Consider the following 72089-nt stretch of genomic DNA (forward strand, 5'->3'; position numbering starts at 1 on the left):
ACTTGTTTGCGTTGGAGCACAGGTTCTCTAATACCTGGCAGGTTCTCCAGGGATCTCACTGGAGCTATGATCCTGTGATGGTTCCTTCTCGGTGGGTGTCCACCGCCCGCGGCAATACCCGTCGTGTGCTAGGGTTTTTGATGTACTAGTGATGTTATATGTATGACACTATTCAGGATGTATTAGTGATAATATTCGACGATGTACGGACGCATGAGATGATTTACTTTTGCTTATTGAATGCATGCTACTCAGCAGTCCTATAAGATATTTTGAAATGTATATCTTGTGTTTCTCAATATCCAAGTGGCCGGTCATGTTTGCAGGTTACACCTCCGAGTGGCCTATGTTTTGCCGGAGTGTTGATTCATTTCCGTTCCGGCAAATTTCAGGCGCTCGATATGTCCTATTTTAGAAAAGGTCATGCCAGATTTTTTCGTGAATTTTGGCATGACTTTTGCCAGAATATGTAGGAAATATCGAGTGCCCCGGATTTGTGTGTTGAGTATCCTGGTAGTTGTCTTCGATCGATTTTCAATTAATGTTTTAACTATGAACATAAGAAATGTCTGACGACAAAAAGGATTTCGGTATTTGCAAATACTGCGAAGACGAGCGCGGCCTGTGCGACAGAATCTTCCTAGATGATGATAGGCGCTTCAGCATCAAGATGGACGAGAACTTCGAAGTGGATACAATAAGTCGCAACGACAAGTCTTTTTTCGTAATTAAGCATGACATCTACTTCATTTGCTTCAACTTATATTTTTTTTACTATTCTACTAGCGTATCCCCTGCCATGCAAGAGTTTTTGTATTGGATAAGATAGGTTTCAGTCATACTATGGAGGTAAAGAAAGTTTACTTGAAGACCGAGCATGGTTATATTTTCCATGCAAAATTATACAATTCAGACGACTACACCTATTTTGGATGCAAAACATGGCGAGCACTATGCAAGACTTATGCATTTGAGCCTGATATGGTTATCACCTTTGATATTCGTCCGGAAGATGACATTGAAGGTAATACCGACATCTGGGACGATGTGCAGACGCCTCCAGTTACACCATTATGTAAGTTTCTCAACCATATTTATGTCTTTGATATTGTTTATTCAAAAATAGTTGACAACTAGTTTGTATTGTCAGCTTATTTCGGTGCAAGCAAATATGTCCAGCGCTTGGTAGACAGGACTTACTACTGCCCCGGGGCTGAACTAAACTGCGAGGAGCTAAGTCATTATGTTTCATGGGTTGAGGATCTTGATACTGTCAAGACAAATTTTCTTCCTCCACTTAGAAATGTTAGTACTGAAAACGTGCGACCAATAGTGTTCGTAATGAACTATGGTCACATCTATTTAGGAAGGATGGTAAGATTTTTACTATTTGTCCTCAGTGCATCTTTTCCATACATTATTTGTGAAGCTAAACTTCATTGCTAAGTATGTTACCATACGATGTTCTTCAACAGGGACTCCCGATGAATGTTGTGCCTTATGGGATCGAGACTAAAGGTATCATGAGTATTATTAGCTTACGGCCAAGATATCCTACATGTTACTTTAGTGCATTCAAGATCAGCGATGAATGCTTAATAGTGCAAGACCGGACCAAATATGTGATGGGGGAGCGCAGAGAAGTACTAGGGGGCAGCAAACAGATGTGCTACCCACAATTAGGAGACAGGTTCATCTGCATGCTCCAATTTGATCAAGGAGGAGAGCTACACATGTTTTATGTTATTTTACCTAAGAGAGAGCAGCAGGAGTGATTAGCTAGCTAGAAATGAGTTTGAGGATGATGATGTGCTACACTATTACTATGATGATAAAATAGCTAGTGTTGGTGGTAATGACTATGATGATTATTATTAGCTAGTGTTGGTGGTGATTAGCTAGCTAGAATGAGAGTTTGAAGATGATGATGTGTGCTACACTATGACTAGGATGATTAAATAGCTAATGTTGGTGGTAATGACTATGATCATGATTAAATAGCTTGTGTTGGCGGATTTGATTCAAGTGGAGGCAACATGTGGTGCACATCAAAAGTACGACTAGTCCAAACTAGATCAAGTTTGGATTTATAGTATACTTTTGACATGCACCACATATTGCGTCCACTTGAAACTAATCCACCTTCATTTGACACACTGTTATGGACATAATGATGTAAACCTCATAACTAGTATTGTACCAATATTTGTACAACGGCGCATAAATACACTAAAAATAAGAAAATAAAAAAAATACTAGTAGCGATGGACAGAAAACGCGCTGCCAGTAGTTAGATTAGCAGTAGCGTGGGATTGAACAAACGCTGCAGCTACTTGTCCTAGCAGTAGCGCGTGCGGGCACGCGTTACTGCTAAGCAATAGCTGTAGCGCCTTATTGGTAGCGCGCCTACCCGCGCTACTAGTGGGCACAAAACCAGCGCTACTAATAGGGTTTTCCTAGTAGTGGCTGCCCAACAGTTGTTTGCTTTTATTCCTAAAAGTAAGTATGTTCTTTCTAGAATAAGCTCCATATATATATATATATGCATTGCCTGTTGACTATTCCTAAATTCTAACATACATTTGCAGGTTTATGAATGCATACTGCACAATTGTGGTAGAAGCACTTGTTCTTATTCTCTTGTCTAATTAGAGTTTTTAATTAGTGAGGTAGATGATTTCTTTAGCTGCATATTAGTTACAGAACATGAGCTTGTGAAGAGACAAAGTTCCAGCATTTGGTTAAATCTGATATAACTTTTGAAATAGGCCCCAAAACTTTCTAATTAAAGTAACTAACATATTGTTCTGTTTGAAAATATTTGGGGAAATAGGTTTCGGTGATTGAAAATATATTATAGTTTTTAATTAGTGAGGTAGATGATTTCTTTAGCTGCATATTAGTTACAGAACATGAGCTTGTGAAGAGACAAAGTTCCAGCAATTGCTTAAATCTGATATAACTTTTGAAATAGGCCCCAAAACTTTCTAATTAGATACTACTAACATATTGTTCTGTTTGAAAATATTTTGGTAAATAGGTTTCAGAGATTGAAAATATTTGAGATACCACACTTCAGTTAAATTTCATATCTGCTCCCTGTTTGATTCAACTCCATGAACAAATAAGTTCATGAACAAGTTCTTGTTTAATTCAAGCCTGAAAGATTCATATTTAGGTACATAGGTTTCCGTGATTGAAAATATTTGATATGATACACTTCAGTTTCAAGAAATAATATACATGGATTTAAATTAAGTTTTGACATGTTGACTTGCCTGTATTCAAAAACTATCTTTTGCCACAACTGCGGTTATATCGAAGCTACAAATAGCGGCAACTTGCAGGCTCCTGCTATCTGACCATGCTTGCCGAAGCTGCTACATGTCATCTGTAGTTTTTCATGTTGTGTCTTTTCTGACCGCGTGAAGTTGCAAGTTGCAGAAGTGGAATCAACCTTTTCTGGTATCATGCCAAAAGAAAAAAACCTTTGATGCTACAGCCGAGCGGAGCCATGGATGCCTATGCTTTCGCATACTTGCCTCTGTTGCTGGAGGTAATTAGCCAGTCACCTAATGCTTCCTCCGTTTTAATGCATGTTGTTTCTCAAAAATACAGGGTAGTACAGCTGCATACGGATTATATGCAGGAAACATACAGTGGAACAGAACTGAAGCATCTCTAATCTGGCTCCCTTGGTCTTTCAATCAGTTGGTTAAAACCCAAGATATCTTTTGGGGTTCGCATTAGTTGTTTACTAGAGGCTTGCACGACCCTTTAGAAATTAGAAGTGATTTTAAAAAAAAAGTGGAACTGAACTAAAGCTATTTCCGTTAGTATTGTCTATGTCTACTTGAACTTTCATGGGAATCTTCCGCAACCTGCAAATACTACAGATGATATGCAGAGAAGATTTCAGTAGTACTTATTACTGCCTTAGTACCATGCCGTTCTTCTCTGCATAAATAATTTCTAAAGCTGTAGGAGGAACTCTGCTCACAAATCTGAATATCCAACTAACTGTCTTACCACTAATTAGTTGCCATAGTGCAACTACTGACGGTGGATACTGACATCTTACTCTCTTGGCAGAGTTCAAAACAACATGATTCAAGCTGATGAAATTCAGTCGTATTTTTTTCTTTTTTCTCGAGCATGTAGTTTCTTCAACTGTTCTGAAGGTCCTCTCTTTTGTAATTAAGCTCACATGCAAATGTCCTGGTACGTACTTAGAATCATATAGCTGACAATATTCAACTTTTCTGATGTAGTAAGAATGCCAGGCGTTATTTTGTCATTGGTGTTTCCATTTGTCGGTTACAGGTATATCATTCCAATATTCATACTATAGAATTCGTTGTCAGGGAGTGCGAGATGGGCGGCACAATGGCCAGCGATGGCAACAGCATCACGGGAGCTGTGTTCACCCAGTTTGAGGTGACGTCGAGGAGATGTCGACGAACTCCGTGGATGACCGGTGGTCATGAGAGTTTGCCAAGGAAGGCCGACTCGATCATGGAGTTGCTATCGCTGCAGAAGGCGATCCTAGCAACAGAGACATCCATCCATTAGTGCCACCATGAATAACAACGTTGTAAGGCTCTGCACTGGTGAGTATAACTCTTCCTCCAACTCAAATCCAACTATTGATTAAAGATGTTCTAAAATTTGTTGCCTAACTGCCTCATCTGTGTCCATATCTCGGTTGGGAATTTGCAGGTTGCTGAAGCAGCAGAGAGGCTTGCGTCATGCCTAGTAGAAATTTTAGATGTAGGTAATGATTTGTTACTTATTGGAGTAACAAATTCCAGTTACCTAGTAGAAATTAGTTGAATCTGAAATCAATTATTAAATCTACTTTGTAGGCTTTTGCTAAAGAGAGAAACTGAGAGATGCTACTATCCTGGTTCCATGGAAGGCTTATTTGTCATCTTGAATCCCGATTTGGACAAGAAGGACTCCCCCATGTTTCCTTGAATCTCTATAAAGCAGTGTTGTGCATTGCTATTGAATGACTCCTTGGGTCGTGGGCATAGAGTGGAGGTTGCATCACATCCTCTACATTGTGTCAAAGGACTTGCATGTAGTGGCGTTCATAGTGGACGGGGTTTGTTTTCATGTAAGTGATGGTCGATGTAAGATAGGTGGTGGATGGATGCTAGGTAGTTTAGCTGTAGCGTCTTTCTCTATAGCGTGCTACTGCTAAGCCATTCCATCTCCCACCCCATCTACTCTATCCGATCCACTCACAGTCACACACTCACTGGATCCCTCTCAATCCCCCGCGCCGGTCCTCCCCCGTCGCCCCTCCTCCCTCTGCGCCGCCGTCACCTCCTCCTCCTTGCTGGACTCGGTACCGGCCTCCTCCTCCGTCCTCCCTCTCCACTCGCCGCCGGCCGGCCCCTCCTCGCTCCGCCTTCCTCCTCCGTCCTACTCTCCTCTCCCTCCTCGAGTTGCCCCTCCTTCTCCCTCCTGCCTACTACATTTTTATTTAGTATGCTAGTTCATATGCAACATTTTGATTTAGTTGATATGATTTAGTTGATTTACTAGGCTAGTTGATTTAGAACATTTTGATTTAGTTGATTTAGTAGGCTAGTTGATTTAGAACATTTTGATTTAGTTGTTTAGTAGGCTAGTTGATTTAGAACATTTTGATTTAGTTGGTTTAGTAGGCGAGTTCATTTAGTTGATTTAGAACATTTTGATTTAGTTTCTTTAGTAGGCTAGTTCATTTAGTTGATTTAGAACATTTTGATTTAGTTGATTTAGTAGGCTAGTTCATTTAGTTGATTTAGTATGCACCATTTTCATTTTGTTGATTTAGAACATTTTCATTTAGTTGATTTAGTTACTTTTTGGCAAAATGTAGGTGGTACCTTGTCATCTAATATGTTACTAGATCTTAGGATTATAATTGTCCATCAAATTGCTTCTCGCGGAAGAACCAAAAATATCTCATGCTACTGTTTTTCTTTCCTGTGAAGTGGATCGTTAATCCTTTGCTCATATTGCTTTAGGAAAAATGGCACCACCACCACCACCACCACTATGTCGACTGTGCAAGTCAAGGTGCGCCAGCAGCCTTGCAACTGGCAAGCTGTTCGGCATCTACTTCCAGCCGGGTTTTCGTCATGCGGCAGTAAGAAATTAGATGAAATGTAATAACTATTTTATTTTTAGTGTTGGCATTACTGCATTGTGTCATTTTGCTTATTTTACACAGATCGTCCCATGCAATGTGAGGTTGAAATTCAACAAGATGACAGGAGACACTGTGACATTTGAGGCTCCTGGGGGGCCGTACACTATGGAGGTCGAGAAAGTACGCAATATGTCGCAGATTGGAGGAGATGGATGGGCCCGTTTCGTCGCTTGCATGCGTCTTACTGGTGGTGAGTTGATCAGCTTCTCCTTCAGAGTTGAAAGACCCAAGCTGGCTGTCATTTATCTCAACCTGGTGGAAGATGATGAAGATGACGAAGATGATGAAGATGATGAAGATAATGAGGACCCACTCGATGAAGATGATGAGGACCCACTTCATGAAGCCATCGTAGCTCAAAGAATAAGGCTGAGTGAGGAGGAGGTGTCCAACCTGTGGGACATAATTCCGCCACGTGCTGACTTTGTCGAGGTGCCATTCGTGACCCGCCTGACAAATACCATGGTTGATCGACATGATATGGTATGTTATACTTACAAATGCAAATTATCCGATGAAATAATTAGTGTACAGTCCAATGATATGGTATGTTGTCTGGAATCTAGTCGATGATATGTTTTAGTGTAGAGTTCGATCACATGCTTATTAGTGTAGAATCTAAGGAAACTATTAATAGTGTAGATAATCCATATGTACTTATTTGCGAGGCTATTTATTAATTGAAATGTTTTTCTTATTCAGAAATTGGCAAAGAGCATATCTGTGAGTTATGGTATCGAGCCTGATGAAGAAGGCTCAGCTGGACTACGCCTTACTGCAAGGGGCTCCATCACAACCTGTACTTACCGCGTGGACACGGACGGTCACACACACTTAAACCCGGTTGGGTGGAAGAAATTCCTCGATGGCAAGAATCTTCATGTTGGACAGGCCATCCTAATTACTATCAGGAACACCAACCGCCCAGGCTTGAGGATGATGATTGTCCTTGATATCATTAGAACTACATATGTGTGTGTGGCTATATCATCTAGAACTACATATGTGTGTGTGGCTATATCATCTAGAACTACATATGATGATCGTCGTCGATATCATCTAGAACTACATATGATGATCGTTGTTGATATGACCTTGTACTGCTTGAGGATGCATGTTGACTATGCATTAAATTGTTATCTAGTACTCCCTTCATTCCAAATTACTCATCGTGGTTTGAACTAAAACCACGACGAGTAATTTGGAACGAAGGGAGTACTACCCAGTAATGGTTTATGAATTTGATATCTACTAGCAGTACCTAGTATCTAGTATCTGAAAGGGAAACTGAAAGGGAAAGGGGTACGGGGGAAAATGATGAAAGATATAGCAGTAGCGAGGGACTGCAAAATCGCTACAGCTAAGTAATCGTTCATAAAAAGTGCTGCTGATATCGTCAATAGTAGTAGCGCGGGTAAGGACCGCGCTACTACTATAAGTTAGTTGTAGCGCCTTATTAGTAGCACAGCCACTCGCGCAGCTGCTAGCCTCAAAACCCGCGCTACTACTAGGGTTTTCCCTAGTAGTGGTTGACTAAACTTCTCTCACAAGCAAAACATGATCACACCTTAGTACTATTTAGGTGTTAATCATATAGCGATGTGAACTAGATTATTGACTCTAGTAGACCATTTGGGTGTTGATCACATGGCGATGTGAATTATGGGTGTTAATCACATAAAGATGTGAACTATTATTGTCAAATCACATGGCGATGTTGTTGGGAACGTTGCAGAAAACAAAAATTTTCCTACGGTTTCACCAAGATCCATCTATGAGTTCATCTAGCAACGAGTGATCGGATTGCATCTACATACCTTTGTAGATCACGCGCGGAAGCGTTCAAAGAACGGTGATGAGGAAGTCGTACCCGACGTGATCCAAATCACCAGAGATCCTAGCGCCGAACGGACGGCACCTCCGTGTTCAAAACACGTACGGTCAGCGTGACGTCTCCTCCTTCTTGATCTAGCAAGGGGGAGGAGAGATTGATGAAGATCCAGCAGCACGACGGCGTGGTGGTGGATGCAGGGCGTCACCGCAGCAGGGCTTCGCCGTTAGACTGCGAGAGGGAGAGGTGTAGCAGGGGAGAGGGAGGCGCCAAGACACAGGGGGTGCTGCTGCCCCTCCCTCCCCCCCCCCTTTATATAGGCCCCCTAGGGGGGGCGCCGGCCCTAGGAGATGGGAACTCCTAGGGGGGCGCCGGCCAAGGGGTGGAGTGCCCCCCAAGCCAGGTGGGGCGCCCCCCCACCCTAGGGTTCCCAACCCTAGGCGCACCAGCCCACTATGGGCTGGTTCCCCTCCCCACTTTGGCCCCTGGGGCCCTCCGGGATGGGTGGCCCCACCCGGTGGACCCCCGGGACCCTTCCGGTGGTCCCGGTACAATACCGGTGACCCCGAAACTCTCCCGATGGCCGAAATTGCACTTCCTATATATAATTCTTCACCTCCGGACCATTCCGGAACTCCTCGTGACATACAGGATCTCATCCGGGACTCCGAACTACTTTCGGGTTACTTCATATTCATATCTCTACAACCCTGGCGTCACCGAACCTTAAGTGTGTAGACCCTACGGGTTCGGGAGACATGTAGACATGACCGAGACGGCTCTCTGGTCAATAACCAACAGCGGGATCTGGATACCCATGTTGGCTCCCACATGCTCCTCGATGATCTCATCGGATGAACCACGATGTCGAGGACTCAAGCAACCCCGTATACAATTCCCTTTGTCAATTAGTACGTTACTTGCCCGAGATTCGATCGTCGGTATCCCAATACCTTGTTCAATCTCGTTACCGGCAAGTCACTTTACTCGTACCGTAATGCATGATCCCGTGACCAGACATTTGGTCACTTTGAGCTCATTATGATGATGCATTACCGAGTGGGCCCAGAGATACCTCTCCGTCATACAGAGTGACAAATCCCAGTCTTGATCCGTGTCAACCCAACAGACAATTTTGGAGATACCCGTAGTATACCTTTATGGTCACCCAGTTACGTTGTGACATTTGGTACACCCAGAGCACTCCTATGGTATCCGGGAGTTACACGATCTCATGGTCTAAGGAAAAGATACTTGACATTGAAAAAAAACTCTAGCAAATGAACTATACGATCTTGTGCTATGCTTAGGATTGGGTCTTGTCCATCACATCATTCTCCTAATGATGTGATCCCGTTATCATTGACATCCCCATGTCCATAGCCAGGGAACCATGACTATCTGTTGATCAACGAGCTAGTCAACTAGAGGCTCACTAGGGACACATTGTAGTCTATGTATTCACACATGTATTACGATTCTGGATAATACAATTAAAGCATGAATAATAGACAATTATCATGAACAAGGAAATATAATAATCATTTTATTATTGCCTCTAGGGCATATTTCCAACAGTCTCCCACTTGCACTAGAGTCAATGATCTAGTTACATTGTGATGAATCGAACACCCATGGAATTCTTTTGTTGATCATGTTTTGCTCTAGGGAGAGGTTTAGTCAACGGATCTGCTACATTCAGGTCCGTATGTACTTTACAAATCTCTATGTCTCCATTTTGAACACTTTCACGAATGGAGTTGAAGCGACGCTTGATATGCCTGGCCTTCCTGTGAAACCTAGGCTCCTTGGCAAGGGCAATAGCTCCAGTGTTGTCACAGAAGAGAGTCATCGGACCCGACGCATTGGGTATGACTCCTAGGTCGGTAATGAACTCCTTCACCCAGACTGCTTCGTGTGCTACCTCCGAGGCTGCCATGTACTCCGCTTCACATGTAGATCCCGCCACAACGCTTTGCTTGCAACTGCACCAGCTTACTGCCCCACCATTCAAAATATACACGTATCCGGTTTGTGACTTAGAGTCATCCAGATCTGTGTCGAAGCTAGCGTTGACGTAACCCTTTACAACGAGCTCCTCGTCACCTCCATATACGAGAAACATTTCCTTAGTCCTTTTTAGGTACTTCAGGATATTCTTGACCGCTGTCCACTGTTCCTTGCCGGGATTACTTTGGTACCTACCTACCAAACTTACGGCAAGGTTTACATTAGGTCTGGTACACAGCATGGCATACATAATAGAACCTATGGCTGAGGCATAGGAGATGACACTCATCTCTTCTATATCTTTTGCCGTGGTCAGACATTGAGCTGAGCTCAATTTCACACCTTGCAACACAGGCAAGAACCCCTTCTTAGACTGATCCATATTGAACTTCTTCAATATATTATCAAGGTATGTGCTTTGTGAAAGACCAATGAGGCGTCTTGATCTATCTCTATTGATCTTGATGCCTAATATATAAGCAGCTTCTCCAAGGTCCTTCATTGAAAAACTCTTATTCAAGTAGGCCTTAATGCTGTCCAAAAGCTCTATATCATTTTCCATCAAAAGTATGTCATCTACATATAATATGAGAAATGCTACAGAGCTCCCACTCACTTTCTTGTAAACGCAGGCTTCTCCATAAGTCTGCATAAACCCAAACGCTTTGATCATCTCATCAAAGCGAATGTTCCAACTCCGAGATGCTTGCACCAGCCCATAAATCGAGCATTGGAGCTTGCACACCTTGTCAGCATTCTTAGGATCGACAAAACCTTCCGGCTGCATCATATACAGTTCTTCCTTAAGATGACCGTTAAGGAATGTCGTTTTGACGTCCATTTGCCATATCTCATAATCATAGTATGCGACAATTGCTAACATGATTCGGACGGACATCAGCTTTGCTACGGGAGAGAATGTCTCATCGTAGTGAACCCCTTGAACTTGTCAATAACCCTTAGCGACAAGCCTAGCTTTATAGATGGTCACATTACCATCCGCGTCTGTCTTCTTCTTAAAGATCCATTTATTTTCTATGGTTCGCCGATCATCGGGCAAGTCAGTCAAAGTCCATACTTCGTTTTCATACATGGATCCTATCTCGGATTTCATGGCTTCCAGCCATTTGTCGGAATCCGGGCCCGCCATCGCTTCTTCATAGTTCGAAGGTTCACCGTTGTCTAACAACATGATTTCCAAGACAGGGTTGCCGTACCACTCTGGTGCGGAACGTGTCCTTGTGGACTTTCGAAGTTCAGTAGGAGCTTGATCAGAAGTATCTTGATCATCATCATTAACTTCCTCTCTAATTGGTGCAGGCACCACAGGAACATTTTCCTGAGTTGCGCCACTTTCCGGTTCAAGAGGTAATACTTCATCAAGTTCTACTTTCCTCCCACTTACTTCTTTCGAGAGAAACTCCTTCTCTAGAAAGGATCCATTCTTGGCAACAAAGATCTTGCCTTCGGATCTGAGGTAGAAGGTATACCCAATAGTTTCTTTAGGGTATCCTATGAAGACGCATTTTTCCGACTTGGGTTCGAGCTTTTCAGGTTGAAGCTTCTTGACATAAGCATCACATCCCCAAACTTTTAGAAACGACAGCTTAGGCTTCTTCCCAAACCATTATTCATATGGTGTCGTCTCAACGGATTTCAACGGAGCCCTATTTAAAGTGAATGTGGCAGTCTCTAAAGCATAGCCCCAAAATGACAGCGATAAATCGGTAAGAGACATCATAGATCGCACCATATCCAATAGAGTGCGTTTACGATGTTCGGACACACCATTACGCTGAGGTGTTCCAGGCGGCGTGAGTTGTGAAACTATTCCACATTTTTTTAAGTGTGTACCAAATTCGTGACTCAAGTATTCTCCTCCACGATCTGATCGCAAAAACTTGATTTTTCTGTCACGTTGATTCTCAACCTCACTCTGAAATTCCTTGAACTTTTCAAAGGTTTCGGACTTGTGTTTCATTAAGTAGATATACCCATATCTACTCAAGTCATCAGTGAGGGTGAGAACATAACGATAGCCACCACAAGCCTCAACACTCATTGGACCACACACATCAGTATGTATGATTTCCAATAGGTTGGTTGCTCGTTCCATTGTTCCTGAGAACGGAGTCTTGGTCATCTTACACATGAGGCATGGTTCGCACGTGTCAAATGATTCGTAATCAAGAGACTCTAAAAGTCCATCTGCATGGAGCTTCTTCATGCGTTTGACACCTATGTGACCAAGGCGGCAGTGCCACAAGTATGTGGGACTATCATTATCAACCTTACATCTTTTGGTATTCACACTATGAATATGTGTAGCATTACGCTCGAGATTCATTAAGAATAAACCATTCACCATAGGAGCATGACCATAAAACATATCTCTCATATAAATAGAACAACCATTATTCTCGGATTTAAATGAGTAGCCATCTCGTATTAAACGAGATCCTGATACAATGTTCATGCTCAAACTTGGCACTAAATAACAATTATTGAGGTTCAAAACAAATCCCGTAGGTAAATATAGAGGTAGCGTGCCGACGGCGATCACATCGACCTTGGAACCATTCCTGACGCGCATCGTCACCTCGTCCTTCGCCAGTCTCCGTTTATTCCGCAGCTCCTGCTTTGAGTTACAAATGTGAGCAACTGCACCGGTATCAAATACCCAGGAGCTACCACGAGTGCTGGTAAGGTACACATCAATTACATGTATATCACATATACCTTTCGTTTTGCCGGCCTTCTTGTCCGCTAAGTATTTGGGGCAGTTCCGTTTCCAGTGACCACTTCCCTTGCAATAAAAACACTCAGTCTCGGGCTTGGGTCCATTCTTTGGCTTCTTCCCGGCAGCTTGCTTACCGGGCGCGGCAACTCCCTTGCCGTCTTTCTTGAAGTTCTTCTTACCCTTGCCTTTCTTGAACTTAGTGGTTTTATTCACCATCAACACTTGATGGTCCTTTTTGACTTCTACCTCTGCTGATTTCAGCATTGCAAATACTTCAGGAATGGTCTTTTCCATCCCCTGCATACTGAAGTTCATCACAAAGCTCTTGTAACTTGGTGGAAGCGACTGGAGGATTCTGTCAATGACCGCGTCATCTGGGAGATTAACTCCCAGCTAAGTCAAGCGGTTATGTAACCCAGACATAGTGAGTATGTGGTCACTGACAGAACTATTTTCCTCCATCTTACAGCTGAAGAACTTGTCAGAGACTTCATATCTCTCGACCCGGGCATGAGCTTGGAAAACCATTTTCAGCTCTTCGAACATCTCATATGCTCCGTGTCGCTCAAAACACTTTTGGAGCCCCGGTTCGAAGCTGTAAAGCATGCCGCACTGAACGAGGGAATAATCATCAGCACGTGTCTGCCAAGCGTTCATAACGTCTTGGTTCTGTAGGACGGGTGCGTCACCTAGCGGTGCTAGTAGGACATAATCTTTCTTGGCAGCTATGAGGATGATCCTCAGGTTCCGGACCCAGTCCGTATAGTTGCTGCCATCGTCTTTCAGCTTGGTTTTCTCTAGGAACGCGTTGAAGTTGAGGACAACGTTGGCCATTTGATCTACAGGACATATTGTAAAGATTTTAGACTAAGTTCATGATAATTAAGTTCATCTAATCAAATTATATAATGAACTCCCACTTAGATAGACATCCCTCCAGTCATCTAAGTATAACATGATCCGAGTTAACTAGGCCGTGTCCGATCATCACGTGAGACGGACTAGTCAACATCGGTGAACATCTTCATGTTGATCGTATCTTCTATACGACTCATGCTCGACCTTTCGGTCTTCTGTGTTCCGAGGCCATGTCTGTACATGCTAGGCTCGTCAAGTCAACCTAAGTGTTTGCATGTGTAAATCTGTCTTACACCCGTTGTATGTGAACGTTGGAATCTATCACATCCGATCATCACGTGGTGCTTCGAAACAACGAACTGTCGCAACGGTGCACAGTTAGGGGGAACACTTTTTTGAAATTATTATGAGGGATCATCTTATTTACTACCTCCGTTCTAAGTAAACAAGATGCAAAAACATGATAAACATCACATGCAATCAAATAATAATAGTGACATGATATGGCCAATATCACATAGCTCCTTTGATCTCCATCTTGGGGCTCCATGATCATCTTGTCACCGGCATGACACCATGATCTCCATCATCATGATCTTCATCATCGTGTCTCCGTGAAGTTGCTCGCCAACTATTACTTCTACTACTATGGCTAACGCGTTTAGCAATAAAGTAAAGTAATTTACATGGCGTTTCTCAATGACACGCAGGTCATACAAAAAATAAAGACAACTCCTATGGCTCCTGCCGGTTGTCATACTCATCGACATGCAAGTCGTGATTCCTATTACAAGAACATGATCTCATACATCACATATATATCATTCATCATTCATCACAACTTTGGCCATATCACATCACAAATCACTTGCTGCAAAAACAAGTTAGACGTCCTCTAATTGTTGTTGCAAGTTTTACGTGGCTGCAAAAGGGTTCTAGCAAGAACGTTTTCTTACCTACGTAACAGCCACAACGTGATTTGTCAACTTCTATTTACCCTTCATGAGGACCCTTTTCATCGAATCCGCTCCAACTAAAGTGGGAGAGACAGACACCCGCTAGCCACCTTATACAACTAGTGCATGTCAGTCGGTGGAACCAGTCTCACGTAAGCGTACGTGTAAGGTCGGGTCGGGCCGCTTCATCCCACAATACCGCTGAAGCAAGATAAGACTAGTAGCGGCAAGAAAGTTGACAACATCTACGCCCACAACAAATTGTGTTCTACTCGTGCAAGGAGAACTACGCATAGACCTAGCTCATGATGCCACTGTTGGGGAACGTTGCAGAAAACAAAAAAGTTCCTACGGTTTCACCAACATCCATCTATGAGTTCATCTAGCAACGAGTGATCGGATTGCATCTACATACCTTTGTAGATCACGCGCGGAAGCGTTCAAAGAACGATGATGAGGAAGTCGTACTCGACGTGATCAAAATCACCGGAGATCCTAGCGCCGAACGGACGGCACCTCCGTGTTCAACACACGTACGGTCAGTGTGACGTCTCCTCCTTCTTGATCCCGCAAGGGGGGAGGAGAGGTTGATGAAGATCCAGCAGCACGACGGCGTGGTGGTGGATGCAAGGCGTCACCGCAGCAGGGCTTCACCGTTAGACTGCGAGAGGGAGAGGTGTAGCAGGGAAGAGGGAGGCCCCAAGACACAAGGGGTGCTGCTGCCCCTCCCTCCCCACCCCCTTTATATAGGCCCCCTAGGGGGGCGCCGACCCTAGGAGATGGGAACACCTAGGGGGGGCGGCCAAGGGGTGGAGTGCCCCCCAAGCCAAGTGGGGCGCGCCCCCACCCTAGGGTTCCCAACCCTAGGCGCATGGGGTGGGCCTAGGAGGGCGCACCAGCCCACTATGGGCTGGTTCCCCTCCCCAGTTTGGCCCATGGGGCCCTCCGGGATGGGTGGCCCCACCCGGTGGACCCCCGGGACCCTTCCGGTGGTCCCGGTACAATACCGGTGACCCCGAAACTCTCCCGATGGCCGAAATTGCACTTCCTATATATAATTCTTCACCTCCGGACCATTCCGAAACTCCTCGTGACGTCCAGGATCTCATCCGGGACTCCGAACAACTTTCGGGTTACTGCATATTCATATCTCTACAACCCTAGCGTCACCGAACCTTAAGTGTGTAGACCCTACGGGTTCGGGAGACATGTAGACATGACCGAGACGGCTCTCCGATCAATAACCAACAGCGGGATCTGGATACCCATGTTGGCTCCCACATGCTCCTCGATGATCTCATCAGGTGAACCACGATGTCGAGGATTCAAGCAACCCCGTATACAATTCCCTTTGTCAATCGGTACGTTACTTGCCCGAGATTCGATCGTCGGTATCCCAATACCTCGTTCAATCTCGTTACCGGCAAGTCACTTTACTCATACCGTAATGCATGATCCCGTGACCAGACACTTGGTCACTTTGAGCTCATTATGATGATGCATTACCGAGTGGGCCCATAGATACCTCTCCGTCATACGGAGTGACAAATCGCAGTCTTGATCCGTGTCAACCCAACAGACAATTTCGGAGATACCCGTAGTATACCTTTATGGTCACCCAGTTACGTTGTGACGTTTGGTACACCCAGAGCACTCCTACGGTATCTGGGAGTTACACGATCTCATGGTGTGAGGAAAAGATACTTGACATTGAAAAAAAACTCTAGCAAACGAACTATACGATCTTGTGCTATGTTTAGGATTGGGTCTTGTCCATCACATCATTCTCCTAATGATGTGATCCCGTTATCAATGACATCCCCATGTCCATAGCCAGGAAACCATGACTATCTGTTGGTCAATGAGCTAGTCAACTAGAGGCTCACTAGGGACACATTGTGGTCTATGTATTCACACATGTATTACGATTTCCGGATAATACAATTAAAGCATGAATAATAGACAATTATCATGAACAAGGAAATATAATAATCATTTTATTATTGCCTCTAGGGCATATTTTCAACAGATGTAAACTAGATTATTGACTCTAGTGCAAGTGGGAGACTGAAGTAAATATGCCCTGGAGGCAATAATAAAGTTGTTATTTTATATTTCCTTATATAATGATAAATGTTTATTATTCATGCTAGAGTTGTATCAACCAGAAACTTGATACATGTGTGGACACATAGAAAAAACACAGTGTCCCTAGTAAACCTGTACTAGACTAGTTCGTTAATCAAAGATGGTTAAGTTTCCTAATCATAGACATGTATTGTCATTTTATAAATGGGATCATATCATTAGAAGAATGATATGATGGATAAGACCCATCTGTTAGCTTAGCATAATAATCATTAAGTTTTATTGCTATTGCTTTCAGAATGTCATATACATATTTCTTTGACTATGAGATTATGCAACTCCCGAATACCGGAGGAATACCTTGTGTGCTATCAAACATCACAACGTAACATCAGAAAAATTATGAGCCGGTTACAATCAATTGTTATGGTCGAAGTTGTTACGGCCATGCAGAAAAATAAATAAATTATGATCTGATCATGAGTTAGGACAATCGTGAGACGTATGAACCATGGCCTCTGTCCCCGTGAAAGAAAAAGGATAGAAAATTTGAACGATATCTCCTCCTATAAGTAGTTCCACCGCAAAAGAAAAAAATATTATATATCTCTTTCCCAATTAGTTGGATGATGAGACAATAAAACATTTATTCTTCCAATGTAAATTGGCTCGTTCTATATGGTCAGTCATCCAAATAGCGTCTGGCTTGTATCCTTCTTGTAGTGTTGCTAATATATTTGGCAACTGGCTACATGGGATTGATCACAAGTTTAGAACTCTTATCAGGGTGGGAGCGCTTGCCGTGATTTGGTCGCTTTGGCTATGTAGAAATGATAAGGTCTTTAGTGATAAAAATACTTCTCTTATGCAGGTTATCTATAGATGTATCGAGACTCTTCGTTTATGGTCATCTCTACAATGACTGAAGAGTCGAGACCTGTTTATGGAGATGTATACACGATTGGAGGCTTCGGCGAGGGATATTTTTATCCAACGTGGGTGGTAGCATGATCTTAGGATTGGGCCACCTTCAGTTTAGGCGTTATACAGATTTCATTATCCTTGTATACCGTCTTATTCTTTTATTTTGCCTTGGTGTGAGAAATTTGTTGGCTGTGTGCATCTTAGTTATGCAGAGGCCGGGTGTAATGCTTAACCTTTTAAGTAATAAAACGCCCCTTTTCAAAAAAGTAGTTGGATGCCAATCATACGTGGTTTATTTTTAATTCACATACATGCCTCCCCTCCATCGAGCAGAGCAGCACGAGGTCTCCAGCTCGTTTCTTTCTCTTGCTCTATAGTGCCGCTGCGCCAATCCTTGCTGAGCGCCCTCGCCATAGGGCGGCATGCCTCTTTACGCATCAGCGGCCGGACGCCCACTCCGCTCAGATCACACGCCTCTAAACATACTACCTCCAACTACTGTTTGGAGAAATTAACATATTACTTGCCTACGAACTGGAAAATATGGTGGTTATCTTTCAGCCCCTCAAAACTCAGGTTTGATCTCTTCTCAATGTCCCATGTTCTATGTGTTTGTTTATATATATAGTGCTACTATTCAGCACCCATGGTGTAGAATAAATTATTCTTCACCCGAGATAATCTTACGATCATTTCATAATTAAATTACGTTTGCAATTTAAATAGGTACATTCCTATTGATTCACTACGTAAAATTTGAAATAAGAAAATAAAAATATAGGTCATAAGCCAAGAAAATTTGCAGTTTATGTGTATTTTACACTGTTTTTACGTTTTTAATTTTACATAACACAAAATAACTTTTACAACGATTATATATTTTCTTACGGTCTCTTTCTACATCGGAAATAAGACAAAATTTACGGAACGTAAAATTATGGGGCATTGATGGTAAAATAAAGGGGGTGAAGAATAACTATTCCTCACCCAGGGTGATGAATAGCGCGACCCGGGACAGCTATGAAGAAACAAAAGCATGCGGTGCGATGTAAATTTACCTCACGTTGCAAAAAAAGAGGCAAGGTAATATTACCTCGTGTATGTCTACCAGGATCGTGGGTCCACATCGTACCGTCTCCACTCTCCGCCACAACTTCCTATCCCTTCAAAAAAATCCACCACAACCTCCGACTGCCTATTCCGCGTGCAGCCATTGCCGGTTGCACTTCTCCGGAGGCGAGCAGAGCAGGTCACTCTATCCCTACGGCCGTGAGGTGGCTACGGTGGCTGGGTAGGAGAGGAAGAGGTCGTTCCCACCGGCGGGATCCAGTTCTATGGAAGCGGCGACGCCAGATGCCCAGATCTGACCGCAATCTCCTCGCTAGGGCGGTGCTTGACCGCGTCGAAGCACTACGCGCTGCGGCCAACCCTTCCCACTCCTCGCCTCCGTCGATCTCGTTGGGTACTCCTGCTACAGCAAGGTCGATCAAGAGGTCAGTGAGACCGTTATAGGAGAGGCGTTGCTGTGTTGGTTTTCTGTCTCTCTCCTCTAGTCCTCTCGCGTTCTTGCCTCTCCGATTGACTCTGGTTCCGAAGATTTGATCCGCTGCTAATGACTCTCCATAGTTTAACTGTCATTGGTTTCATCTGTAAGTTTGTTCACTGCCTCATACTTCATGCGCCCATGAGCTCGAGCTCCATCCTGCCTCTGTCGAACATGACCGCCTCCATCCCCACTTGTTACAACCTATTTTTGATAGACTGAAATTTGTTTGTTTTTCAGAATGCATCAGAATATTTCTTGTGCTATGAGCTTGACATCTAAACAGGTATGGTAAGTTGTGGTAAGACAATTACTTGTCAAGTAATCACCTGTGCCTGTTGTAATGAGAGCAGAAGGAAACGACCATGTTATTTGAAATTAAAATGCTTTTGTGAAGGCCCTATAATATTAGAACACACAATGTATGTATCTTTCTGAAAGTATTGAGCAAAGTATGAGTAGCTCAATTTGCCGAGGGAACAGTTAAACATTCACTTAGTTTTTTTGTTGTTGTTTAGATATTGTAATATCATGCCTGAAGGTTAAAGTGCTTCTCAATTAATACAATGACCATGTTTTTGTTTTCTTGCAAACTTTTCTGCATTTTTTAACAGCTTTGGGAAGGGTGCTCTCAGGTGATGTTGTTCCTTATGCTAGTAATACCAATATTCCAGCACACTGGTTGATATTACTTGTGTATGCTTACTTTAGAAGTTCAGGTTTGTTGGTATAACACCTTCTGCATTCTCATTTTGTTGTCATTATCAGGTCTATGCATCTTCTGTCTCTACATATTTGCAGAAAGCTCCGACTTGTTTGATAGAGGAAGAGACTATCATCTTTGTCTAGTCAATCGGGCCTAGGAAGTCGTGGACATCATTGGCGTGTCCACCTCATCATTATGCGTGCATCCATGTGCTGATAGAGACAATTGAATCTCCTCTGAGCTGCAATGGAAGAGTCAATCGGGCATAGGAAGTTGTGGAAATCGTAGGCGTGTCCACCTCATCATTGTGCGTGTCCATGTGCTGATAGAGCCAATTGAATCCAGCAATTCAGTATGAACTTCTTGAGTGCAGGGGGGTGCAGCAACATCAAGGATTGCGTCGCGAGGAGGCAGGTGGAGCGGCCATGGAAACGCAGTGATGCTTATTGTTACCGACGAGGACAACCACAACCACACACAGCCGCTCGATTTGTTGGTACTCGCCGTAAATTCGGAAGCTTGACTGAAGCTGCCAATGACAGAAGAAGATAGTGGAACTTTGAATTTTTATGCCATCGATGGAACATGTCATTTAGCTGCTCTTTGGGTATTCAATCTTGCAAAAGATCAGAATTCAAGTAAAATTTGTAACACGAAGGCAAAGATTTGATCGACATCTTTTTCATGATGTATACTTGATAGTTGACTAGGGTGAAGTACATTTACCTTCTGATGAAATATTCTATTGATAAAATCGCTCTATGTGATGGTCAAATTTCCTCGTATAAATACCTTTGGAAGTTTTTTGTTCTCATTTGTGTGTGTATTTCAGCAAATTGTTGTATAAGCAAGTGTCTTTGTTGAGTGCATCCAATAAAAATCATATTGATTTCTTGGTAACATGGTCGACCATTACAACAATTTGCTTATACAGTATTTAACACTCAACAATTCTGCTCTTATTAATATGATTTTTATTGGATGCACTCAACAATTTGCTTATACAGTATATAACCTGTGTCTTTGTTGATTTCATTTACCTTCTGATGAAATATTCTATTCATGCTCATACAACATACTCCCTCCGTAAAGAAATATAAGAGATATTTCTTTACAGAGGGAGTATTAAATATGGACACTGTTTCCATGGCCTAATGCCCCCAACAACAGCCCTACCTCCTCAGGAGTTAGTGGGCACCTACCTTGCCGTCTTCCTTTCTTTTAGTTATTTGTCTTAGATCTAATTAAGAACACAAAAAGTTGGCAGTAGGTAGCTTTACCTCAGTAGCTATCTAAGTATTGAGACATGAAACTGTTCATACATGCAAGGTTTGCCTCGCTTGCAAATGGCACCTTGATCCGTCCTCTCCTTTTCTCTGTGCCCCCCACCCCCCACATAGTATAACACACTAAAAGGCAAGCATATCACTATCAAATTCAAATCTGACATGAGGCCATGGAACATAGGTTGATAATAAAAAAACAAAAGCATAATGATGCATGCTGCAATATTTCAGAAACAAAAAGTATTTCACTTTCTTCTTTCCTTTTGATTAATTAGCCAATTAGCCTTCATAAGTTTGGTGCTCCATTATATTTTAGGTATGTAGATAAGAGACCTTGCTGTCTCTGAAAGGGAACTAAATGGTAAACACTAAACTGTACTCGCATTAGCTGTACATGGATAAGTAAAATCCATGCTTCATTCTTTCCAAAAGAGTGAAGCGGGGAATATCCTCAAACTGGAAATGTTAAACCAACCTTTCTTAGTGGTAATAATATCCTCGAGAAAATAATGCAGCCTCCATCAGGAAAAGGAGACAACTAATTAAGCACCATCCTTTTAAGTTTCGTTTTATCTTTGTTTCCATAAAAAAATCTTTGTTTCCATAAAAAAATTGATTAAAGAGGGGCTAGTCCAGTTCATCAAAAAATAGTGGAGCTCAAAAAAAAATGAGGGAACAGTTAATCTAAAACAGAAAACAGACAGAGATATTACCTTCGGCTGGATCAAAGAAGATAACCTTGTGTTGTTCCTCCTCTCTCAGGAGCCTTTTGCTACTCTCTTCTTCTTCCTCCTCTTCCTCTTCTTCTTTGATCAAAAGCACATTGCCATCCAACCTCTTCTTAATCTCCCTGTCAGCAGCTCCTTAGCAGCATCCCGTTGTGCATATAATGTACCCAAGCTAATCAAATTTCTATCAATTTCAGAGCTTAGAAAGCATAGGGCCTGAAGAAAGAGACTGGGGAGGAAATTTTACAATCCAATTTGTAAGCATCAATCTCGTAGAAGGAAGAAATCATGGGGGGAACCAGACCAATGAGAAAAACAAATATGTACTAGGTTAGACAGAGCAGACCTTACGGAGGAGGGTAATCACCGCCGTCTTCTTGTTTCTGACGGCTTATCCAACGGAGTAGCGGGTTGGATTTGGAGTGGCCTACTCCGCCACAACAGCAAAAATCGCCATACTCTCCGCCTGCTCCACCGCGAGCGCTGCTGCAACTGTCGCCTCTGAATTGTTGAGTGCACGGGGAAGAGGAAGACAGGGGGCGACCAAAATCTCCGCCGAGCACCACGCCGCCGAACCCCACCGCTCACCGAGTGCTGCTCGTTGTCCAAAGTCGAAACCGCAGAATATCTAATTAGCGAAGGCACCGGCGAGTGGGCTGGCTTCTACCCACGACCAGTCAACCGTTCCCACCATCAATGTAATCTTTTTCTGAGGGAAGCGCCATCAACGTAATATTACGTCCATCACAATCCTTTTTTTTTTACGAGGGTGAGTTCTGAAACTTGACTCGTACCATCTACCATGGCTGGGTCGATCGACCGGGTGAAGAATAGGTTATTCTTCACCCTGGGATATATATATGGAATTGGGTCGGATCTCTTCTCAATGTCCCATGCCGAGAAGAGATCAAACCTGAATTTTGATGGGCTGGAGGATAACATGGGACCATCAAGTGTCCATACAAATTTGTAGATGGACGTGTTGTTTAATCTACCTAGCTAGGGTTTATATTCCAAACACTTCTTTGCATACATATTCTTTCCTGAATCGCTTTTATGATTTCGTAAGATGTGTGCAGGAAGGAGATGAGTCTCTTCTGCTTGGTGAAGTGTTGGTGGTAGCAGAAATCGTTGAAGGGGGCACCAGTGTCTTTGATTCGACGACTAGAGAAGATATGTATACATGCCCAAGGTTGCAAGGGAACCTGGAGTGGGCTGCAACGAAGGCCTGGCTGCTGCCATAGTATACATAATGTAAGTCGTCCTTATTATGCATGCAGTTTCTACTGTTATATTAATCCACCAATGGGCAATATATTGAAGTGCTCCGTACAACTTGCACATTGCACAACTGTGTGTCTAACATGTTTTCATGATTTTTTTTCTCTCTCAGGAATTGTGCCAACTCCAACCTCTGAGATGGAACAAGGGGTGCAGATTGGCCTGGATAGAAGAAGCTGGATATATCCCGCTGCTACCACCCAAGTACCACAACCTAGCATTGATACTTGTGAATACTGAATACGTGAGAAGATCTGTAGGCTACTGAACAGTACAAACACCAGCCATAGTCTCGGAGTACATATATTGCATCGATAGGTATGTTCTTAATTTATGCTATCTTACTAGAGCTATCATATGGACAAGTGGTTCTTTGTACTAGGCAGTTAGATAATTATTGGAGATGTTGTATAATGATGCACAGATATACACAAACCCATTATTTATATATGGGAGAATTATTTTAATACTTCTTTGCATATAGGACATGCCTCATTATTTGTTTACCGAATCTTCCTTTGTAGAATTCTTTGCACGTAGGACATTTGTGCACATAAATTGCAATTCTTTGACTGAATTACGTAAAATGGAACGATCGACCAAATAAAATTAACTGGGATGAAAGGAGACTGCAGGCGGTGTGGGGATTTTGAGGTGCTGTCCTCTGTACAACCCATTAAATACTCTGTGTATATTCAAATAAGACTTCCTACGGTGACTTCGTAAATCTCAAGATGATATGCCGGCTCAGTCTCTTGGAGGTGCTCATAGGGGTAGGGTGTGCATGTGTGCGTTCATAGGGATGAGTGTATGCGTGTGTATATGAGCGCTTGTATTTGTACTGATGCTCAAAAAAAAGACTTATATATTCTATATCTATATATCTATATCTATACCTACTATTAAAGGGAGGTGATATTCTTGGTTTGGTCCCGCTTCATTTGGTCCCGCTTCAATTAATTTCACATACGCTATTTAATTTCGTTACTTGTCACCCGTTTTGGCCCAACGGAGGAAGCCCATATAGCGGCGCACTGTGGCCCATGTCTGAAGAGCTGGCAAAAAATAAAATTGCCGATGAAAAGGTTCGATCTCATAACCTGCCAACCAACGACACAGTTTGTCTAACTGACCCAGCTACAGATATGGGACGATTTTTTTCTCCCGCTGCAGGGCACGGGCCGTTCTGCTAGTCTTCGCTTATAGACAAAGACACCATAATGAGCTTTATGATTTTTGTTTCCATTCGAAGTACCGTCGAATCAATATACTACAAATCCTAAGCGTGTTTACTATTCCTTTAATTACATCCTCATAAATACATAAACGATGGAGGGACCACTGTGTGTCCTTCTATATATCTACATATTTTTTTGAACATATATATTTAATTATTAGGCTGACATATGCACACTAACTAAACATGTCATATTTGTATTAGTTATACTTTCAAATTCGAAATAGAAACTTAGGAATTAGTGATACATCTCAGATATATGCAAAATATAACAATATGGTTTTAATTAAGGTTATAAAGTGCAGAATTGAGCTTTACTAATAATCAAAGCAAAATTGTTTACAGCAATGACTACACGACTTTTTCCTAGAAGCAAGAAGATATATTGCACTATATTGGTCCGAGAATAGGAATCTGTCTTTTACAGGAAATATGATGGAACAAGAGACGAAGCTAATATAAAAAATGGTTAGTTATGTGTGCATCCACTAGTACAAAAAGGGTCAAATGTTCAGCTTATTAGTCCCGGTTTGTATTTGAGCCGGCACTAATCTGAACATTAGTGCCGGTTCCAACGGCTAGGCGGGCCGCTCTTATTAGTATCGGTTCGTGCCGAACTTTTAGCACCAGTTCGTGCCACGAGCCGGTACTAAAGAGAGTGGTGGCATGATGTTGTCAGTCTGGGGCCCCTCCAGCACCTTTAGTACCGGTCGTCCTATATAAACCATTCATCCACCCGTCCTCTGTTCTCCCCCCTTTACCCTCTCCTCTCTGTTCTTCCCTTCTTCCTCGAGCTCATCACACATTTTGCTCAAATTTTGTCAAGATTTGAAGGCCCCCATTCATTCAAATGATCACAAAGGTTAGCAACTTTGTCCTTTCATCTCTCATTGCTAGATTAGCTCTTGCAATGGTTTATATAGTGATTAATTTGTGTGTTTTAGTAATTTGGGAGGAATTATGTGTGGTAGTATTTGATTTATATGCAATTTGAGGTCCAAATAACACTTAATTTACATATGTAGGTGTGGTTTACTTAGTGCCTTCTAAATCTTCGTCGTAACCATCGTCGATCGCCCGGACCGTCCCGTCGCCGGCACCACCTTGTGGTGAGCCTCTTGTTCTTATCTTTTTTATATAAAAAATTCATGTTTGTGTGATTTGGATATATAGTTACTCGTATAATTATCTTACCCGTGCCATGGTTTTGATATTCGTCCCCGTCGGCCCTCGTTCGTGTAATGATTCGGATGTGGTATATTCTCTTTTAAAACTATTTGTTGCATTTCTTGTTTATGACAAATTATGCCCATCCAGTTGACATAGATATTTTTATCTAGGAGGTGTGTGAACCGGAAATTCCAACCGACCCTATTGTCGAGAGGTTAAATTTAATTGAAAGATAAAACGAGTATTTGAAAGAAAAATTGAAAAGAATTGAGAGGGAGAAGATGGAATTGGAGTTGCATGTTGCCGATGTCATCGATGGTCACAAGATCAAGATGGAGAAAATGCGCTTGAAGATTAGAAAGATTAGAAAATATGCCATTGATAGTGAGGCTTGGTATCATTATGCTGTTGGATCAATTGTTACCTTAGTTGCGATCTTGATCGCATTTGTTGTTGTATTTAAATGCTTTAGCTAGAGTTATTTATTTGTTGCATTTAAGTGTTGTATGAACTTTATGTATGAACTTGTATTAATTTAGTCTTTTCGGTGTTGTGTAATGAAGATGAGCCAACAATGGATGTACGATGACCGATGCTCTCCCGAGTTCATTAATGGCGTGCATACTTTTCTGCTTGCGGCTAAGGCAAACAAGCGGGCAGATGGTTTTATGCCTTGTCCATGTGCTAGCTGTAAGAATGATCACAATTACTCTAACTCAAGAACCATTCACATCCACCTGTTTGAGTCCAGTTTCATGCCCCACTATAATGTTTGGTTAAGCACTGAGAAAGAGGGGTTATGATGGAAGGCAATGAATAAGAAGAGGACGACGACAGCTATCCTGGCCATGGGTTCCTTGATTACGATGATACAACAATGGGGGAAGAAGCTGAGCCGGCAATGGGGGAAGAAGTTGAGCCGGCAATGCGGGAAGAAACTGAAGAAGAGGCATCAGATGAGCCCGCTGATGATCTAGGTCGGGCCATTGCCGATGCAAAGAGAAATTGTGCAAGTGAAAAGGAGAAGAAGTTGCAACGCATGTTAGAGGATCACAAGAAATTGTTGTACCCGAATTGCGAAGCTGACAAGAAAAAGTTGGGCACCACACTGGAATTACTGCAATGGAAGATAGAGAATGGTGTATCTGATAAGGGATTTGGAAAGTTGCTGGTAATGATAAAGAATACGCTTCCAAAGGACAACGAATTGCTCGAAAGTACGTACGAAGCAAAGAAGGTTGTCTGCCCTCTAGGGTTAGAAGTGCATAAGATACATGCATGCTCTAATGACTTCATCCTCTACCGCGGTGAGTACGAGGATTTGAACGCGTGCCCGGTATGCGGTGCATTGCGCTATAAGATCAGCCGCGATGACCCTGGTGATGTCGAGGGCGAGTGTCCCAGGAAAAAGATTCCTGCCAAGCTGATGTGGTATGCTCCTATAATACCACGGTTAAAACGTTTCTTCCAAAACAAAGAGCATGCCAAGGCGATGCGATGGAACAGAGAAGACCGTAAGAAAGACGGAAAGTTGAGAGTACCCGCTGACGGGTCGCGGTGGAGAAAACTTGAGAAGAAGTACAAGGAGGAGTTTGCAGGTGATGCAAGGAACATATGGATTGGTCTAAGCGCAGATGGCATTAATTCTTTTGGGGAGCAGAGCAGCAACCATAGCACATGGCCTGTGACTCTATGTATGTATAACCTTCCTCCTTGGTTGTGCATGAAGCGGAAGTTCATTATGATGCCAGTGCTCATCCAAGGCCCTAAGCAACCCAGCAACGACATTGATGTGTACCTAAGGCCATTAGTTGAAGAACTCTTACAGTTGTGGAATGAAACAGGTGTACGTGCATGGGATGAGCACGGACAGGAAGAATTTGACCTAAAGGTATTGCTGTTCGTGACCATCAATGATTGGCCTGCTCTCAGTAGCTTTCAGGACACACAAACAAGGGATACCGCGCATGCACGCACTGTTTGGATGATACCGACAGTATATATTTGGATAATTATAGGAAGAATGTGTACCTGGGACATCGTCGATTTCTTCCGAGCAGGCATCGCATAAGAAAGAAAGGCAAGCATCTCAAAGGTGAGGCGGATCACCGGACGAAGCCTCGCCACCGTATTGGTGCTGATGTACATGAAGGTAGTCTTTGGAAAGGGTCCTGGCGGACAACCTGTTCCGAATGATCCTGACGGACGCGCACCCATGTGGAAGAAGAAATCTATATTTTGGGACCTGCCCTATTGGAAAGACCTAGAGGTCCGCTCCGCAATCGACATGATGCACGTGACGAAGAATCTTTGCATGACCCTGCTTGGCTTCTTGGGCGTGTATGGGAATACAAAAGATACACCGGATGTAACAGCCTGATTTTTGGCCCTTTCTTTTTCTTTTGATTTTCTGAGGTTATTGCCTGAGATTTCTTTTTCTGTGGCTTTGTGGTCTACAAACTGAAGAAGACGAACTCTTCTTTGCTTCCAGAGTGGCTTGTCATACCCAAATCCTTCCACTGATAGAAAAAGGGCCTATAGTCCCGGTTCATAAGGGCCTTTAGTCCCGGTTCAGGAACCGGGACTAAAGTGTCGGTACTAATACCTCCCCCCTTTAGTCCCGGTTCAATCTAGAACCGGGACTAAAGGCCCTCCACGTGGGCAGTGCGCAGAGCCCAGTCAGGAGACCCTTTGGTCCCGGTTGGTGGCACCAACCGGGACCAATAGGCGTCCACGCGTCAGCACTTCTGTGGCTGGGGTTTTTGTTTTTTTTGAAATGGGGGGGGGGGTTGGGGGTTTTGGGGGGTTAATTTAGGTGTTTCATATATTGTGTTAGCTAGTTATAATTAATAGAGAGAAGTGTCCTCTGTTATGTCCGTGCTTGGTCGACGCTACGTACTATACATACGTATATAGAGAGGACTAGACACGCTAGCTAGCTAGTAAGCAAACGAAGGAAACAGAAGATTGTCATGAACATATATGCATATATACAGAGAGAAGTGATATCGACCACCTCTCCTTCTCCGAGAGATTGGTCGAACAACAAGTTCTCGTATATCTATCTGACACTACCGGCTACATATATACAATAATTATCTCTTACAAATATAATCATACGGACTCAGGGTCCACATAGAATTCTCCGTCTTCAGGGATCACGTGGTCAAGAAAGAATGCCGCCAATTCCTCTTGAATTGCTCGCATGCGAGCTGGTGCTAGGAGTTCATCCCGCTTCCGAAACATCTAATTTGAAGAAGGGGGTCAATACATATATATATATATATATATATATATATAAATGAATGAAACTCAACACAAATGATGGTAATAAAATAAAATTGTGAATGTTGTTATTTACGTACTTCATATTGTTCGTTAGAGTACCCGCCCCGCTCACAGGTCGTGTGGCGGATGGACTCGCAGATGTAGTATCCACAGAAATCATTCCCTTGTTCCTGCCACAACCACTTTACAAGAAATAGAGGTCAATCAAACTGATAAGCAAGAATGCTAAATGGTATTGATGAAACTAGCGCTTGAATCACTAGGAGATGCGCGGAACATGCTACTATAGTACTTACTTTCGGGTGTCTAAATTCCAGCTCCTTCGGCAGTCCCGGAACTGTTTTGGTGAATTTTCTCCAAACCCTGCCGGACAAAGAAAACAATTACTTGATATCAGGAAATGAACAAAGTTGCTGATATGGTGGATAATGATCGATTTAACTTACTTCTTGAGGATTTCAGTCATGTCCGCATACTCCTTGGGATCTTTTCGTTTAGAGTCCAAGACGGTTACTACTCCCTGCTCAAGCTTAATCTCTAGGAGAATATAGTGGAAACTGCACACACATGCATAACTCATGAATTACATTACTATAACCTTGACTAATATATAAGGGAAACCGAATACGCACAAGACAGTAACACTCACCTGAAGTTGTAAGGAAAGAGTATTATATCTTTGTTTTGATTTATTACGAACGATCGTAGCAAGCTGGCCTCGGTAGCTGCGGCATGAAGTTTAACCTGAGTTGCATCTATGAGATATGTGTTAATGAACCCAATATCACCGACTTGTCTTTTCTTCAATTCGGCGATCTTCAATCTGCATAATATAGTGAGGATGATTATAAATACATGCAATGAAAGAGCTAAGCTATATAGAGAAACTTAATGACAGAAGTAGTACTACTTACAGACAGTAGCAGGCGACCGTTGTTTTATCGAGGGCCAATTGATTGAAAAACTGATAGAACTCCTCAAATGGAACAGGCAACAGATCAATTCCAACGAGGTCATGCTCCTTTTTAACTTTCACATACAAGTACTCCTCCCCCCAGAGTCTCTGCAGATTTTCAAGTACCAATCATGCAATCTTCGCATCATCGTTGATAGAGATCTTTCATCTTTGACGAGAGGCTTCCCGTACTCGTATCTTTGTATCTGCACGTCCATGGGTTCATAATGTACTTCGTCGGGCAGGTAATCTGCAAGATTGCTATAACCGGGCACCATCCTCGGATCATTATCGACGTTGTGGCTAGGCACCTTGAGCGGGGGGCACGATTGCTTCGCTTGTTCGCCGAGCTGGGCAATTTGTTTCCCAGCTCGTCGTTCTTTCAGCCTTTGATCACTGACAGTACTTCCCGACCGCTCCGCTTCGGCAAATTCCTTTCCAATAATGCGGTCATAGTTTCCTTTCGGCGGATCAGACTTCGGTGGTTTTGTCAGGGCAGCCAGAGTGCGCTTCACTTTCACCCGATCTACCTTCTCCTCCGGAGGTGGATGTTTCTTTGCTTTCACCCCTTCAAAGAATTTCTTCACTTCTTCTCGCGCGATCTCGGCGTTCTCCTCCTGGGTCCTCTCGTATGGTAACTTCTCTGGAGTCTTCAGAGAAGGACCGAATCTGTATGTCCTCCCGCCTCTGGTTGTACTGCTAGACGCCGACCGAGCAGACGTAGCGGTTGTCTTCTTTACTTGCTTAAGAGGCGGAGGAGAAGGACTACGACGCGCCGGAGCAGCTGGAGCGGCGGCAGGTCTCTTCCGCCCTTGCTGACGAGGCGGAGAAGGAGGAGGCTGGCTGCTCGGGCGCGTCGGCGCAGGCGGAGAAGGAGGCGGAGTGCCGCCACGCGCCGGAGAAGGAGCCGGCCGAGGGCCCTGATCGTCACTCGCCGGAGGAGGAGGCGGTGGAGGCGGAGTGCCCTGACTCGCCGGAGGAGGAGGAGGAGGCGGTGGCGTCCAGTTCGGAAGGTTGATGAGCTCCTTCCGCCATAGGCATGGAGTCTTCAGAGCAGACCCCAGCCGAGTCTCCCCTTCACCGGTAGGGTGGTCAAGCTGGAGGTCCTCAAATCCCTCCGTTATCTCATCCACCATCACCCTAGCATATCCTTCTGGAATCGGCCGGCAGTGAAAAGTTGCGCCGGGTTCAGTAGGATAAACAGAGCCAACAGCCGCCTTGACCTTCAAATTCATCCATTGCGTCATAAGGTGGCAATTTTGAGACTCCGTTATAGCATCCACGGGATAGCTGGCAGGAGCCGTCAAGGCATGCTCTGGCTGAAGCAGCTCGGTGGAAGCCACGCTGCTTCTGCGCTGAGATGGCGGGGTAGCTTCGGGGGAGGCTTCGGCAGTACGTTTGCTGCGATTTGCTTCTCGTTCCTCTATCGCGTCTACCCTTGCTTGCAGCGCCTGCATTTGGGTCTGCTGCACTTTTTTCCTCCTCTCATGGGATTTGTAACCGCCTGCGTCCGGAAACCCAACCTTCCACGGAATGGAGCCTGGCGTGCCTCGTGTCCGTCCAGGGTGCTCAGGATTCCCGAGGGCCATTGTGAGCTCGTCGTTCTCTCTGTCTGGAAAGAACGTCCCTTCCTGCGCTGCTTCGATATACTGCTTAAGCTTACTGACTGGTATGTCCATTTGATCGTTCGTCCAAATGAACTTCCCTGTTACAGGGTCCAGTGTTCCGCCAGCCCCGAAGAACCAAGTTCGGTAACGGTTTGGCCAGTTAATTGTCTCTGGTTCGATCCCTTTATGAACCAGATCATTCTCAGTCTTGGACCCCTTAGGCTGGGCTATGAGGTAGCCACCTGACCCCGTGCGATGGTGAAGCTTCTTCTTCGCAGCATTTTCCTTGTTTGTCGCTGACATCTTCTGACTCTTTTTCGATGTCTTGTACGCCACAAATGCGGGCCAGTGATCTCTGATCTTCTCATATCTGCCCTTGAATTCTGGTGTCTCATTATTTTCGACAAACTTATTCAGCTCTTTCTTCCACCTCCTGAATAGTTCTGCCATCCTCTTCAGAGCAAAAGACTTGATTAATTTCTCTTTAACTGGGTTCTCTGGATTATCCTCAGGCGGTAGGGTGAAATTTGACTTCAGCTCAGTCCAAAGATCATTTTTCTGCATATCATTGACATAAGACACCTCAGGGTCTTCTGTAGCCGGCTTAAACCATTGCTGGATGCTTATCGGGATCTTGTCCCTAACCAGAACCCCGCACTGAGCAACAAATGCGCTCTTTGTCCGAAGGGGTTCAATAGGTTGGCCGTCGGGCGCGATTGCTATGATCTCAAACTTTTCATCCGAGCTCAACTTTTTCTTCGGGCCTCGTCTCTTTACCGAAGTTGTGCTCGATCCGGAGGGCTAGAAAAAAGAACAAAGACTTAATTAATATGTGTACATACCAAAACAATGAATGCATCAATCAGCTAGTCAGCATAGGCTTAACTAATATATATACCTGGCCGGACTCGGTTCGGTCACCGGAGCCGTCATCACGGTCTCCTTCTTGCACCGGCATTGGGTCACCGGAGCCGTCCTCATGTTTTCTTCTTGCACCGGCATTAGGTCACCGTAGCCAGCTTGTTCACCCTCTCCTTCCAGACCATCGGTTTCGTTGAGAAACAACGAGATGGCATCACTTCCTTCTGCGATTATGTCCCTCAATAACGCTTCTTTTGTTGCTTCGTCTAGGGGGGTGTCAATAGTTTCTACAAATATTTACAACATGGCAATTATTATTCAAACATGACAGATGGATATATTAGTGCCAAACGTAGAACTAGCTACCTAATCATAGTAAGCTATCGGGAGGGGGTATATATCGACAACGACGACACTACATCTATGTCCCTCGACGACCCTCGTTCCCGATAAAAAAAAGAGGAAGAAGAAGAAAAATAAGAGGAGAAGAAAGAATAGAGGAGAAGATCTCCTCTATTCTTTCTTCTCCTCTTTTTTTCTTCTTCCTCTTCTTTTTTATCCTCTTCTTCCTCTCATGTTCGATAGGATCGCCGAGGGGTCGGGAGGTTGCCTAGTGTCCAAGGATTCAACAAAACCATGTCTTCATCATTAGGCGAAAGTAACATGTGCATGATGGTACGAAGCTCTTCAAAGTTGTTCTGGAACGGACTCCCAGATAGGATAATCCGCCTTTTGGTACAAAGTTCAGCAAGAGCCTTCCGAATATCGCTATTTGGAAGGCCTTTGCTGAATTGGTACCAAAAGGCGGATTACTCTATCTGGGACTCCATTCCAAAACAACTTTGCAGAACTTCGTACCAACATGCCCTGGTTACTTCCGGCTAATGATGAAGGCATGGATTTCTTCAATACTTTGACACTAGGAAACCTCTCTCGACCCCTCGGCGATCCTCGACCCCCCTCGACGACCCTGGAACCCTCGACCCCTCGACGATCCTCTTCTTCCTCTCATGTTCGAGAGGATCGCCGAGGGGTCGGGAGGTTGCGTAGTGTCTCAGGATTCAACAAAACCATGTCTTCATCATTAGGCGAAAGTAACATGTGCATGATGGTACGAAGCTCTTCAAAGTTGTTCTGGAACGGACTCCCAGATAGGATAATCCGCCTTTTGGTACAAAGTTCAGCAAGAGCCTTCCGAATATCGCTATTTGGAAGGCCTTTGCTGAATTGGTACCAAAAGGCGGATTATTCTATCCGGGACTCCATTCCAAAACAACTTTGCAGAACTTCGTACCAACATGCCCTGGTTACTTCCGGCTAATGATGAAGGCATGGATTTCTTCAATACTTTGACACTAGGAAACCTCTCTCTACTTCCGGCTAATAAGAATAAGAATAAGAAGAAGAATAAGAAGAAGAAAAGAAGAAAAAAAAGAGGAGAAGAAGAAAGGAATAGTGGAGAAAAGAGAAAATAGAATATATTCTATTTTCTCTTCTTCTCCACTATTCCTTTCTTCTTCTCCTCTTCTTTTTCTTCTTTTTCTTCTTCTTATTTATTTCTCCTCTTCTTTTCGGTAGAGGAAACCCTAAATAGCTAGAAGGTATCGTGGGTGTGAGATACATGTGGCCTTCGGTGTCGGACACTACATCCACGTCCCACAAGTGACGTGGGCGTCAAGCCCGCGCCACTTGTGGGATGTGGGTGTAGTGTCCGACACCGACGGTACATGTATCTCACACCGACGATACTTTCTATTTAGGGTTTCTCCTCTACCGCTCCTCGACCTCTCGACGACCCTCGTTCCCAATAAAATAAAGAGGAAGAAGAAGAAGAAAAAAGAAGAAAAGAAAGAATAGAGGAGAAGACTTCCTCTTCTTCCTCTCCTCTTCTTCTCCCTCTTCTTCCCCTTACTTTTTCTTCTTCTTATTTATTTCTCCTCTTCTTCCTCTCCTCTTCTTCTTCTTATTTAGTTCTCTCGACCCCTCATCCCTCTCTCGACCCCTCGATGACCCTCGTCCCTGATAACATAGTTTTTCTCCCCTCGACACCTCTCGACCTCTCGTCCCACTCTCGACCCCTCATCATCATCTATCACCCCCCTCGTTTTCTGAATACATATATGAAAAAACATCATATAAAAAAACATTTTTGACATATTTAGCATATTCTGATCCATATTTCAAAATTTTCAAATTTCATTCAAATGAAATTTGAATCGGATTCAAATAACTTGTTGAAAACCTATTCTAAACCTCTCCAAAAATTCTGAAATTTTGCCATCGCCTTTGTCTTGCATCAGTACCTCACCACAATTATTTTTAAATTCCAAAAATTCCCAAAGCCATCTAGCATTTCATCAAACACCTTCTATATGGACAAAAAAATTCCTCCTATTCCAAAAAATTCAGAAAAGTGGACAGCGCGTTGCTGCTGCTCCACTTCTCCTCTCCTCTACTTCTCCTCGGGCGCTCGGGGCCGGCGGAGCAGGGGCGGAGCAAGGGCGCAGGGGCGGAGCCGGGGCGCTCGGGCGGCGGCGACCATGGAGCAGGGGCGGAGCAAGGGCGCTCGGGCGCAAGAGTGGCACTCGAGAGGGGGCTCACTTTGAGGGGGCGGCGACGGCTGGAGTCCGGCGACGAGGACGACGGGCTCGGGGACGCGGTGACGGGGATGTTGCCGGGGCAGCGGGCGTTGGGCAAGGGGCCGGCGCGGGCGACGGCGAGGGCAGGACGGGGCGGTGCGCGTCGGGGCAGGGACGAGGGCGACGGCGACGGGGGCGGGCCGGGGCGGCGCGCGTCGCGGGCGACGGCGACGATGGGCGCGGGCGACGGCGACGATGGGGCAGCCTGGCGGCGTCAGGGGCTGCAACTGCAAGATGAGAATGAAAAATTCCAAAGTGTGGCCTTATATAGAAGAGGCTTTAGTCTCGGTTCGTGGCAGCAACCGGGACTAAAGGTGGGCATTAGTCCCGGTTGGTGCCACAAACCGAGACCAATGGCCTCTTTTCGGCAGCCCAAAGGGCGGGAAGCGAAGCCCATTGGTCCCGGTTGGTGGCACCAACCGGGACTAAAGGGGGGCAATGGTCACGGCTGGTGCCACCAACCGGGACCAATGCCACCTTTAGTCCCGGTTGGTGGCGCCAACCGGGACCAATACCCTTGTGCTGCCCCGTGCCCATAAGTTTAGTCCCACATCGCTAGTTGACAGCGCCCAACACCAGTTTATAAGCTCTGCTGCCTCCTCCCTCTCGAACTCCTCTGAACTGCAGGCCTATGGGCCTAATTTGACACTGCTTTGCCTGTGGGCCTATTGGGCCTTCTGCGGGCCTGAATCCTGGCCCATGTAGGGTTTCTAGTCGTATTCAGGCCATGGAGGCCCAGTAGGTGGCATTTTTTTTGGTTTTTTCTTTTTTATTTCTACATTTTTTTGGTTTTTTATTTTTTTATTTCTACTTAAAACTAAATACTTACAGTTTTTTAGTGATTTCTTTTTGCTTTTAGGTCACAAAAATTATAAACTTTCTGTTAGTGCTATTAGTTTTAAATTTTAAATAGTTTAAATTTGAATTTTTAAAAATTTGTGTGAATCACTAGTTTATGAATAACTTTACTATAAAATTAGAATTTTTTTTCTACTTAAAACTAAATACTTACGGTTTTTTAGTGATTTCTTTTTGCTTTTAGGTCACAAAAATTATAAACTTTCTGTTAGTGCCATTAGTTTTAAATTTTAAATAGTTTAAGTTTGAATTTTTAAAAATTTGTGTGAATCACTAGTTTATGAATAACTTTACTATAAAATTAGAATTTTTTTCTTCTTTGCTATTTATTTTTTATTTATACTTACAATTAAATACTTATAGTTTGATTTTTGGTCACAAAAATTATATTCTTTTTGCTATTGAAGAATATTATAGTTTTATTTTAGTTGATCATAACATAATATTTTAATTGATTGTTTTTATTTTCATAAAAGTTTTGTAGTTCATTCTGTTTGCTATTAATTCATTCTTTGAGCTAAATGACTCTGAAATTGGAAAGCATTTCAAAATGAACTCTGAAAAGGTTGAAAGTTGGCATGGTATCATCATTTAACCCACATAGCATGTTCCAAAAAGTAGAGAGGGTTACGACAAAAACTTGATGCACTTCGTGTACAAAATGGACAATCACTTTTGAAGTATCAAAGTTTCGAACCATAAGACATGAAAGCATTTCAAATGAACTCTGAAAAAGTTGAAAGTTGGGATGGTATCATAATTTCACCCACATAGCATTTGCTTATTGCGGGAGAAAGTCTTCACTTTTTCTTCGCTTGTGTCATTTGCTTATTGCGCCGTAACCATGGATAATCTTCATTGTTTATCAGGATGCTTGGGTCAGCCTTGACATTGAAGGGAGGAATTTCATGAAACTTTTCATAATCTTCAGACATGTCTGTCTTGCCGTCCACTCCCAGGATGTCCCTTTTTCCTGAAAGAACTATGTGGCGCTTTGGCTCATCGTATGATGTATTCGCTTCCTTATCTTTTCTTTTTCTCGGTTTGGTAGACATGTCCTTCACATAGATAACCTGTGCCACATCATTGGCTAGGACGAACGGTTCGTCAGTGTACCCAAGATTTTTCAGATCCACTGTTGTCATTCCGTACTGTGGGTCTACCTGTACCCCGCCGCCTAACAGATTGACCCATTTGCACTTAAACAAAGGGACCTTAAAATCAGGTCCGTAGTCAAGTTCCCATATGTCCACTATGTAACCATAATATGTGTCCTTTCCGCTCTCGGTTGCTGCATCAAAGCGGACACCGCTGTTTTGGTTGGTGCTCTTTTGATCTTGGGCGATCGTGTAAAATGTATTCCCATTTATCTCGTATCCTTTGTAAGTCAATACAGTCAAAGATGGTCCCCTGGACAACAAGTACAACTCATCACAAACAGTGTTGTCACCTCTGAGACGTGTTTCCAACCAACTGCTGAAAGTCCTGATGTGTTCACATGTAATCCAGTCATCGCACTGCTCCGGGTGTTTGGAGCGCAGACTGTTCTTGTGTTCATCGACATACGGGGTCACCAAGGTAGAGTTCTGTAGAACTGTGTAGTGTGCTTGAGACCAAGAATATCCGTCCCTGCATATTATTGAGTCTCTTCCCAGAGTGCCTTTTCCAGTCAGTCTCCCCTCATACCGCGATTTAGGGAGACCTATCTTGTTAAGGCCAGGAATGAAGTCAACACAAAACCCGATAACATCCTCTGTTTGATGGCCCATGGAGATGCTTCCTTCTGGCCTAGCGCGGTTACGGACATATTTCTTTAGGACTCCCATGAACCTCTCAAAGGGGAACATATTGTGTAGAAATACGGGCCCCAGGATGACAATCTCGTCGACTAGATGAACTAGGACGTGCGTCATGATATTGAAGAAGGATGGTGGGAACACCAGCTCGAAACTGACAAGACATTGCGCCACATCACTCCTTAGCCTTGGTACGATTTCTGGCTCGATCACCTTCTGAGAGATTGCATTGAGGAATGCACATAGCTTCACAATGGCTAATCGAACGTTTTTCGGTAGAAGCCCCCTCAATGCAACCGGAAGCAATTGTGTCATAATGACATGGCAGTCATGAGACTTTAGGTTCTGAAACTTTTTCTCTGGCATATTTATTATTCCCTTTATATTCGACGAGAAGCCAGTCGTGACCTTCATACTGAGCAGGCATTCAAAGAAGATTTCTTTCTCTTCTTTCGTAAGAGCGTAGCTGGCAGGACCTTTATACTGCTTCGGAGGCATGCCGTCTTTTTCGTGCAAACGTTGCAGGTCCTCTCGTGCCTCGGGTGTATCTTTTGTCTTCCCATACACGCCCAAGAAGCCTAGCAGGTTCACGCAAAGGTTCTTCTCACGTGCATCACGTCGATTGAGGAGCGGACCTCTAGGTCTTTCCAGTAGGGTAGGTCCCAAAATATAGATTTCTTCTTCCACATGGGTGCGTGTCCCTCAGCGTCATTCGGAACAGCTAGTCCACCAGGACCCTTTCCAAAGATTACGTAGTGTAAATCATTGACCATAGCAAGCACGTGATCACCGGTGCGCATGGCGGGCTTCTTCCGGTGATCTGCCTCGCCTTTGAAATGCTTGCCTTTCTTTCGACATTGATGGTTGGTCGGAAGAAATCGACGATGGCCCAGGTACACATTCTTCCTGCATTTGTCCAGGTATATACTTTCAGTGTCATCTAAACAGTGCGTGCATGCGTGGTATCCTTTGTTTGTCTGTCCTGAAAGGTTACTGAGAGCGGGCCAATCGTTGATGGTCACGAACAGCAACGCCTTAAGGTTAAATTCCTCCTGTCTGTGCTCATCCCACGTACGTACACCGTTTCCATTCCACAGCTGTAAAAGTTCTTCAACTAATGGCCTTAGGTACACATCAATTTCGTTGCCGGGTTGCTTAGGGCCTTGGATGAGAACTGGCATCATAATGAACTTCCGCTTCATGCACATCCAAGGAGGAAGGTTATACATACATAGAGTCACGGGCCAGGTGCTGTGATTGCTGCTCTGCTCCCCGAAAGGATTAATGCCATCCGCGCTTAAAGCAAACCATACATTCCTTGGGTCCTTTGCAAACTCATCCCAGTACTTTCTCTCGATTTTTCTCCACTGCGACCCGTCAGCGGGTGCTCTCAACTTCCCATCTTTCTTTCGGTTCTCACTGTGCCATCGCATCAACTTGGCATGCTCTTCGTTTCTGAACAGACGTTTCAACCGTGGTATTATAGGAGCATACCACATCACCTTCGCAGGAACCCTCTTCCTGAGGGGCTCGCCGTCAACATCACCAGGGTCATCTCGTCTGATCTTATACCGCAACGCACCGCATACCGGGCATGCATTCAGATCCTTGTATGCACCGCGGTAGAGGATGCAGTCATTAGGGCATGCATGTATCTTCTCCACCTCCAATCCTAGAGGGCATACGACCTTCTTTGCTGCGTATGTACTGTCGGGCAATTCGTTATCCTTTGGAAGCTTCTTCTTCAATATTTTCAGTAGCTTCTCAAATCCTTTGTCAGCCACAGCATTCTCTGCCTTCCACTGCAGCAATTCCAGTACGGTACCGAGCTTTGTGTTGCCATCTTCGCAATTGGGGTATAACCCTTTTTTGTGATCCTCTAACATGCGATCGAACTTCAGCTTCTCCTTTTGACTAATGCATTGCGTCCTTGCATCGACAATGACCCGGCGGAGATCATCATCATCGGGCACATCGTCTGGTTCCTCTTGATCTTCAGCAGCTTCACCCGTGGCAGCATCATTGGGCACATCGTATGGTTCCTCTTGATCTTCACCAGCTCCCCCCGTTGCAGCATCACCGTATTCAGGGGGCACATAGTTGTCATCGTACTCTTCTTCTTCGCCGTCTTCCATCATAACCCCTATTTCTCCGTGCCTCGTCCAAACATTATAGTGTCGCATGAAACCCTTGTAAAGCAGGTGGGAGTGAAGGATTTTCCGGTTAGAGTAAGACCTCGTATTCCCACATTCAGTGCATGGACAACACATAAAACCATTCTGCTTGTTTGCCTCAGCCGCATCGAGAAACTCATGCACGCCCTTAATGTACTCGCGGGTGTGTCTGTCACCGTACATCCATTGTCGGTTCATCTGCGTGCATTATATATAATTAAGTGTCCAAATTAATAGAAGTTCATCATCACATTACAACCAAAGTGCATACATAGTTCTCATCTAACAACATATATATAGCTCTCCAGAGCATCTAAACCATACATTGAAACTATGTAAAACATTTCAATGCGAAAACAAATGCGCTCATAATCGCAACCAAGGTAACAATTGATCCAACGGCATAATGATACCAAGCCTCGGTATGAATGGCATATTTTCTAATCTTTCTAATCTTCAAGCGCATTGCATCCATCTTGATCTTGTGATCATCGACGACATCCGCAACATGCAACTCCAATATCATTTCCTCCTCCTCAATTTTTTTATTTTTTCCTTCAACAAATTGTTTTCTTCTTCAACTAAATTTAACCTCTCGACAATAGGGTCGGTTGGCATTTCCGATTCACATACATCCTAGATAAATAAAATCTATGTCACGTTGGTCGGCATAATTTTCATAAACAATAAATGAACCAATAGTTATGAAGATAATATACATACCAAATCTATCTAAGAAAATGATACAAGTATCTATCTAAACAGACAAGTAAGAATATTTTTCCTTTCAGAAAGAAGATAAGAACAAGAGGCTCACCACGGTGGTGTCGGTGATGAGATCAGCGCGGGCGATCAACGGCGGTGAAGACGGGGACGGGGCGTGACGGACCGCTAAATCTAGACAAATCTCGAGGAAAATGGAGCTTGGAGGTCGAGCTTCGAGAGGAGAAAGTTTAAGTAGTGTGGCTCGGGCATTCCATCGAACACCTCATGTGCATAGGAGGTTAGCTAGAGCACCACAAACCCCTCCCCTCGCCGACTAGAGAAAAACAGAGCACTGGAGTGCTCTGCTCGCGGGTGAGGGTATATATAGGCACCTCATTGGTCCCGGTTGGTGACATGCGCCGGGACTAAAGGGGAGCCTTTGGTCCCGATTCAGGCCACCAACCGGGACCAATGGTGGTGGGCCAGGAGCCAGGCCCATTGGTCCCGGTTCGTCCCACCAACCGGGACCAAAAGGTCCAGACGAACCGAGACCAATGGCCCACGTGGCCCTACCGGCCCCCTGGGCTCACGAACCAGGACCAATGCCCACATTCGTCCCGGTTCTACACTGAACCGGGACTAATGGGCTGAGCCAGCCTGGACCATAGCCCTGTTTTCTACTAGTGTTCCCTAGACCTTGCCATTTTCATCCTAGACCAACCCCAATATTCTTTTGCTTGGCAATATTTCCTTTTTCTATTAAAGGAATAACCCTATCTGCCCTAGGTTGTGAAGCAACCTATATTTCCATCACTCCGAAAATTCCCAAATAATTCTCATAAATTTTTTGGGTCCTATCTTCCTCAAATATGGCAAAATATTTCATTTTCCATGTCTATCATCATGCTCAAATAATTAATTTCCTATTCTGTCCTAAATGACACATTGTGAAGCAAGTACTATTTATCTTTGCCCAATTTACCCCAAACCTTTTGGACACCTTTTCATGTCCAAATAATTGCCTCATGACAAATTTCAACATAAATTGCCTAGTAAATATTCCTGAGCAATTTTTCAAAGTTCCTGTCTGAGGGAATTGGTTGTGAAGGAAGTACTAGCTAGGTTAATCCAATTGAGTTGAATTTTTGCATGGTCTTCCATTTTATCAAATCAAATCTCTCCTCAAGATTTGAGCTCATGCAATGCATCCATGTGAGCTGAGCATCAATTCTTTGTTTCTGCCCAAATTTTCAGTTAGTGAAGCAAGTATATTTTATCTTGATCCATTATGGCTGTAAATTTTCCTAGGCCTTCTATTATCCATATAACCTATCTCCACCCAATTTGGGCATATTTCATCTAGACAATCTTCCTCTAGTATTTTTGCAAGTTTCTAGTCAGTGGAAATGCTTGTGAAGCAAGTACCATTTTGGTTTATCCAATTGGTATGAAACTTTTACAGCACCTTCATATGGCCATATAACCTTGCCTTGCCAAATGTGAGCTCAAGTTAATACTCCATGTGAGTGTGATAACCCACAATTATAGGGGATCACAACGGCTTTCGAGGGTAGAGTATTCAACCCCAATTTATTGATTCGACACAAGGGGAGGCAAAGAATATTCTCAAGTATTAGCAGCTGAGTTGTCAATTCACCCACACCTGGAAACTTAGTATCTGCAGCAAAGTGTTTAGTAGCAAAGTAATATGATTGTGGTGGTAGCGGTAACAAAAGTAAAGACAGCAAAAGTAATATTTTTGGTATTTTGTAGTGATTGTAACAGTAGCAGCGGGAAAGTAAATAAGCGTAAACCAGTATATGGAAAACTCGTAGGCATCGGATCAGTGATGGATAATTATGCCAGATGCGGTTCATCATGTAAAAGTCATAACCTAGGGTGACATAGAACTAGCTCCAATTCATCAATGTAATGTAGGCATGTATTCCGTATATAGTCATACGTGCTTATGGAAAAGAACTTGCGTGACATCTTTTGTCCTACCCTCCCATGGTAGCGGGGTCCTATTGGAAACTAAGAGATATTAAGGCCTCCTTTTAATAGAGAACCGGAACAAAGCATTAGCACATAGTGAATACATGAACTCCTCAAACTATGGTCATCACCGGGAGTGGTCCTGATTATTGTCACTTCGGGGTTGCCGGATCATAACACATAGTAGGTGACTATAGACTTGCAAGATAGGATCAAGAACTCACATATATTCATGAAAACATAATAGGTTCAGATCTGAAATCATGGCACTCGGGCCCTAGTGACAAGCATTAAGCATAGCAAAGTCATAGCAACATCAATCTCAGAACATAATGGATACTAGGGATCAAACCCTAACAAAACTAACTCAATTACATGATAAATATCATCTAACCCATCACCGTCCAGCAAGCCTACGATGGAATTACTCACGCACGGCGGTGAGCATCATGAAATTGGTGATGGAGGATGGTTGATGATGATGACGGCGACGAATCCCCCTCTCCGGAGCCTCGAACGGACTCCAGACCAGCCCTCCCAAGAGGTTTTAGGGCTTGGCGGCGGCTCTGTATCGTAAAACGCAATGATTTCTTCTCTCTGATTTTTTTCTCATCGAAACTCAATATATGGAGGTGGAGTTGGAGTCGGAGATGCAACAGGGGGCCCATGAGGTAGGGGGCACGCCCTATGGGGGGGGGGAGCGCCCCCCACCCTCGTGAGAAGGGTATGGGCTCCCTGGTCTTCATCTTTGGCGAGGATTTTGTATTGTTTTTTCTAAGATATTTCGTGGAGTTTTAGGTCATTCCGAGAATATTTGTTTTCTGCACATAAAACAACACCATGGTAATTCTGCTGAAAACAGCGTCAGTCCGGGTTAGTTCCATTCAAATCATACAAGTTAGAGTCCAAAACAAGGGCAAAAGTGTTTGGAAAAATAGATATGACGAAGACATATCAACTCCCCCAAGCTTAAACCCTTGCTTGTCCTCAAGCAATTCAGTTGACAAACTGAAAGAAAGAAAAACTTTTACAAACTCTGTTTGCTCTTGTTGTTGTAACTATGTTAAGCCAGCATTCAAGTTTTCAGCATAGATCATAACTAACCACATTTGCAATAATTCTCAGGTCTCATCATTACTCATATCAATAGCATAATCAACTAGCAAGTCATAATAATAAATCTCGGATGACAACACTTTCTCAAAACAATCATAATATGATATAACAAGTGTAACATCCCAAATTTTCAATTTGGAATGTTATACATTAGATCATCATTGCATATCATATTTTATTTTTGCATTTTGGTTGATCCTAGAAAATTCTACGCAACTCAAGGACCCATGGAGAGAGTTGGGGATTTCGTTATTTTCATATTTGAGTTTTCTCAAATTTTGAGAATAGGATGATTTGATTTTATTTATTTTATCATCAATTATTTCTATTACAAAAATAAGAGAGAGGGAATAAAATGACTTTCCCAAAATAGAGAAATATTGAGGATTTAATAATAAAATCAAACAAGATTTTATTTCGGAGTTTTACTGTGTTTTATTTGAATTTAGGAAAAATGTGCGTTTTTCGAAATTGCATTTAGGCCCCAAATAAATGTTCACTTTGTCGGGCTTGATTTTAGAAGCCCGGGAAAATTTATTCTAGGATTTTTGGAGTCCGTTTAGTATTTATTTTTATTTTTTTTCTGAGCGGAAATAAATTAAAAAAACGAATCGACCTAACGAGTCGTGCCCGACTAGGACTCTGGCCCGACTAGGCTTTATAAGCCGAGGCCCAGCCCCGGGCAACCCTAGCTACCCTAGCCCCAAACCTAGCCGCCCTAGCCCCCAACCCTAGCCGCCCGGTCCCGCCGCCGCTGCCCGCCGCCCGCGCCGCCGCCGCCTCTGCCCGCCGCCGCGCCGCCCCGCGCCGCCATCGCCGGACGCCGCCGCGCCTCGTTTTTTGTGCCTTCGGTTTAAAAAAAACGATCGGTTTTCGTCGGTTTAATAGATTCGGTTTTTTAAATAGATCGTTTTTTCCGGTTTATTTATTTTAGCGAGCGTTCATCGTTTTTCTTTTTCTTGGATTAAATCCGCGATTTTTCTGATCGCGATTCCTGATCCGATTTTTGTTTTAGTTTAACTTTTCGCTCGTTTATCGGAATCAGGCGATTCAAGCGCCTATAGTTTCGTCCTGAAACACTCTATCCATTTAACCAACTTAAACAAGATTTTGCTACTGTAAAATTTGCCCTAGATCCAGATTACTAGAACGAAGTTGTTTTCTTCCGTCGTTTGACTTTCGTTGCTTCGTTCGATTTGATTCTTTTTGCCAACCGGAGTTCTTAAGTTGAACCTTCTGGTTAGATCTCTTATTTGAGTTTTACCTGTGCATTAGTTGAGTACTTATTGTATGCTTGTTTGTTTGTCTGCGATAGAGTATGTTGAGTCCGCCGCCTGTTACTTCGAATCGCTAGGTTTCCCGGATCATCAGCAAGGCAAGTAACACTTTGATCATACCTTTTCTACTACCCAGTTTTATTGCATTAGATCAATCCTCACACATTGCATGATTAGGATCTAATTAAATTGTGGGATGGGAAGTAGATGAGGTAGTACCTATTACCTGTTTATTATCAAACCTTTGGGAGTTACTTCTACGTTTGCTTATTATGCCATGCTATGCTAGTAGACGTGGATTGGGTGAGTGATATCCATGACAGATGTGAGATTGATAATTAATGGTTTATCTAAGGTTGCAACTTAAACACACATCTAGGTGGATTGAGGCACCTGGGTATTCCAGGACTTGCCTGTTTTCTTTTGGACCACCACCCAGGCTCAAAGGGATCATGAGACTATTCATACTAGAAACTTCCGTGTGCAGCCACAAGCTATTATGGGCTCTAGCATAGTTGACTAAGTTGTGCGAACTCTTACAGTGGTAGACTAGTAGATGTAGGGGATGTAGGTGGTACGGTCTACCCGATCGTAAGGTGCTAGCGCTTCTGAAAGACTATGTCTCGGTCATCCGTCTTCTCAAACACCTTGTAGTGCGAGAAAACAAATGGAGGCGATCGAGTCTTGTGGGGAAAAGTGCGCAAACCTCTGCAGAGTGTAACAAACTAATCATGGTTAGCCGTGTCCCCGGTTATGGACATCTTGAGTATCTAGTACTTGGATTATCATGTGAATCTCAACATGTTACTCTAAATTAATTTTGTTGGGTTATGTTTAATGATGATGCTTAATTGGGATTGAGAATGCTGTCAACCATTCTCAATGTTTAACAACCATCTTGATAGTAATTAAAATTTTATTCCTTTGAAGTAGGGAAAATTGGCTTTATGCAAAACTGTAACCATAGAGCTTTCCACCAGCCAAATATGCATATAGTATAGCTGTTTCATTCCATTACTCTCTATGTGTTACCTTGCGAGCATATTCCATGTGCTGACCCGTTTTTGGGCTGCAACGTTAATGTTGCAGACTTTTCAGACGATGATTAAGGAGTTTTTAGGTCGTGGTTCTATACTCAGTGATGCTGTTGGAGTTGATGGACTCACTTATCTTCCAAGCCTTCCGCTGTTATCGTTATTAGATGGCCTTAAGCCATATTTATTGTAATAAGTTCTATTTTGACACATTCGATGTAATAAGTGTGTGATTGCTACTCTGCTATAAATCCTCCGAGTACTGTGTGGTGTCAGCATTACTGATCCAGGGATGACACCGAAGCACAGAGATCAGGTTGTTTGAGGTCTGGTCGCTACAGAGATGGTATCAGAGCACACGCTGACTGTAGGAAATGACCACTAAGCTAAAGACGTAGATCACTACTCATTCTCTTCTCTTCTGACCTCTCATCTTTTCTATTCTTTAGGATGGCAGATGCGAGGAACAAGTTAACGCAACCGGATGAAGATGCACCCTTTGGACGCCACTTGAAGGAAGTCACTAGATACCTGAACATAGGAGTACCAAGCTTCACGGGAACCTACAACGCCACTTTACCTGAAGAACAGCGCTGGATGATTCAAGTTCAAGTTCCAGGAAGGACGTTCATGCCAGTCACTGAGCCCATAGAATTTTCTTTTGATGCACCAACTTGGAGTCTAGGAAAGAGCATGGCAGCTCACATCACCATGGGACGCATTGGAGAAGTCTACCGCAAGGATCTCAGGGATACTACCTACCAGATTTGTGGGCGCCGAGATGAGCACTGGGAGATGATCAGCACCAGGAAGGATAGGTCAATCGCAGCTTATATCTAGGAGTTAAATCAGCACATTCGACGACAGGAGAACCAGATGTGCGCCGACATGATAGATCTGAAGAAGGCTAAGACCAGAATCAAGGAACTGGAGGAAGAACTCAAGGCTACACGTGAAGATTATGAAGAGGAAATTGAAGTATTGGTGGATAAGAATGCCGACCTAACAAAGAAGATTGGAATATTTATGGGAGGCCCGACGCCAGTAGAGGAAGACGAAGAACCCAGGGAGATTAGCCCGGAAGACTACATCATCATCGACGGCACCGACTCGGAAGCAGATAGTAGCGATGATGACTATGTTGATGAAGCTGGAGCAGATATTATGGAGTCAACAACCGTAGAATATTTCTAATAGACCACCTCACCAGTAGTAGTAGTCCACCATGTAAATATAGTAGTCCGAGCACTTTTGCGATAGTTAGATCGATTGTATGCCTTTGGTTCATTGATTGAAGTGAATTGTTTGCTTTTGCCTCATGTGCATATGGGTAGTGTTTTCTCTTTAGACCCTCTCTATTCTTATATCTCATATTTTCTAAACCCTCAGATGCCTCCGAGACGTGACCCCGGATTTGCCTTTCCACCGGAGCTCACCCAGTTGATCCAGCAGCAGAACACATTGATGCAGTTGCTAGTCCAGAATCTGAATCAGGGGAACAACAACAACAACCCACCACCACCACCACCTGTTGACCACTTAGCCCGTTTTCTTAGGCTGAATCCGCCGGTGTTTTGCAGTAGCACCGGGCCGATAGTAGCAAATGATTGGCTCCGCAAGACAGCTAGGGAGTTAACCACAGCAGGATGCACAGATGCGGAGAAGGTGAAGTTTGCCGCACATCAGTTAGAAGGACCCGCATCATCATGGTGGGAGAATTTCACAGCCACCTTCCCAGTCGACACTGTCACATGGGACCAGTTTCAGCAGGCTATCCATACTGCCCATCTTTCAGCAGGAGCTATGGCCATGAAGAAGCGTGAGTTTCGTAACTTGCGCCAAGGAGGACGGATAGTTGGCCAGTATGTGGAGGAGTTTAGTAAGCTAGCACGTTATGCCCCAGATGACGTTGCTACGGATGTAGCTAAACAAGAGAAGTTTCTGGAAGGACTGAATGATGAGTTGAGTATGCAGTTGATGGTAGCCACCTTCAACAACTACCAGGAGTTGGTAGATCGTGCTCTTATGATTGAAGGGAAGCAGCAGCAAATCGAGAATCGCAAGAGGAAGTATGGACAAGGAAAGTACAATTCAGGAGCTCAGCAGAAGCCATGTTTTACCCCTAGACCGGGAGGACATTTTCAGCATACCCATGGGGGAGGTAGCTCGCACAATCACAATGGCACTAAGAATGGTAATGGCAATGGAGGAAGCAATGGCCAGAACCGCACCAACCCATCAACCCCAGCCAAGAAGGACTTGAGCCAAGTCACTTGCTATAAGTGTTCGAAGCCAGGACATTATGCCAATTAATGTCCTGAAGGCCAAAATGGCAATGGAAGTTCTGGGAAGAAGCCAAACCCTTTCAACAGGGGACAGGTGAACCACGTTAGCGTGGAGGAGGTTGAAGCTCAGCCCGATGCAGTAATAGGTAAGTTTTTGGTTAAGTCATTTACTGCACTCGTTCTTTTTTATACTGGTGCATCGCATTCATACATCTCAAGGGGATTGGTGGATAAGTATAACCTACCAACCCAAGCCCTTAGGTCACCCATGTTAGTAACCTCGCCAGGAGGAGAGTATGTGGCTAGTCTATGGTGTGATCGGTTACCATTAAGGATTGGTAACTATGTTTTTCCCTCAGACCTGGTAGTATTGGAATCTCAAGGATTGGATGTGATATTAGGCATGGATTGGTTATCAAAGTATGAATGGAATATTGAGTGTGCTAGCAAGTAAATTTTTCTTACCACACCAGAAGGAAGAAGGATCAAGTATGTATCCCGGCATGTGCCAAAGAGGACCCAAGTAAATTGCCTAATAGGAGTTGTGCAGGAGGAAGTACCAGTGGTAAGGGATTTCCCTGATGTATTTCCATAAGAGTTGCCAGGCATGCCACCAGATAGAGATATTGATTTTTGATTGAGTTATTGCCAGGCACTGGGCCAATATCAAAGAGACCATATAGGATGCTAGCAAAGGATTTGGTGGAAATTAAGAAGCAGATTAAGGAGTTACTGGATAAGGGATATATTCGCCCAAGATCTTCGCCTTGGGGATCGCCAGTACTTATAGGGGAGAAGAAGGATGGATCGTCAAGGATGGTTGTTGATTATCGAGGATTGAATGAAGTAACGATCAAGAACAAGTACCCACTACCAATGATCAACGATCTGTTTGATCGATTGCAAGGAGCTAAAGTATTTTCCAAGATCGATTTGAGATCAGGATACCACCAGTTGAAGATTCGAGAACTGGATATTCCGAAAACAGCTTTTACCACCAGGTATGGGCTGTATGAGTATACCGTTCTGTCATTTGGTCTGACTAACACGCCTGCCTATTTTATGAACATGATGAACAAAGTGTTTATGAAGTTTTTGGATAAGTTCATCGTAGTGTTCATTGATGATATCCTGGTATATTCAAAGAATGAAGAGGAGCATAAGGAGCATTTGCGTTTGGTACTTGGAAAGCTCAGAGAACACCAATTATATGCCAAGTTCAGCAAATGTGCGTTTTGGTTGAAGGAAGTAGGATTCCTCGGACACGTTATATCCGGAGAAGGTATAGCAGTAGATCCCGCTAAAGTTGAAACTGTGACCAAGTGGGAAGCCCCAACAACAGTTGGAGAGATCCGGAGTTTTCTTGGACTCGCAGGATACTACCGGAGGTTTATTGAGAATTTCTCAAAGATTGCGAAGCCTATGACGGAGTTGTTGAAGAAAGATACCAAGTTCATATGGACGGAGGAGTGTGAGGCTACTTTTCAGGAGTTGAAGAAACGCTTGGTTACTTCACCAGTGTTGATTTTGCCAGACCAGACCAAAGATTATGAGGTGTATTGTGACGCTTCACGTCGAGGACTTGGAGCAGTGCTTATGCAGGAAGGGATGATTGTTTCATATGCGTCAAGACAACTGAAGCCCCATGAGTTGAATTATGCCACGCATGATTTGGAGTTAGCAGCCATAGTGCATGCATTGAAGACATGGAGACATTTCCTCATTGGAAATCATTGTGAGGTGTACACGGATCATAAGAGTTTGAAGTACATTTTCACACAGAAGGAGTTGAATCTCAGACAAAGGAGATGGTTGGAGCTGATCAAAGATTATGATATGAAATTGCACTATCACTCTGGAAAGGCTAATGTAGTAGCTGACGCGTTAAGCCGTAAGAGCCATGTGTAACGCCCCGAGACCGATGTGCCAGGTTTCCGTCAGTTATTCGCTGTCGTTGTCAGGTTTTTTTGTGTGTGTGTTGCATCTTATCATGTCATCATGTGCATTGCATCATCATGTTTTCAAAACTTGCATTCCTCCGGGTTCCCCGTTCTCTCCGTTGTCCGTTCTGAGCCCAGACACACTGGCACGCGCCCGCGGCACGTCCGAAATAGTATTTTATAAGTGGCCGTAAAATGTTCTCGGAATGGGTTGAAAGTTGGCATGCGGTGTTTTTATGTTGCCAGTAGGCCGCCTGCCAAATTTCGTCGCATTCGGAGTTCGTTTGACGCCCCAACGTTTAACTATAGCGGCAGTATAGCCGGTCTAACGTCGGACGTTTTCGGTCTCCGGAAACAGTTGCCGGGCCTCCCTCTCTTCTTTTCTCTCAGGTCAAGACTGTCTACAGAGCCCACTACCTACCGCCAGGTCCAACCTAACCTCTCTCGTCAGCCCGCGGCCCTCCTCATGCGCACGTCCGAAAATTGTCCCGGACCCGACCCGAGCAGACATCACTGTTGTGTACGGATCATCCCCAAACATCTACAAAATGTCTCCATTTTGTTAATTGGACTTCTAACATATTTTTTCTCGACCGCCCGATTTCGATCAGAGGGTCCGAATCTACCCTAAACCCCTCATTTTTTCTTATATAAGAGACTCCTAGTCTAAATCTGGACAAACCCTAAAATTAAGGACCCTTGTCCCATCCATCCCCTGCCGGCCACCACCGACCTGCGTTGGGATCCCCTCATTCCTTCCCGAGCCAACTCAGCGCCGCCACCCACCTTCCTCGAGCGGCACGCCTGCCCGATCCACCACCACATCAAGCCGTATCAGCAGCTCCAGGAACCCATCGCTCCACTCCCTTTCTCTCCTCCCGCGGTGTCCGAGCATCTCCTGGAGCCCGACCTCGCGCGCCGCCTCCTGGCTCCCCTCGTCAGCCAGGAGCCCCATCCCCGAGCTCCAGATCGAGATGAGCTCGATCTCGAGCAGCCAGCCATCTCCAGCCTTGAGCAGTTGGCCACCGAAGTCCCAGGAAGCCCGAGGAGCCCCATCGTTCCCATGGCCGACGCCTCAAGATTGTCTCTGTTGGGTCCGCGCCCGCGCCCTGTTCCTGGACGCCTCCGCCCAGATCCGCCGCCTGCGAGTCCCACCTCACCGTACCTGCGCCGCCGTGCCTCTTCGTCAGCCGCAGCAAGCCCCGGCCTCCTTCGCATCGCGGTGACCCCATGCTTCCAACCCCGCTGCCGCAAGGATGAGCCCCATGCCGAAGATGCCTCTTCTCGCGCACGGGTCAAGGTTCCGGTCATTCCCCGCCTTCCCGGACGTCCTTCGCTGACGCCAAGCCATGGCCGCGCGCCAAGCTTCTGTTGCGGCCGCCGCAAGAGACTACAACGCCAAGTCCCGCTCCCTGTGTCCTCTGCATCGCAGCCGCGGGGATGCCTCTGCTTCTTCTGCATTGACCGCGACTCGCTCAAGCCCGCGCCTGGGCTGCCTCCTCCCTCCAGCGCCCCAAGGCCTAGCCTACTCCAGCTCCTGAGCGGCCCAACTCCAGATCCGGCCTCTGACCCAATATGAGCAGCTCCCCAGTCCAGATCCCAGATTCGGCCCGATTGTGTATTTTTTTCCTCTCCAGCGAATTTGTCCAATTATTCCGAAAACTGCATGTTTACAGATTGCCCCTCATGTTCATGCATGTAACAGCTAATTTAACCATGCATCGGATTAAAATGTCTTCATATATGTAAAATGCTTAGAATTTTGTGTAGTTTCATAATATGCCATTTTTCAATCATGTTAAAAATGCTTAAAATGATGTTTGCTTTAATTTGCTCCTATGCCATGCTAAAATGTTTGAATTCATAACTAATTAACCGTAGCTCCGAATTTAACAAGCTTTATATGTAAATGGGGTAGAATTTTGCCTAGTTTATCATGGTGGCCTTACTTTGCATGTTTAACAACTCTAAATATGGTTTAGGGCAGAACAGTACCATAACCAAAATATGCACATGAGGATTTTTCCGGAATTGTTGTTCGTTGCTTCCGGCCTCATTTAAACTTGACTAGATAGGTAGTTTTACTTTGCTTCACCCTTTTGTCATGCTAACAACATTTAATATTGTTGGGTACATAAACAAGATCGAACTAAATAATTGTTGTGGTGTTTTGTCATTATGCAACGGAGTTGAATAATGGAGCTCCACTTAATTTGTAGGATTGTTTGTGCACTTTGCCATGCCATGCCTCTTTAATCTGGACATGCATCATACTTGTTTGCGCATCATGCCATGTTTATGTGGTGGTTGTTTACTATGTTGTTTGCTTCTTTCCGGTGTTGCTTCTTCGGGTTAGTTCCGATAATGTCGCGTTTGTGAGGACCCGTTCGACTATGTCCGTTTATCTTCTTCATGGACTCGTTCTTCTTCCTTGCGGGATTTCAGGCAAGATGACCATACCATCGAAATCACTTCTATCTTTGCTTGCTAGTTGCTCGCTCTTTTGCTATGCCTATGCTGCGATACCTACCACTTGCTTATCATGCCTCCTATATTGTTGAACCAAGCCTCTAACCCACCTTGTCCTAGCAAACCGTTGTTTGGCTATGTTACCGCTGTGCTCAGCCCCTCTTATAGTGTTGTTAGTTGCAGGTGAAGATTGAAGTTTGTTCCTTGTTGGAACATGGAGATGTTGTTCCTTGTTGGAAAATGTTTACTTGTTGGGATATCACAATATATCTTATTTAATTAATGCATCTATATACTTGGTAAAGGGTGGAAGGCTCAGCCTTATGCCTGGTGTTTTGTTCCACTCTTGCCGCCCTAGTTTCCGTCATATCGGTGTTATGTTCCCGGATTTTGCGTTCCTTACGCGGTTGGGTTATAATGGGAACCCCTTCACAGTTCGCTTTGAATAAAACTCCTCCAGCAAGGCCCAACCTTGGTTTTACCATTTGCCACCTAGCCTCTTTTTCCCTTGGGTTAGGCCAGCCCAAGGGTCATCTTATTTTAACCCCCCTGGGCCAGTGCTCCTATGAGTGTTGGTCCAACCCAGAGCACCATGCAGGCCCATCCCTTGGCAACTTGGGTTATGTCAGCTCCTGTACGCTTAGCTTATCTGGTGTGCCCTGAGAACGAGATATGTGCAGCTCCTATCGGGATTTGTCGGCACAGCGGGTGGTTTTGCTGGACTTGTTTTACCATTGTCGAGGATGTCTTGTAGAACCGGGATACCGAGTCTGATCGGAATGTCTCGGGAGGAGGTCTATTCCTTCGTTGACCATGAGAGCTTGTCATGGGCTAAGTTGGGACACCCCTGCAGGGATTTGAACTTTTGAAAGCCGTGCTCGCGGTTATGGGCAGATGGGAATTTGTTAATGTCCGGTTGTAGATAACTTGAACCTTAACTTAATTAAATGAATCAACTGCGTGTGTAACCGTGATGGTCTCTTTCCGGCGGAGTCCGGGAAGTGAACATGGTGTTGGAGTTATGCTTGACGTAGGTTGTTCTAGGATCACTTCCTGATCATACTTTTATCGATCGTGCTTTGCCTTCTCTTCTCGCTCTCATTTGCGTATGTTAGCCACCATATATGCTAGTCGCTTGCTGCAGCTCCACCTCATACCTTTACCTTACCCATAAGCTTAAATAGTCTTGATCGTGAGGGTGCGAGATTGCTGAGTCCCCGTGGCTCACAGATACTTCCAAACCAGCTTGCAGGTGCCGATGAGTCCGTGCAGATGACGCAACCAAGCTCAGGAGGAGCTCAATGAAGATCTTGTCCTTTGTGATGTTTCGTTCTAGTTGATCAGTAGTGGAGCCCAGCTGGGGTCGATCGGGGACCTTGTCGCATTTGGGATTCTTCTTTTATTTTTGTTCCGTAGTCGGACCTTGATTATAACTGGTTGATGTAATGCTTTATTCATGTAATTGTGTGAAGTGGCGACTGTAAGCCAACTATGTATCTCTTTCCCTTATGTATTACAAGGGTTGTGTGAAGATTACTTCGCTTGCGACATTGCTTTCAATGCGGTTATGTCTCTGAGTCGTGCTTCGACATGTGGGAGATATAGCCGCATCGAGGGCGTTACACCATGTCAGTACGTTAATGATGGGAGGGATACCCAAGGAGTTAGCAGAAAATCTTCATGAACTATGTGTGGAAATAGTTCCGAGAGGCTATGTAGCAGCACTAGAGATTTAGTCAACTTTGATGGATAGAATCAGAGAAGCTCAGAAAACTGACAAAGAGATTGCCGCTATAAAGGAGAAACTGAGCAAAGGAAAAGCTAAAGGATTTCGTGAGGATGAGCACGATACCCTATGGTTTGAAGACCGTGTTTACATGCCCAATAACCCGGAGATCGGGAAGTTGATTTTGCAAGAGGCACACGATTCACCGTATTCCATTCACCCAGGAAATACCAAGATGTATTTGGATTTGAAGGATATTTTCTAGTGGATGGGAATGAAGAAGGATATTGCGGAGTATGTAGCAGTTTGTGATGTATGCCAGAGAGTAAAGGCAAAGCATCAGAAGCCAGCAGGATTGTTACAACCATTGCCGATACCCGAATGGAAGTGGGATAAGTTAGGCATGGATTTTATCACGGGATTGCCCAGGACTCGTTCAGGCTATGACTCAATTTGTGTTGTAGTTGATCAATTGACGAAAGTAGCTCATTTCATCCCAGTAAAGACCACTTACACCAGTGCTAAGTTGGCAAAGATATACATGACCAGAATAGTATGTCTGCATGGAGTCCCGAGGAGTATCATATTAGATAGAGGAACCCAGTTTACCTCAAAGTTCTGGAAGCAGTTGCACGAAACTTTGGGTACCAGGCTAGAATTCAGTACAGCTTTTTCATCCACAGACAGATGGACAGACCGAGAGAGTAAATCAGATTTTGCAGGATATGATGAGAGCTTGTGCGCTAGATTATGGATCTAGTTGGGACGATAATTTTCCATATGCAGAGTTCTCTTACAACAACAGTTACCAAACCAGTTTGAAGATGGCCCCTCTCGAAGCTTTGTACAGAAGGAGGTGCAGGACAACGCTATCGTGGGACGAAGTCGGAGACCGCCAGTTATTTGGACCTGACTTTATTAAAGAGTCTGAACAGAAGGTGAAATTGATTCGCGATAGGCTCAAGATAGCCCAGTCCAGACAGAAGAGTTATGCAGATTCTAAACGCAAGGAGACAGTTTACGAAGTCGGAGATAGAGCTTATCTTCGAGTATCTCCACTTCGGGGAACAAAGCGTTTTGGAGTTAAAGGGAAGTTAGCGCCACGATTTGTAGGACCATATCGAGTTTTGGAACGTATGGGAGAAGTGGCCTACAAGTTGGAATTTCCCGAAGGATTGTCAGGAGTACATGATGTGTTCCACGTTTCTCATTTAAAGAAGTGTCACGCGGAGATGGCTGGCGTACCGTTGAGAGATATAGTGCCTTTGGAAACTATTCAGTTGGATAACGATTTGACCTACGAGGAGAAACCAGTTAAGATCCTCGAGTTTGCCAACCGAGTTACTCGCAGCAAGGTTATCAAGTTTTGCAAAGTTCAGTGGAGCCACCACACGGAGGATGAAGCCACCTGGGAGCGAGAGGAAGATTTGCTCAAAGACCACACTCACCTATTTTCTAGCCAACCCGAATCTCAAGGGCGAGATTCATCTTAAGGGGGGTAGGTTTGTAACATCCCAAATTTTCAATTTGGAATGTTATACATTAGATCATCATTGCATATCATATTTTATTTTTGCATTTTGGTTGATCCTAGAAAATTCTACGCAACTCAAGGACCCATGGAGAGAGTTGGGGATTTCGTTATTTTCATATTTGAGTTTTCTCAAATTTTGAGAATAGGATCATTTGATTTTATTTATTTTATCATCAATTATTTCTATTACAAATATATGAGAGAGGGAATAAAATGACTTTCCCAAAATAGACAAATATTGAGGATTTAATAATAAAATCAAACAAGATTTTATTTCGGAGTTTTACGGTGTTTCATTTGAATTTAGGAAAAATTGCGTTTTTCGAAATTGCATTTAGGCCCCAAATAAATGTTCACTTTGTCGGGCTTGATTTTAGAAGTCCGGGAAAATTTATTTCGGGATTTTTGTAGTCCGTTTAGTATTTCTTTTTATTTTTTTCCGAGCAGAAATAAATTTAAAAAAAACGAACCGACCTAACGGGCCGTGCCCGACTAGGACTCTGGCCCGACTAGGGTCTATAAGCCGAGGCCCAGCCCCGGGGAACCCTAGCCGCCCCAGCCCCAAACCTAGCCGCCCCAGCCCCCAACCCTAGCCGCCGCCCGGTCCCGCCGCCGCCGCCGCCCGCCCGCACCGCCGCCGCCGCTGCCCGCCGCCCGCGCCGCCCCGCGCCGCCGTCGCTGGACGCCGCCGCCACCGCCGCCGAGGTTCGCCGCCGCAGCTCGTTTTTTGTGCCTTCGGTTTAAAAAAAGCAATCGGTTTTGTCAGTTTTCGTCGGTTTAATAGATTCGGTTTTTTTTAAATAGATCGGTTTTCTGGTTTATTTATTTTAGCGAGCGTTCGTCGTTTTTCTTTTTCTCAGATTAAATCCGCGATTTTTCTGATCGCGATTCCTGATCCGAGTTTCGTTTTAGTTTAACTTTTTGCTCGTTTATCGGAATCAGGCGATTCAAGCGCCTAGAGTTTCGTCTCGAAACCCTCTATCTGTTTAACCAACTTAAACAATATTTTGCTACTATAAAATTTGCCCTAGATCCAGATTACTAGAACGAAGTTCTTTTCTTCCGCCATTTGACTTTCGTTGCTTCGTCCGATTTGATTCTTTTTGCCAACTGGAGTTCTTAAGTTGAACCTTCTGGTTAGATCTCTTATTTGAGTTTTACCTGTGCATTAGTTGAGTACTTATTGTATGCTTGTTTGTTTGTCTGCGATAGAGTATGTTGAGTGCGCCGCCTGTTACTTCGAATCGCTAGGTTTCCCGGATCATCAGCAAGGCAAGTAACACTTAGATCATACCTTTTCTACTACCCAGTTTTATTGCATTAGGTCAATCCTCACACATTGCGTGATTAGGATCTAACTAAATTGTGGGATGGGAAGTAGATGAGGTAGTACCTATTACCTGTTTATTATCAAACCTTTGGGAGTTACTTCTACATTTGCTTATTATGCCATGCTATGCTAGTAGACGTGGATTGGGTGAGTGATATCCATGACAGATGTGAGATTCATAATTAATGGTTTATCTAAGGTGGCAACTTAAACACACATCTGGGTGGATTGAGGCACCTGGGTATTCCAGGACTTGCCTGTTTTCTTTTGGACCGCCACCCAGGCTCAAAGGGATCATGAGACTATTCATACTAGAAACTTCCGTGTGCAGCCACAAGCTATTATGGGCTCTAGCATAGTTGACTAAGTTGTGCGAACTCTTACAGTGGTAGACTAGCAGATGTAGGGGATGTAGGTGGTACAGTCTACCCGATCGTAAGGTGCTAGCGCTTCTGAAAGACTATGTCTCGGTCATCCGTCTTCTCAAACACCTTGTAGTGCGAGAAAACAAACAGAGGCAATCAAGTCTTGTGGGGAAAAGTGCGCAAACCTCTGCAGAGTGTAACAAACTAATCATGGTTAGCCGTGTCCCCGGTTATGGACATCTTGAGTATCTAGTACTTGGATTATCATGTGAATCTAAACATGTTACTCTAAATTAATTTTGTTGGGTTATGTTTAATGATGATGCTTAATTGGGATTGAGAATGCTGTCAACCATTCTCAATGTTTAACAACCACCTTGATAGTAATTAAAATTTTATTCCTTTGAAGTAGGGAAAAATTGACTTTACGCAAAACTGAAACCATAGAGCTTTCCACCAGCCAAATATGCATATAGTATAGCTGTTTCATTCCATTACTCTCTATGTGTTACCTTGCCAGCATATTCCATGTGCTGACCCGTTTTCGGGCTGCAACGTTAATGTAGCAGACTTTTCAGACGACGATTAAGGAGTTTTTAGGTCGTGGTTCTATACTCAGTGATGCCGTTGGAGTTGATGGACTCACTTATCTTTCAAGCCTTCCGCTGTTATCGTTATTAGATGGCCTTAAGCCATATTTATTGTAATAAGTTCTCTTTTGAGACATTCGATGTAATAAGTGTGTGATTGCTACTCTGCTATAAATCCTCCGAGTACTGTGTGGTGTCAGCATTACTGATCCAAGGATGACACCGGAGCATAGAGATCAGACTGTTTGAGGTCTGGTCGCTACAACAAGATGGTATCTCGCTAGCCCTTTCTGAGAACGCAAAACATAAATGCAGAGCACCGTTAAAGATCAAGGACTGACTAGACATTGTAATTCATGGTAAAAGAGATCCAATCATAGTCATACCCAATATAAATTAATAGTGATGAATGCAAATGACGGCTATGCTCTCCAGCTAGTGCTTTTTAATAAGAGGGTGATGACTCAACATAAAAGTAAATGGATAGGCCCTTCGCAGAGGGAAGCAGGGATTTGTAGAGGTGCCAGAGCTCGGTTTTGAAATAGGGATAAATTGTATTTTGAGCGGTATACTTTCATTGGCAACATAACAACTAAGAGATGGCGATATCTTCCATGCTAAACACATTATAGGCGGTTCTCAAATAGCATGGTAAAGTTTATACTCCCCCTCCACCAACAAGCATCAATCCATGGCTTGCTCGAAACAACGAGTGCCTCCAACATACATTAGGTCCCAGGGGGAGATTTGTTTGCAATTAATTTTGATTTAGTTTGCATAAAGCATGGGACTGGGCATCCCGGTGACCAGCCATTTTCTCGTGAGTGAGGAGCGGAGTCCACTCCTGTTGAGAATAACTCGCCTAACACGGAAGATAAGGACATCATTTGTTGATACATGAGCTACTCGAGCATACAAAACAGAATGTTTATTTGAAGGTTTAGAGTTTGGCACATACAAATTATTTGAAGGTGTAGATACCGCATATAGGAAGGTATGGTGGACTCATCTGGAATAACTTTGGGGTTTAAAGGGTTGGATGCACAAGCAGTATTCCCGCTTAGTACAGGTGAAGGCTAGCAAAAGACTGGGAAGTGACCAACTAGAGTAGGATATAATCCACCATGAACATAAATATCGTGAAGGATATAATCCACCATGAACATAAATATCAGGAATATCGTGAAGGCTTGGTTGATTTTGTTTCAACTACATGCATGAACATGTGCCAGCATTAAAATTAATAAACATTGGATGCAAGCATGAGTAGGATATTATCCACCATGAACATAAATAGGATTAAATCCCGCTTAGTACATGCATTAAAATTAATAAACATTGGATGCAAGCATGAGTAGGATATAATCCACCATGAACATAAATATCGTGAAGGCTAGGTTGATTTTGTTTCAACTACATGCGTGAACATATGCCAAGTCAAGTCACTTAAATCATTCAAAAGAGGATACCACCCCATCATACCACATCATAATCATCTCAATAGCATGCCGGCATACAAGTTAAATCATTATAACTCATAGCTAATCAACCATGGCACAAGCAACTCTGATCTATAATTGTTATTGCAAACATGTTTATTCATAATAAGCTGAATCAAGAACGACGGGCTCATCATATTTACAAAAAACAACAGAGGTCGAGTTCATACCAGCTTTTCTCATCTCAGTCAGCCCATCATATATCATCATAATTGCCTTTCACTTGCACGGCCGAATGGTGTGAATAATAATAAGGGTGCACGTGCATTGGACTAAGCTAGAATCTGTGAGCATTCAATAAACAGGAGAAGACAAGGCAATATGGGCTCTTGGTTAAATCAACAATAATTCATATAAGAGCCACTTCAACAATTTAATTATGGTCTTCTCCTACTGACCCCCAAAGAAAAGAAAAAAAATAAAACTATTTATACGGGAATGCTCCCAACAAGCATAAGAAGAACGGGAAATATTTTTGAGTTTTCTTTTTAATTATTACTACTACAGCAGAAAAATAAACTACTACTAATTTTTTTGGTTTTTTCTTAAGGTTTAACAAACACACAAGAAGAAAGCAGGAAAAGGAAAATAAACTAGCATGGATATTACAGTGAAAAAGTATGAGCACCGACATCTAGCAATGAGTGTGTGTGAACATAAATGTAATGTCGGTGAGAAATACGTACTCCCCCAAGCTTAGGCTTTTGGCCTAAGTTGGTCTATGGCCATGGCTGGCCTGGCGGATATCCATAATAATAGTTGTTGGGGTCGTATTGTGATGCGGAAGGATAGTTGGGATCATACTAATGTGCAGCGGTTATCGCCTGCTGAGCTGCAGCGTGGAGTCGGGCTGCCTCCACTCTCCTCTCGTACTCTTCTGCCTCCTCTCTAGTAATAACATATCTTCCTTTTGTCTGTGAATCAAAGAAGGCAGGAGCAGGGAGAGTAATACGGAAAACATGTCGTTTATCAAAAATTAAGCGATATAAGAGAGGTGATTCAGGCCTCTCGACAAACTGGTGCGAAGCCATAGAGTTATAATCTAAATATGCAGGAGACAACTCCATATCACCCTCACGAATGTCTATTTCAAGAAAATGAGCTAAGCGGGTTGCATAAATTCCTCCAAAGAAATCTCCATTATGTCTGTTATGATGCAACCTACGAGCTACAATGGCTCCCATATGATAAGATTGTTCTCCTAACACAGCACTCCTAAGAATGCAGAGATCAGGGACACACATGTGACGTGCTTCATCCTTAGCATTTATGCATCTACTGATGAAAAGAGCAAAATAATGTATACCAGGAAAGTAAATGCTCCCTATGGTAGCCTGCGTTATGTCTCTGGATTCCACTACATTTATACTAGCAAGAAAGTTTCTAAATTCAGATTTAGGGGGATCCCTAATACTGCTCCATGATGGAAGTTTGCAAGAAGAAGTGAAATCCTCTAGGTCCATGGTATAAGATTTGTCATAAAGATCAAACATGACTGAAGGAGAATTACACGAAGATGAATACTCAAACCTCCTCACAAATGAACTTGTGAGATCATGATACTGGGGGCATTTGTTAGCCTCAAAATCCTCAAGACCGGCATTGCGCAAATATGCTTTGAATTCTTCTTTAATTCCTGCACGGTCCATAAAATTTTCCGACGGCCATTCGCAAGGCCGTACTGGAGCGTCTCTTGGTGCATCCTCGCCAGCATCGCGCATAGCAATCCTGGGTCCTTGCTTCTTAGAGGAACCACCTTGGAACATCTTCCTAAACATATTATTTTTCTTTGAAAAATTCTGAAATTTTAGTAACTTCAAAATAAAAGTGAACCAAACTCAATAAAACTGATAGCAACTACTCCTACAAGTGCCTAGAGCCTATATCAAGCATTAGAACTACTTGGAACCATATAAATTTGACATGCAAGCTCAAGAACATGGTCACCTATGCAGCACAAATTTGCAAAGAATAAAGCACTAGAACAAAAACTAATTGGACCAATGGAGGAGTCACATACCAAGGAACAATCTCCCCAAGCAGTTTTGCGATAGGTGCTTTGAGCAAGGAGATCGAAAATCGCAGCAAGTGGCTGGAACTCGTGCTTGAGTTGGTTTTTTGGGTTTGTGTGAGATAGAGGAAGAAGATGGGTGCTGGGATAAGTGGAGGAGGGCCACTGTGGGCCCACGAGGCAGGGGGGCGCGCCCTATATGGGGGCGCCCACAACCCTCATGGCCAGGTGGCAGCTCCTCCCGCGGTAATTTTTGCACAGTAAATCCTCAAATATTCCCGAAAAAATCATATTAAATTGGCATGGCATTCTGAGGACTTTAATTTTCGGGATATTTTTATATTGCACAGATAAGTCAGGAAACAGACAGAAAATACTATTTTTACTTTTTAATATTAATAACAGAAAGTAAAAGTGGGGTACAGAAGTTTGTGCTTCTAGTTTCATCCATCTCATGCTCATTAAAAAGAATCCACTAACAAGGTTGATCAAGTCTTGTTAACAAACTGATTCCGATAATCATGAAACCGTAGAAATTTCGAATAACACTAAGTTACCTCAACGGGGATATGCACATCCCCAATAATAAGAATATCATATTTCTTTTTGATAGTAGGAAGAGGAAATTCAAAACCTCCAAATATAATCGATGGAATTTGTCCAATAGAGTTGATACTATGAACTTGAGGTTGTTTCCTCGGAAAGTGTACCGTATGCTCATTACCATTAACATGAAAAGTGACATTGCCTTTGTTGCAATCAATAACAGCCCCTGCAGTATTAAGAAAAGGTCTTCCAAGAATAATAGACATACTATCATCCTCGGGAATATCAAGAATAACAAAGTCCGTTAAAATAGTAACGTTTGCAACCACAACGGGCACATCCTCACAAATACCGACAGGTATAGCAGTTGATTTATCAGCCATTTGCAAAGATATTTCAGTAGGTGTCAACTTATTCAAGTCAAGTCTACGATATAAAGAGAGAGGCATAACACTAACACCGACTCCAGGATCACATAAAGCAGTTTTAATATGATTTCTTTTAATGGAGCAAGGTATAGTAGGTACTCCGGGGTCTCCAAGTTTCTTTGGTATTCCACCCTTAAAAGTGTAATAAGCAAGCATGGTGGAAATTTCAGCTTCCGGTATCTTTCTTTTATTAGTAATGATATCCTTCATATATTTAGCTTAAGGATTTGTTTTGAGCACATCAGTTAATCTCATACGCAAAAAGATAGGCCTAATCATTTCAGCAAAGCGCTCAAAATCCTCATCATCCTTTTTCTTGGATGGTTTCGGAGAAAAATGCATGGGTTTTTGAACCCAAGGTTCCCATTCTTTACCATGTTTCCTAGCAACAAAGTCTGTTTTATCATAACATTGATTCTTTGATTGTGGGTTATCAAGATCAACAGCAGGTTCAATTTCTACATCATTATCATTACTAGGTTGAGCATCATCATGAACATCATCATTAATATTTTTACTAGGTTCATGTTCATTACCAGATTGTGTTTCAGCATCAGACATAGAAATATCATTTGGATTATCAGGTGGTTCAGCAATAGGTTCACTAGAAGTTTGCATAGTTCTATCATTTTTCTTCTTCTTCTTTTTAGAAGAACTAGGAACATCAATATTATTTCTTTGAGAATCTTGCTCGATTCTCTTAGGGTGGCCTTCAGGATACAAAGGTTCCTGAGTCATTCTACCAGTTCTAGTAACCACTCTAACAGCATAATCATTTTTCTTACTATTCATTTCATTAAGCACTTCTTTTTTATCCTTAAGTACTTGTTCTACTTGAGTGGTAACCATAGAAGCATGTTTGCTAACAAGTTTAAGTTCACCTTTAATATCAGCCATATAATCACCCAAGCGTCTAATCATATAAGCATTTTCTTTTAATTGTCTACCAAAATAAGCATTGAAGTCATCTTTCTTATACATAAAGTTATCAAACTCATCCAAGTATTGACTAGCAATTTTAGTAGGAGGGACTTCAGCTTTATCATATCTATAGAGAGAATTTACCTTTACTACCTGTGTCGGGATATCGGGATCAGGAGGTTCTTCAGTAAATAAATAATTGAGATCATAGGTTTCTTCAACAGGCGATGAATTAAGACCATGTATTTCTTCAATAGGAGGTAAATTCTTAATGTCTTCAGCTTTAATACCTTTTTCTTTCATAGATTTCTTTGCCTCTTGCATATCTTCGGGACTGAGAAATAAAACATCTCTCTTCTTCGGAGTTGGTATAGGAATAGGCTCAGTAATTGGAGCAGGAGATGGCTCAGGAGCTGGCTCAGGAGGTGCCCAATTATTTTCATTTGTCAACATATTATTCAATAGAATTTCAGCTTCATCCGGTGTTCTTTCCCTGAAAAAAGAACCAACACAACTATCCAGGTAATCTCTGGAAGCATCGGTTAGTCCATTATAAAAGATATCAAGTATTTCAAGTTTCTTAAGAGGATGATCAGGCAAAGCATTAAGTAACTTGAGAAGCCTCCCCAAAGCTTGTGGGAGACTCTCTTCTTTAATTTGCACAAAGTTTTATATTTCCCTCAAAGCAGCTTGTTTCTTATGAGCAGGGAAATATTTAGCAGAGAAGTAATAAATCATATCCTGGAGACTACGCACACAACCAGGTTCAAGAGAATTAAACCATATCTTAGCATCACCCTTTAATGAGAACGGAAATATTTTGAGTATATAAAGGTAACGCGATCTCTCATCATTAGTAAATAGGGCAGATATATCATTTAACTTAGTAAGATGTGCCACAACAGTTTCAGATTCATAGCCATAAAGCGGATCAAATTCAACCAAAGTAATTATATCAGGATCAACAGAGAATTCATAATCTTTATCAGGAACACATATAGGTGAAGTAGCAAAAGCAGGGTCGGGTTTCATTCTATATCTAAGTGATTCTTTGTTCCATTTAATTAATAACCTCTTAAGCTCATATCTATCTTTGCAAGCAAAAATAGCGGCAGAAGATTCCATATCAAAAAGGTAACCCTCAGGAATAACAGGCATATTTTCATCATCACTATCATCATCTTATTCAGATTCAATAATTTCTTTTTCTCTAGCCCTAGCAATTTGTTCATCAAGAAATTCACTAAGGGGCACAGTAGTATCAGGCATAGAAGCATTTTCATCATAAGTATCATGCATAGCAGAAGTGGCATCATCAATGACATGCGACATATCAGAACAAATAGCAGAAGCAGATGTAGGTGTTGCAAACTTACTCATAACAGAAGGTGAATCAAGTGCAGAGCTAGATGGCAGTTCCTTACCTCCCCTCGTAGTTGAGGGATAGATCTTGGGTTTTTGATCTCTCAAGTTCTTCATAGTGTCCAGCAGATATAAATCCCAAGTGACTCAAAGAATAGAGCTATGCTCCCCGGCAACGGCGCTAGAAAAAGGGTCTTGATAACACACAGTATAGGGGATCGCAACAACTTTCGAGGGTAGAGTATTCAACCCAAATTTATTGATTCGACACAAGGGGAGCCAAAGAATATTCTCAAGTATTAGCAGCTGAGGTGTCAATTCAACCACACCTGGAAACATACTATCTGCAGCAAAGTGTTTAGTAGCAAAGTAATATGATAGTGGTGGTAGCGGTAACAAAAGTAAAGACAGCAAAAGTAATGTTTTTGGTATTTTGTAGTGATTGTAACAGTAGCAGCGGGAAAGTAAATAAGCATAAACCAGTATATGGAAAACTCGTAGGCATCGGATCAGTGATGGATAATTATGCCGGATGCGGTTCATCATGTAACAGTCATAACCTAGGGTGACACAGAACTAGCTCCAATTCATCAATGTAATTTAGGCATGTATTCTGTATATAGTCATACGTGCTTATGGAAAAGAACTTGCATGACATCTTTTGTCCTACCCTCCCGTGGCAGTGGGGTCCTATTGGAAACTAAGGGATATTAAGGCCTCCTTTTAATAGAGAACCGGAACAAAGCATTAGCACATAGTGAATACATGAACTCCTCAAACTATGGTCATCACCGGGAGTGGTCCCGATTATTGTCACTTCGGGTTGCCGAATCATAACACATAGTAGGTGACTATAGACATGCAAGATAGGATCAATAACTCACATATATTCATGAAAACATAATAGGTTCAGATCTGAAATCATGGCACTCGGGCCCTAGTGACAAGCATTAAGCATAGCAAAGTCATAGCAACATCAATCTCAGAACATAATGGATACTAGGGATCAAACCCTAACAAAACTAACTCGATTACATGATAAATCTCATCCAACCCATCACCGTCCAGCAAGCCTACGATGGAATTACTCACGCACGGCGGTGAGCATCATGAAATTGGTGATGGAGGATGGTTGATGATGACAACGGTGACGAATCCCCCTCTCCGGAGCCCCGAACGGACTCCAGACCAGCCCTCCCAAGAGGTTTTAGGGCTTGGCGGCGGCTCCGTATCGTAAAACGCGATGATTTCTTCTCTCTGATTTTTTTTCTCATCGAAACTCAATATATGGAGGTGGAGTTGGAGTAGGAGACGCAACAGGGGGCCCACAATGTAGGGGGATGCGCCCTAGGGGGGGTGCCCCCCACCCTCGTGAGAAGGGTGTGGGCCCCCTGGTCTTCATCTTTGGCGAGGATTTTTTATTGTTTTTTCTAAGATGTTCCGTGGAGTTTCAGGTCATTCCGAGAATATTTGTTTTCTGCACATAAAACAACACCATGGTAATTCTGCTGAAAATAGCGTCAGTCCAGGTTAGTTCCATTCAAATCATACAAGTTAGGGTCCAAAACAAGGGCAAAAGTGTTTGGAAAAGTAGATACGACGGAGACATATCAACTCCCCCAAGTTTAAACCCTTGCTTGTCCTCAAGCAATTCAGTTGACAAACTGAAAGAAAGAAAGAAAAACTTTTACAAACTCTGTTTGCTCTTGTTGTTGTAACTATGTCAAACCAGCATTCAAGTTTTCAGCATAGATCATAATTAACCACATTTGCAATAATTCTCAGGTCTCATCATTACTCATATCAATAGCATAATCAACTAGGAAGTCATAATAATAAATCTCGGATTACAACACTTTCTCAAAAGAATCATAATATGATATAACAAGATGGTATCTCGCTATCCCTTTCTGAGACCGCAAAACATAAATGTGGAGCACCTTTAAAGATCAAGGACTGTCTAGACATTGTAATTCATGGTAAAAGAGATCCAATCATAGTCATACCCAATATAAATTAATAGTGATGAATGCAAATGATGTCTGTGCTCTCCAGCTAGTGCTTTTTAATAAGAGGGTGATGACTCAACATAAAAGTAAATGGATAGGCCCTTCGCAGAGGGAAGCAGGGATTTGTAGAGGTGCCAGAGCTCGGTTTTGAAATAGGGATAAATTGTATTTTGAGCGGTATACTTTCATTGTCAACGTAACAACTAAGAGATGGCAATATCTTCCATCCTAAAAAGACGCGTTCTGTTTTTCTGCCCAGGGCCTGTTTGTGATGATTTTATTTATAAAAGGGTCCATAGCAGAAAAACAACTATAACTTTTCACGCGTAACTCCGATTGAGGTGAATCCAACACCAACTTCTTCGTCTCGTCAAACCCGTTATATTGGAACCATTTGCACTATGTTTCAGCATTCTGAAAATGACCATTTTGCCCTTTCCCCTAATCAGCCCCTCCGAGAAAGTACCCTTTCCAGCGATTCTTTCTGCGGCTTGACCGCACTTCTCCCCGGAGCCTCTTCATCCCCAGGCAAGCCAAAACCACCATTTGCATGGCAGCCATGCATAACTATTGGTTTTCAACTTGAATCTTTAATAACTGTTTGTTTGTTCTGCTACTTCGGTCGGTATTTCGGTTATGCTTATCGATCAGTGTTTACCGTCATGCTATGCTTTCATGCACTCTGTTATCATGTTCTTAATGCTAGTATTACTTTAATCTTGGCAATGTTTGGTTGTAGTACATGTTGGTGATGGTCTTCGGTGCTTGACTATCGTCCACTACTAGGGAAAACCCTAGTAGTAGCGCGGGTTTTGGGGCTATTAGCAGCGCGGGCAGCCGCGCTACCAATAAGGCACTACAGCTAACTGTTAGTAGTAGCGTGGTCCATACACGCGCTACTACTCTGGACTGTATCAGCAGCGCGTTTTTGGAACGCGCTACTATTAATTAGCTGTAGCGATTTCCTTGCCCTGCACTACTGCTATATATTTCATCATTTCCCCCCGGCTACCTACCCCATTTCAGCTTCAATAAATAACAATTTCCAGATACACTAGTAGAAAACAGGGCTTTGGTCCAGGCCAGGTCAGCCCATTAGTCCCGGTTCAGTCCAGAACCGGGACCAATGTGGGCATTGGTCCCGGTTCATGAACCCAGGGGGCCGGCTGGGCCACGTGGGCCATTGGTCCCGGTTCATCTAGACCTTTTGGTCCCGGTTGGTGGGATGAACCGGGACCAATGGGCCTCGCTCCTGGCCCACCACCATTGGTCCCGGTTGGTGGCTTGAACCGGGACCAAAGGCTCCCCTTTAGTCCCGGCTCATGTCACCAACCGGGACCAATGAGGTGCCTATATATACCCCTCGCTCGGGAGCAGAGCACCCCAGTGCTCTGTTTTTCTCTGGCCGAGGGGGAGAGGGCTTGGTGGTGCTCTAGCTCACCTCCTATGCACACAAGGTGTTCGATGGAATGCCCGAGCCACACTACTTAAGCTTTCTCCTCTCCAAGCTCGACCTCCAAGCTCCATTTTCCATAATATTTTTCTAGGTTTAGCGGTCCGTCACGCCCCATCCCCGTCTTCACCGTCGTCGATCACCCGCGCCGAGCTCATCGCCGGCACCACCGTGGTGAGCCTCTTGTTATTATCTTCTTTCTGAAAGGAAAAATATTCTTACTTGTATGTTTACATAGATACTTGTATTATTTTCTTACTTTTATTATTGCATCTTATATAGTGCGATGGTTTTGGTATCCGCCCCCGTCGGCCCTTGTCCTGTCTATGATTCGGATGTGGTATATATATTATCTTTATAACTATTGGTTCATTTATTATTTATGAAAATTATGCCGACCAATGTGACATAGATTTTATTTATGTAGGATGTATGTGAATCGGAAATGCCAACCGACCCTATTGTCGAGAGGTTAAATTTAGTTGAAGAAGAAAACAATTTGTTGAAGGAAAAATAAAAAAAATGAGGAGGAGAAGATGATATTGGAGTTGCATGTTGCGGATGTCGTCGATGATCACAAGATCAAGATGGATGCAATGCGCTTGAAGATTAGAAAGATTAGAAAATATGCCATTCATACCGAGGCTTGGTATCATTATGCCGTTGGATCAATTGTTACCTTGGTTGCGATTATGATCGCATTTGTTTTCGCATTGAAATGTTTTACATAGTTTCAATGTATGGTTTAATTAATTAGATGCTCTAGAGAGCTATATGTTGTTAGATGAGAACTATGTATGCACTTTGGTTTTAATGTGATGATGAACTTCTATTAATTTGGACACTTAATTATATATAATGCACGCAGATGAACCGGCAATGGATGTACGGTGACAGACACACCTGCGAGTACATTAAGGGCGTGCATGAGTTTCTCGATGCGGCTGAGGCAAACAAGCAGAATGGTTTTATGTGTTGTCCATGCACTGAATGTGGGAATACGAGGTCTTACTCTAACCGGAAAATCCTTCACTCCCACCTGCTTTACAAGGGTTTCATGCCACACTATAATGTTTGGACGAGGCACGGAGAAATAGGGGTTATGATGGAAGACGGCGAAGAAGAAGAGTACGATGACAACTATGTGCCCCCTGAATACGGTGATGCTGCAACGGGGGAGCTGGTGAAGATCAAGAGGAACCAGACGATGTGCCCAATGATGCTGCAACGGGTGAAGCTGCTGAAGATCAAGAGGAACCAGACGATGTGCCCGATGATGATGATCTCCGCCGGGTCATTGTCGATGCAAGGACGCAATGCGAAAGTCAAAAGGAGAAGCTGAAGTTCGATCGCATGTTAGAGGATCACAAAAAAGGTTATACCCCAATTGCGAAGATGGCAACACAAAGCTCGGTACCATACTGGAATTGCTGCAGTGGAAGGCAGAGAATGCTGTGGCTGACAAAGGATTTGAGAAGCTACTGAAAATATTGAAGAAGAAGCTTCCAAAGGATAACGAATTGCCCGACAGTACATACGCAGCAAAGAAGGTCGTATGCCCTCTAGGATTGGAGGTGGAGAAGATACATGCATGCCCTAATGACTGCATCCTCTACCGCAGTGCATACAAGGATCTGAACGCATGCCTGGTATGCGGTGCATTGCGGTATAAGATCAGACGAGATGACCCTGGTGATGTTGACGGCGAGCCCCCCAGGAAGAGGGTTCCTATGAAGGTGATGTGGTATGCTCCTATAATACCACGGTTGAAACGTCTGTTCAGAAACGAAGAGCATGCCAAGTTGATGCGATGGCACAGTGAGAACCGAAAGAAAGATGGGAAGTTGAGAGCACCCGCTGACGGGTCGCAGTGGAGAAAAATAGAGAGAAAGTACTGGGATGAGTTTGCAAAGGACCCAAGGAATGTATGGTTTGCTTTAAGCACGGATGGCATTAATCCTTTCGGGGAGCAGAGCAGCAATCACAGCACCTGGCCCGTGACTCTGTGTATGTATAACCTTCCTCCTTGGATGTGCATGAAGCGGAAGTTCATTATGATGCCAGTTCTCATCCAAGGCCCTAAGCAACCCGGCAACGAAATTGATGTGTACCTAAGGCCATTAGTTGAAGAACTTTTACAGCTGTGGAATGGAAACGGTGTACGTACGTGGGATGAGCACAGACAGGAGGAATTTAACCTTAAGGCGTTGCTGTTCGTGACCATCAACGATTGGCCCGCTCTCAGTAACCTTTCAGGACAGACAAACAAAGGATACCACGCATGCACGCACTGTTTAGATGACACTGAAAGTATATACCTGGACAAATGCAGGAAGAATGTGTACCTGGGCCATCGTCGATTTCTTCCGACCAACCATCAATGTCGAAAGAAAGGCAAGCATTTCAAAGGCGAGGCAGATCACCGGAAGAAGCCCGCCATGCGTACCGGTGATCACGTACTTGCTATGGTCAATGATTTACACTACGTAATCTTTGGAAAGGGTCCCGGTGGACTAGCTGTTCCGAATGATGCTGAGGGACACGCACCCATGTGGAAGAAGAAATCTATATTTTGGGACCTACCCTACTGGAAAGACCTAGAGGTCCGCTCTTCAATCGACGTGATGCACGTGACGAAGAACCTTTGCGTGAACCTGCTAGGCTTCTTGGGCGTGTATGGGAAGACAAAAGATACACCTGAGGCACGGGAGGACCTGCAACGTTTGCACGAAAAAGACGGCATGCCTCCGAAGCAGTATAAAGGTCCTGCCAGCTACGCTCTTACGAAAGAAGAGAAAGAAATCTTCTTTGAATGCCTGCTCAGTATGAAGGTCACGACTGGCTTCTCGTCGAATATAAAGGGAATAATAAATATGCCAGAGAAAAAGTTTCAGAACCTAAGTCTCATGACTGCCACGTGATTATGACGCAACTGCTTCCGGTTGCATTGAGGGGGCTTCTACCGGAAAACGTCCGATTAGCCATTGTGAAGCTATGTGCATTCCTCAATGCAATCTCTCAGAAGGTGATCGATCCAGAAATCATACCAAGGCTAAGGAGTGATGTGGCGCAATGTCTTGTCAGTTTCGAGCTGGTGTTCCCACCATCCTTCTTCAATATCATGACGCATGCCTAGTTCATCTAGTCGACGAGATTGTCATCCTGGGGCCCGTATTTCTACACAATATGTTCCCCTTTGAGAGGTTCATGGGTGTCCTAAAGAAATATGTCCGTAACCGCGCTAGGCCAGAAGGAAGCATCTCCATGGGCCATCAAACAGAGGATGTTATCGGGTTTTGTGTTGACTTCATTCCTGGCCTTAAGAAGATAGGTCTCCCTAAATCGCGGTATGAGGGGAGACTGACTGGAAAAGGCACTCTTGGAAGAGACTCAATAATATGCAGGGACGGATATTCTTGGTCTCAAGCACACTACACAGTTCTACAGAACTCTACCTTGGTGACCCCGTATGTCGATGAACACAAGAACAGTCTGCGCTCCAAACACCCGGAGCAGTGCGACGACTGGATTACATGTGAACACATCAGGACTTTCAGCAGTTGGTTGGAAACATGTCTCAGAGGTGACAACACTGTTTGTGATGAGTTGTACTTGTTGTCCAGGGGACCATCTTTGACTGTATTGACTTACAAAGGATACGAGATAAATGGGAATACATTTTACACGATCGCCCAAGATCAAAAGAGCACCAACCAAAACAGCGGTGTCCGCTTTGATGCAGCAACCGAGAGC

The sequence above is a fragment of the Triticum aestivum genome, chromosome 6A, assembly GCF_018294505.1.
Source record: "Triticum aestivum cultivar Chinese Spring chromosome 6A, IWGSC CS RefSeq v2.1, whole genome shotgun sequence".
In the NCBI taxonomy this organism is placed as follows: Eukaryota; Viridiplantae; Streptophyta; class Magnoliopsida; order Poales; family Poaceae; genus Triticum; species Triticum aestivum.